Source organism: Geotrypetes seraphini, chromosome 16, assembly GCF_902459505.1.
Source record: "Geotrypetes seraphini chromosome 16, aGeoSer1.1, whole genome shotgun sequence".
In the NCBI taxonomy this organism is placed as follows: domain Eukaryota; kingdom Metazoa; phylum Chordata; class Amphibia; order Gymnophiona; family Dermophiidae; genus Geotrypetes; species Geotrypetes seraphini.
Window position 1 is genome coordinate 23,648,710 of NC_047099.1, and position 71,853 is coordinate 23,720,562.

The 71,853-nt window shown below is 44.2% G+C and overlaps 2 protein-coding genes across 2 annotated transcripts; one reads left to right on the top strand and one right to left on the bottom strand.

Annotated features, from left to right (window-relative positions):
- The first annotated feature begins 268 nt into the window (after positions 1 to 268).
- Positions 269 to 34,650, top strand: LOC117349767. Its single transcript, XM_033923360.1, has 7 exons — positions 269 to 323; positions 15,085 to 15,468; positions 17,589 to 17,963; positions 22,937 to 23,332; positions 25,322 to 25,447; positions 28,512 to 28,658; positions 32,640 to 34,650. Exons 1-6 carry the CDS (start codon positions 269 to 271, stop codon positions 28,649 to 28,651), a joined length of 1,476 nt encoding a protein of 491 aa, XP_033779251.1. The 3' UTR covers positions 28,652 to 28,658; positions 32,640 to 34,650.
- Positions 34,651 to 43,069: 8,419 nt separating this feature from the next.
- On the bottom strand, positions 43,070 to 55,494 carry LOC117349768 (extracellular calcium-sensing receptor-like). The gene is made up of 5 exons (XM_033923361.1): positions 55,228 to 55,494; positions 49,675 to 50,505; positions 48,189 to 48,416; positions 44,577 to 44,700; positions 43,070 to 43,998 (listed from the first exon to the last, which is right to left on the bottom strand). The coding sequence occupies exons 1-5, from the start codon at positions 55,489 to 55,491 to the stop codon at positions 43,070 to 43,072; spliced, it is 2,376 nt and encodes a 791-aa protein (XP_033779252.1). The 5' UTR covers positions 55,492 to 55,494.
- Between the last annotated feature and the right edge of the window lie 16,359 nt (positions 55,495 to 71,853).

A 71,853-nucleotide genomic window follows, 5' to 3' on the forward strand; every position in this document is an offset into this window, starting at 1 on the left:
GTCTCCGAGCCTCTCCTTTTCCCAACTCAGGAGATGTGTTTGCCTGCAGCTGGGCCCAGCTTCCGAACTCCCCTGCTTTTCAGCCAATTAGCTCCCCAGAGCGCAGCGTAATCACCCCGGCAAGCTCAAAATTGCTGGGCTGGGAGGAGTCATTAAGTGCTTTCCCTAGAGCAGAGACTGCAAATGGGACTCGGCTCAAACAATTTTTCGGTAATGACTGTATCCTACAGAGGGGAGGGAGACTAGCAGGAAAGAAAACAACCCAATTATGCAGTATCGGCAGCGGAAACGTGTCTCTGCAAGGCAGCTGGGTGCAGAACAGGGTAATTTGGGGGCATTATATGCCCTCTCCTCTGGCAGCTCATTCTGCATTATGATCAGAGCTGTTAAGGGTATAGTGTCTCCTCTTCTGCAAAAACACACTGTATAACTTTATATTCAGGATAATACCTGTTACTCTCACTGCCCAATTGAAGTTCAATTACAATTTATCACTTTATATTAAGGATGAAATGCCTGAATCCCTGGCCTCCCTGTACCCCATATACAAGTTCCATTGTATCTCTTTATATTAGAAACATAGAAACATGATGGCAGATCATGGCCCATCTAGTCTGCCCATCCGCAGTAACCGTTATCTCTTTCTCTCTCCGAGGGATCCCATGGGCCTATCCCAGGCCCTTTTGAATTCAGACAGAGTCTCTGTCTCCACCACCTCTTCTTGGAGACTGTTCTGTAAAAAAAGTATTTCCTCAGATTACTCCAGAGCCTATCACCTCTTGACTTCATCCTATGCCCTCTCATTGCAGAGTTTCCTTTCAAATTAAAGAGACTCGACTCGTGCGCATTTACATTACGTAGGTATTTAAACGTCTCTATCCTATCTCCCCTCTCCCGCCTTTCCTCCAAGTATACCGATTGAGATCTTTAAATCTGTCCCCATACGCCTTATCACGAAGACCACACACCATTTTAGTAGCCTTCTTCTGGACCGACTCCATCCTTTTAATATCTTTTTGAAGGTGTGGTCTCCAGAACTGTACACAATATTCTAAATGAGGTCTCACCAAAGTCTCATACAGGAGCATCAATACCTCCTTTTTCCTACTGGCCATACTTCTCCCTATGCAACCTAGTATCCTTCTAGCTTTCACCCTCACCTTTTCAACCTGTTTGGCCACCTTAAGATCATCCCAATCACACCCAAGTCCCGATCTTCCGTCGTGCACATCAGTTCTTCATCCCAGAGAGTAACAAGATTCTAGAATCCCAAAGAGTAGCAACATTCCAAACAGAATCTCACAGAATAGCACGATTCCAGAATCCCAGAGAGTAACAAGATTCTAGAATCCCAAAGAGTAGCAACATTCCAAACAGAATCTCACAGAATAGCACGATTCCAGAATCCCAGAGAGTAACAAGATTCTAGAATCCCAAAGAGTAGCAACATTCCAAACAGAATCTCACAGAATAGCAAGATTCCGGAATCCCAGAGAGTAACAAGATTCTAGAATCCCAAAGAGTAGCAACATTCCAAACAGAATCTCACAGAATAGCAAGATTCCGGAATCCCAGAGAGTAACAAGATTCTAGAATCCCAAAGAGTAGAACATTCCAAACAGAATCTCACAGAATAGCAAGATTCCGGAATCCCAGAGAGTAACAAGATTCTAGAATCCCAAAGAGTAGCAACATTCCAAACAGAATCTCACAGAATAGCAAAATTCCGGAATCCCAGAGAGTAATAAGATTCTAGAATCTACCGATCCAGGGCAAGCAGTGGCTTCCCCCATGTCTTTCTCAATAACAGACTATGGACTTTTCCTCCAGGAAATTGTCCAAACCCTTCTTAAAACCAGGTATGCTATCCGCTCTTATCATAACCTCCGGCAACGCGTTCAGGAGCTTAACTATTCTCTGGGTGAAAAAAATATTTCCTCCTATTGGTTTTAAAAAGTAAGATCCCTGCTCTGTTTCCATTTTGAAGCACATTAGCTTAGTAGCTGAGAGTGCAGAGCAGGGGGCTGCAAACCAGCACCATAGACTCTGATCCCTAACTCAGCAAATGCTGAGAGAAAAAAAAATCACAAGCAAATGGTTTGCAGACAGGGTAATAGAATATCCACCCTCTTACTGATCATTGCAGATAGGTCTACTGGGCTTGCTAGGATTTTCCTTGATATCCTGCAATATCATGCATCAGTTAAAAATATTTATAAAGAATAATTTCTGCAAAGCGGAGCTGAACCCTTGGCTTGCCCAAATGATACTCGAGGCCCCCACTTACCCTAGTTTTAGAAAACTTCTCAAAACGCACCTTTTCCGCGAACAGGTCTTTTAACCCCCCTTTCCCCCTGCCTCTCCCCTTTCCCACACTCACCCCGTTCCTTCTGCTCCCCCACTTCCCCCCCCTCCCCCCACTTGGTCTCTCTCTCGTTATCTCATACCTTCCAAACCTACCTTCTGTATTACTTTTACCTCTGCTAAATCTCAGTTAAAGCGTTCCCACGCTCCCCTCTTCATTGCCTGTAACTTTGTTAAAACTTTGTAAATCCGTGTGTCATCGCGGATCTTAATTAACATAGAAACATAGAAGATGACGGCAGAAAAGGGCTACAGCCCATCAAGTCTGCCCACTCTGCTTACCCACCCCCTGTCTATGCCCTAATGACCCAATTTCCTTATCTTGACCCTCGTAGGGATCCCACATGGGTATCCCATTTATTCATAAAGTCTGTGAACCGCCTAGAACTTATTGGGTTATGGCGGTATACAAGAATATTATTATTATTATTATTATATTCCTGCTTCTGAGCAATTTATTCTGTGCATTTCTTCGAGAAATTGCAGCAAATGAAATTTCTTAGTAAAAGACGAGCTCGTTCCACACTCCAAAAGGCAAACTGACGTTTGTGGGCTCCATTTGGAGAGGGAAGGGCTTTGTGCTGGGGAAGGGATACCCTACAGCTGGGCTGTCACAAGGTGGGGTACTACAGGACAAATTTGCAGAAACAAAATTCTATGTTTTGACATTGATTGAACCATATTCATGTCACATTCTCTTCTTGGGCTGAGAACGTTTCAGCACACCGAGGTAGTGTAAAGAGTGTCAGTCTCTGGTAACCAGAGCTGTGATTGTGATGTCATCATGCCTCATTCCACCAATAAAGGCCAACCTCATCAGTGATGTCACAAGGGTTTGATTGCCCTATACTGGGCTCACTTTTATTACATACCTGGGGGGTGCTGAAAAGTTCTGAGCCCAACCAACCAACTTCTTAAATTCTGAGCGTTATCTTATTTCGCTAAGTGCCAATTTGCAGAAACAAAAATTCTTTGTTTTGATGTTGTTTCAGATCACTGAACCATAGCCACGTCATTCTCTTCGTGGTTGAGCTCAGAACTTTTCAGTACCCCCTCGTAATAATCCAAAAATGTGTCCAAACCCTTCAAGAGATTTGGGCCTTCAGCACTAAAGTCGCTTTATGTCAAGATCAATGGCAAACCTTTCGGTCGCAGATTAATAGACTTCTTCAGTCTGCAGCAGTATTGCAAAGCTGTGGTAACCAATGTGACACAGCCCGTAGGAATTGCTATTGTGGCTTTGTAAAAAGGGCCCTATATTTCTTAACATAGTAATATAGTAGATGACGGCAGATAAAGACCCGAATGGTCCATCTAGTCTGCCCAACCTGATTCAAGTAAAAAAAAATTTTTTTCTCTTCTTAGTTATTTCTGGGCAAGAATCCAAAGCTCTGCCCAGTACTTTTCTTAGGTTCCAACTGCTGAAGTCTCCATCCAGCCCATCTACACCCTCCCAGCCATTGAAGCCCTCCCCAGCCCATTCTCCACCAAACGGCCCTATACAGTCATAGACTATGCAAGTCTGCCCAGTACTGGCCTTAGTTCAATATTTACTATTATTTTCTGATTCTAAATCCTCTGTGTTCATCCTCTGTGTTCACCGTTTTCCTCTCCACCACCTCTCTCGGGAGCGCATTCCAGGCATCCACCACCCTCTCCGTATAGAATTTCCTTACATTGCTCTTGAGTCTACCACCCCTCAACCTCAAATTATGTCCTCTGGTTTTACCATTTTCCTTTCTCTTGGAAAGATTTTGTTCTATGTTAATTGAACATCTGAATCATATCTCCTCTGTCCCATTTGATATTATAGTATCTATAGCTATTAAGACAAACCTTACAGATTTTCATAATAATACTATGTTCTTGTTTAAATTACAGTATGAAAAATCTAAATGTTGCTGTACAGTGAGAGATTAGAGAAACTGGGCCTCTTCTCCCTTGAAAAGAGGAGACTGAGAGGGGACAAAGATAATGAAGGGAATAGATTTAGTAGATAAAGGTAGGTTGTTCACCCTCTCCAAGGTAGAGAGAACGAGAGGGCACTCTCTAAAGTTAAAAGGGGATAGATTCCGTACAAACGTAAGGAAGTTCTTCACCCAGAGAGCGGTGGAAAACTGGAATGGCCTTCTGGAGGCTGTTATAGGGGAAAACACCCTTCAGGGATTCAAGACAAAGTAGATAAAAGACAGGTTGTTCAACCTCTCCAAGGTAGAGAGAACGAGAGGGCACTCTCTAAAATTAAAAGGGGACAGATTCTGTACAAACGTAAAGAAGTTCTTCTTCACCCACAGAGTGGTGGAAAACTGGAACGCTCTTCCGGAAGCTGTTATAGGGGGAAACACCCTTCAGGGATTCAAGACAAGTTCCTGCTGAACCGGGACATATGCAGGTAGGGCTGGTCTCAGGGCACTGGTCTGACCCAGAAGCAGCAACCTCTTATGTTCTTAAATATTTTTGTGATGACATCTATTATTAGGCATGGCATATGCAAGTATTGATGTTTTTCTTCTAGTTTTATTATTTAAAACCTTTTCAATAAAGTCAATTTGAACTAAAGAAAAGGAAACCCTCCCCCCCCCCCCCCCCCCACACACACACACACAGGACTGGAGCAGCGCATTCAGGATGATCTGAATTAGAAGGCAAATCCATTATCTCCTTTTGTGTGTTTCTGGAAAAATTTCTCAAGGACTTCCAAACGCGATACATTCAAGACAAGCAACACCGCTGCTTTATGTCATAGGAGGGTTGGGTGGAAACACTGTATCAACTTGGATTTAGCTTTATTTTGGAGAATGTAGATCACAAGACACCCTGGAGTTTGAGGGAACTCCAGCTCTGTGATTCTCTCTCTGTTCTTTAACCGAGCTTGGGAGAAGGGAGGTGTTCCAGCGGACAAGGAGGAGGGGGAGAGAAGCCCACCACCATGATCCCTGTGGTTTTCCTGCTTCTGCTTTTCCTTCACTGGGGTATGTATCTCCGGAAAAAAAAAATAATCCCCTTTTCGCTTTTAATCTCTTAGGGAAAAAGGAGTGGGGGGGGGGGGGGTTTCGTCTTGTCTTCCTTTGGAGGAATAACCTAATGTTTAGTGCAGCGGACTGAGATTCTGGGGAACTGGGTTCAGTTCCCACTACAGCCCCTTGTGACCTTGGGCAAATCACTAAATCCTCCATTACCCCAGGTACAAAAACTTAAACCGTGAGTTGGTGATAAGCCAGAGTACAATTCTGGGGTTCAAAAAGGGACTGGATGACTTCCTGGAAGCGAAGGGAATAACGGGGTACAGATAGAGGTTTACCTCACAGGACACTGAGCAAATAGGGTATGGACTTTTTAGATTAGGTAGGGAACATTTTCAGGTCATGGACCTGCAGGGCTGCCGCGGGAGCGGACTGCCGGGCGCGATGGACCCCTGGTCTGACCCGGCAGAGGCAATGCTTATGTTCTTATGTTCTTATGAGTGTACCAGGCATAGAGAAAGTACCTGCATAGAACATGTACAGTGCTGCACAAGTCTAGTAAGGCTGTAGAAATGATTAGTAGTAATTCACCATTAAGTCAAATCCATGCCCTGTGTACCACTAGGGACATTCCTCTATGACAGGGGTGTCAAAGTCCTGCCTCGAGGGCCGCAATCCAGTCGGGTTTTTCAGGGTTTCCGCAATGAATATGCATGAGATCTATTAGCATACCATGAAAGCGGTGCACGCACGTAGATCTCCTGCAGATTCATGGGGGAAATCCTGAAAACCCGACTGGACTGCGGCCCTCGAGGAGGGACTTTGACACCCCTGCTCTATGGCAAGGCTGTCGACTGGATCCAGATTTGCAGGGACAGGATTGATCCAGTCCTGGGTTTGCCTCATTGCACGCAGGCCCTTGTGGTTCTGATTTTCCCATCGCAGTCCCTGTGAAAGCTTGGTGGGGTTTTAAAAAGTTCTGGATAATTTCCTAAAAGAGAAGTCCATAGGCCATTATTGAGATGGCTTGGGGAAATCCACTGTTTATTCTTAGCATAAGCAGCATAGAATCTGCTTTGTTACTTGGGATCTAGCTAGGTACTTGGAACCTGGGTTGGCCACTGTTGGAAACAGGATACTGAGCTCGATGGACCTTCAGTCTGTCCCAGTATTTGCAGTTCTTATGTGAGCCAAGTATAGGGCAATGAAGCCATTGTGACATCACCGATGAGGTCGGCTCTTAGGCATTGGTGGAATGAGGCTTTATGACATCACAATCTCAGCTCTGGAATGTTGCTACTCTTTGGGTTTCTGCCAGGTACTTGGGTCCTGGGTTGGACACTGTTAGAAACAGGATACTGGGCTTGATGGACCTTCCGTCTGTCCCAGTATGGCAGTTCTTATGTTCTTAAAAGTAAGATTATATAAAAGGGTATGTTTGGAGAGAATGTACTTATAGAATTTTGCATAGGGCTTATTTTTCCCAAATTCAAGCTTTTCATGCGAATTTAATAGATACTCCAATTTGTATTAAATGTAATAAAGATCCTGGCACATTATCTCATGCTTTTTGGTTGTGTCCATTGATCAACTCATTTTGGTCTGCCATCCTATTATTTTGGGGTTCTTTATGGGGTAATTCAATAGTGGGTTGTCCTAGGGGAATCATTTTTGGTAAAGCATCAGCTTGTGGGGTTTTTGGCCAACCAAAATGTCTTTTATTTCAGAAAGCCTGTATAATTGGGTCTAAATGTATTATGCAATTTTGGTTGCAGAAAGACTCTCCAAGTTTTTGGCATTGGAGGAATCAATTACATCACTTATTTTTATTTGAGAGTTGGGAGGTTCGAGGTTCACCTACAAAAACTCGTCTTTTTATGGAGGTTTGGGATCCTTATATTCAGAATCTTTCACCAAAAATACGAAGTTTGGTTATCAATGATTTATTATGAAAATTAGGTTTAATAATTACATTCCAGTTATTTATTTTAATTCTTTATTTTTGTCAACTTTCATCCAGGGTGAGAAATTTCATTTAGGGGGAAAGGTAGGGGGGTAGGGGATGGAATTAAGGGGGGTGTAGATAAGATTGAATTAATTAAATTTGAAAGAATGATTTAAATTTGTATGAAATATTATTGTGATTCTTATTGTATTGAATGTATTTTTATATTATAAGAACATAAGAAATGCCTCTACTGGGTCAGACCTGAGGTCCATCGTGCCCAGCAGTCCGCTCACGCTATTGTACTGATTATTTGATTCTTTCAATAAAAATTGTTATACATAAACGTAAGATTACAAATCCCAGCTTGCACTGAGATGTAAACCCAGGACTAGATCAACCCTGTCCTGCAAATCTGGATCCAGTTAGCAGCCTTACTCTCTTGAAGGACATTAGCAGTGGTTAGGGTTTTCTATGACCTTGATGTCATGTCATCCAGGGGGAATGCAGAGTTGCCAAGTTACCCCATTCCAGGCTGAAGATATTTTGGCCAATCCTGGTTTTGAACTTACAAGCCAAAGTAATATGGGATTTGTAGTGCCTGATCTTGCCCATTGAAATCAGTGCTGCAAGTTCCACAATGCACCAGGATAGGGTGGTCAAAATTCCAGGGCTGCCTAAAATCTCTAACCCGTAACTGGGTATCTTGACATCTCCATAATTACCTCAGGGTGAGCGGGATCCGTGAGGTCATAATCAGATAGGTCAGGGGTAGGCAATTCCGGTCCTCGAGAGCTAGAGCCAGGTCAGGTTTTCAGGATATCCACAATAAATATGCATGAGATAGATTTGCATCTCAAGGAGGCTGTGCATGCAAATCCATCTCATACATATGCATTGTGGATATCGTGAAAACCTGACCTGGCTCCGGCTCTCAAGGACCAGAATTGCCTACCCCTGAGATAGGTTAAGAGCCTCTGCATTCTCTGGTAGTAACTTTTGGACAGTGAAAGAGTTTACATGTAACTAGGGCAGGGGTGAGCAACTCCAGTCCTCGAGGGCCGGAATCCAGTTGGGTTTTCAGGATTTCCCCAATGAATATGCATGAGATCTATTTGCATCCACTGCTTTCAATGCATATTCATTGGGGAAATCTTGAAAACCCAACTGGATTCCGTACCTCGAGTACTGGAGTTGCCTACCCCTGAACTAGGAGTGGCTCCAGAAAAAGGAGGACGGATTGAGACATCCGGGTTTTACTTCCATTGCTCTCAATCTGTCTTCCTTACTTCCATTGCATTAAATGTATTTATTTATTTAGATTTATAGCAGGTCCTCCCCAAAGAGCTCAGAACGGAATACCGCGCGTTAAACCGCCTGCTGCGCTAGCCGCTAACGCCTCCATTGACGAGGCATTAGTATTTTGGCTTGCCGCGGGGGTTAGCGCGTGATGAAATGTCCGACGCGGTAACCCCCGTAGCGCACCTTGATAAAAGGAGCCCTAAATCTTTTTCATTTAAGTTACTGTATATTATTTAGATTTATGATTTTTGATACATTTTCTCTGTGATCTTGAATGAACTTTCATTATATCTGGATACAGAGGTATTTAATTGTTTGTGCTCCTTTATTTTCGATCAGTTAAATAACATTCATGCCTGATGTATATTTTTGACCTTTGCAGCTGCCCCTCTAAGTTTATTTCATACCATTCTCCTCGTGTTATCATAGTCTCCTTTTTTAAAGTTAAGTGCTGCCGTGTTGGATTTCCTGTGTAAACTTATTCCAGGGATTATATCAAATCTGATCATGTATGATCACTGTTATCAAGCGCGCCCCCCCCCCCCCCATTAGCTTCCTCACCAATTCATGTGCTCCACTAAGAACTAGATCTAGAATTGCTTCACCTCTTGTCGGTTCCTGAACCAGCTGCTCCATAATGCAGTCCTTGATTTCATCAAGGAATTTTATCTCCCTAGCATGCCCTGATGATACATTTACCCAGTCCATATCGGGGTAGTTGAAATCGCCCATTATTACTGTGTTATCCCTAATTTCTGATAACATTTCAGCATCTGTCCGTTCGTCCTGGTCACACTCCTATCACTATCCTTTTCCCCCGCCCAGTTAACCCTTTTAAATATCAGCCCCCATACGATTTAGAACTGCCCTGAAAACGTTTCTTCTCCTCGTTGTCTTGTATACTATATCTGAGAGTGTGGTGCGGGCTTTAGAGCTACAGCCTCCGCACCCTGAGGTTGAGGGATCAAACTCATGCTGCTCCTTGTGACCCTGGGCAAGTTCAAATTTATTTAAAATCTAATCTAATCTAATCCTTAGGTTTGTATACCGCATCATCTCCATGTTCGTAGAGCTCGACGCGGTTTACAGTAGGAGAAATAGGAAGGAACTACAACAGAGGGTTAGAGGTAGAAGTGTGAAGAAAATTTAGAGTTTCCTTGATTCCTAAGTTGGAGGGAGACTTACATTTTTTGAGAAAAGCCAGGTTTTCAGATGTTTGCGGAAAACTTGGAGAGAGCTCAAGTTCCGAAGAGGGGAGGTAAGGTTGTTCCAGAGCTCAGTGATTTTGAAGTGGAGGGAGGTCCCTAGCTTTCCTGTGTGGGAAATGCCTTTTAGCGAGGGGAAGGATAGTTTTAATTTGTGGGAGGATCTGGTGGTATTAGGGTTTGAGGAATTCCAAGAAAGAGGGATAAAGGGAGGGAGGATACCATATAGGATTTTGAAAGTTAAACAGGCGCATTTATAGTGGACCCTGGCGATTATCGGAAGCCAGTGGAGCTTGGCCAGGAGCGGGGAGACATGGTCAAATTTATTTTTAGCGAAGATGAGCTTGGCCACGGCATTCTGAATCCATTGGAGTCTGTGGAGGTTTTTCTTAGTTAGGCTTAAGTAGATAGAGTTGCAATAGTCCAATCTGGAGAGGATAATGGATTGGACAAGGAGGGTAAAATGTTTTTGATGGAAGCAGGATTTGATTTGATTTGATTTGATCGCAAAATCCAAATCCAATGCGATTTACATTTAGTTAAAAATTAGGTTAAAATAAAAAAAAAACCAACAAACAAGACAATTAGAACTATTTTAATAAAATAATATGTTTGAAAAGGGAGGAAAACAAAAGAGGATTAAATACAATTTATAAACAAATATTAAGGGATAGGTAATGAGACAAGAAGTTGGGGAAGGTTATTCACTTAATTTTCACTTGGCAGTATTCCTAGTCCACTGTAAAATAATACAATTTAAATGAATCAGTTAAAAGCGTCCTTAAAAAGTCAACTTTTTAGGAGACTTTTAAACTCACTAAGTAATTTTTCTTCTCTTATATTGATCGGGAGCGAATTCCAAATTTGAGGAGCTGTAACAGAAAAAAGTCACATCCCCAGGTACATTACCAAGTTTCCAAGTTTATAAAAAATTTGTTATACCACCTTATCTACAATTTCAAGGTGGTTGTACAATAAAAATCAAGGGTGGGGGGGGGGAAAGCAAATTATAACAAAGAAAACAGCAGGAAACAACAGACATAATAAGACCCAAAAAAACATACTGAAACGAGTGGAAAAGAGAGAACTACAATATAAGTCAAGAAAAGAGAGAAACGCAGGAAATACAAAAGGGCCGGGTAACACGTAGTAGTCCAACTAAAGTGGGATGAAATTAAGTTTATAAAATCCTTTTTTTTTTTTTTAACTTTAATAGTTCAATAAAAATGATAAATCAAACTGCATAAAAATACACTATTAACTATATAATTATTACTTTAAACAATCATTTTCTCCCCTTCTTATCTTAATTCTTAAAACAATAATACATATGATAATTATATGAAATAAATTAAATCCTCAAAATACGTTCCCCCCCTCCACCCCTCCACCCTCCCTGGATATGAAAAAAAAAAGAAAGAAACATAAACCTAATTATATGAAAAAAAAAAAAGAAAGAAAACATAAACCTAATTATATGAAAAAAAAAAAGAAAGAAAACATAAACCTAATTATATGAAAAAAAAAGAAAGAAACATAAACCTAATTATATAAAAAAAAAAGAAAGAAAACATAAACCTAATTATATGAAAAAAAAAGAAAGAAAACATAAACCTAATTATATGAAAAAAAAGAAAGAAACATAAACCTAATTATATGAAAAAAAAAAGAAAGAAACATAAACCTAATTATATGAAAAAAAAAGAAAGAAAACATAAACCTAATTATATGGAAAAAAAAAGAAAGAAACATAAACCTAATTATATGAAAAAAAAAAGAAAGAAACATAAACCTAATTATATGAAAAAAAAAGAAAGAAACATAAACCTAATTATATGAAAAAAAAAAGAAAGAAAACATAAACCTAATTATATGAAAAAAAAAGAAAGAAAACATAAACCTAATTATATGAAAAAAAAAGAAAGAAAACATAAACCTAATTATATGAAAAAAAAAGAAAGAAAACATAAACCTAATTATATGAAAAAAAAAAAGAAAGAAACATAAACCTAATTATATGAAAAAAAAAAGAAAGAAACATAAACCTAATTATAATGCAATAGAATTAGTCAATGGACTCCACATATCATTAAAGGGGTTCATAGACAATTGCGCGCGGACAACCGAGCGTAAGACAAGTGAGCGCTAGTCAATTGAGCGCGAGGACAACTGAGCGCGAAGACAAGCTAGCGCAAGACAATTGAGCGCAAGACAATTGAGCGAAAATTATTTTCTGTAATGTGCACGAGCGGGACAACTGAGCGTGAGACAACTGAGCGAGAGTCATGTGAGCACCGGCAGGCGAGCGCCAGACAACCGAGCACCGGCAGGTGAGCGCAAGATTGTTTTGCGCGCAAATGACCTGTCACCCATTAAAGGACTTATTAGTCTCCCAACGCTCCGCCATCATCCTTTCATACTTATACGTGGTACACACAGTTACCCACCAAACTTGGAATGCGTCCTTAAAAAGGAAGGTTTTGAGGAAGGATTTGAATTTCTTCATTGATGTTGTCTCTCTTAAGAAGTTGGGCATTGAATTCCAAAGGGAGGGGGCAACAACGGAAAAAAAAAATGGAATGTCTCCTGGTATTGATGTGTCTAAGGGCTCCTTTTACTCAGGTGCGCTAGCGTTTTTAGCGCACGCACGAAATTACCACGCGGTACGCTTCTAGGATAACGCCAGCTCAATGCTGGCGTTAAGGTCTTAACCACTGCCACACTCTTATTGCATAGATATTTTCAATGAAAAACAGATACCAAAATCCACAGAGAGAGAAAAACAAAAGAGAGAGAAAAAAAACGAGTGATAAAGAGGACCGGAAGGGGTATCAGACAGCCCGGCACACAAGAATAGAGTGCTGGGAACAATTCCTCATATAACCCCATGGAACCTCCACCACCTAGTATTGTATTTTATATTTTTTTCAAACTTATAGTAAGTTTTGCTTGGCTACATTGCTCATTTCTTTAATGCTTCCTTATGGCTGTTTGAATTGCTATATTGTATATCAAGTAAACATTACTTAGCTTTAGCTTTCAGCTTAAAAATCATTCCCCTGAACGCCAACGCGTTTCGATGTCCTTTATCAAGGCGACATGGGGAGATTTAAGTTTGGACATACACTGTATACCACCAACGTTTTGGTGCGTGCGTTTGCAGCCGGTTGGTGGGGTGCGTTTGCAGCCGGTTGGTGGTATACAGTGTATGTCCAAACTTAAATCTCCCCATGTCGCCTTGATAAAGGACATCGAAACGCGTTGGCGTTCAGGGGAATGATTTTTAAGCTGAAAGCTAAAGCTAAGTAATGTTTACTTGATATACAATATAGCAATTCAAACAGCCATAAGGAAGCATTAAAGAAATGAGCAATGTAGCCAAGCAAAACTTACTATAAGTTTGAAAAAAATATAAAATACAATACTAGGTGGTGGAGGTTCCGTGGGGTTATATGAGGAATTGTTCCCAGCACTCTATTCTTGTGTGCCGGGCTGTCTGATACCCCTTCCGGTCCTCTTTATCACTCGTTTTTTTCTCTCTCTTTTGTTTTTCTCTCTCTGTGGATTTTGGTATCTGTTTGGTGTTAAGGTCTAGCACGGGGGGGGGGGGGGGGGCAATGTAGCCTGCGCTATTCCGCGCATTAGAGCCCTAGAGCACCTTAGAAAAAGGAGCCCTAAATGATGGGTTTACCTTAATGCTGGTCTTCAAAATCGAACTTTCACGTCTCCCGTCTTTTCTTGATAAACTCATCATCCCTTTTTGTCCTTCCCGGACCCTTAGATCAGCTGATCAGAATTTATTGACCATCCTTTCCATCAAAGAATTCTACTACACTACAAAAAATAACTTTTCCGTCGTTTCTCCAACTTTATGGAACGCCATGCCACCTCAACTCCGCCTTGAAAACTCTCTCGACAAATTCTAGATCAGGGATCTCAAATTCCCTCCTTGAGGGCCGCAATCCAGTCGGGTTTTCAGGATTTCCCCAATGAATATGCATTGAAAGCAGTGCGTGCACAAAGATCTCATGCATAGTCATTGGGGAAATCCTGAAAACCCGACTGGATTACAGCCCTCAAGGAGGGACTTTGAGACCCCTGTAATCTAGATTAAACGAAAAACGTTCTTATTTCAAGACGCATATCATAGCCTCGAAATAGTTCCTCTCCAACAGCTAGCAAATTTTAACATTAACCGCTTTTAATAAGCGATCCCCTCTCCTGATGTCATATCCTCCCCCTCTTTCCTTTTTTTTTTTAATTTTGTTTTTAATGATGTAATTATCGATTCCCCTTCCCCTTTTACCCTCAAGCCCATGTCCGTATTTGTAATTTGTCTTTTTAATGTTCACTCTTTCCCCCACCCATAATAATTATTTTAACCTTTCATATTTTTTTTAGTATTGAAAAACCGGCTAGATGCATGTCGATGGTCGGTAGATTAAAATTAATAAAACTTGAACTTGAAACTACTAATAAATTTTGATCGGAGGATCGGAGGGTGCGTGGTGAAGAGTGTGGGACCAAAAGTTTGTTGATAAATTCCGGCTTTCTTTTTTTTTTTATAATTCTTTATTCATTTTCACAAATTACATTAAGTGTTAATATTTTCATTCACAGTAACAATAAATACATCACTTATAAACAATCATTGGTATATTACATATATTCTTATCCCTATCCCTCGCCCATCCCCCCCAACCATATACTCCATTATTGTATGATATATGTAATAATAAAATACCCCCTCCCTACCTCATAAACTAATAAACATAAATTCCGGCTTTCAAGTTTATTATAAATTTGATTGATCGCTTATTCAAAATTCTAAGTGATGAACACATCAGTCCTATTTTGTTTTAAATGTCAGCAGTAATGTTTTATAAGTGATACAGTGAACAACAGGAAGATAGATTGTGAGTCTGCTGAGATAGGGAAAAATGCTTGAATACCTGAATATATCCAAGTAAACCAGGGGTGTCCAACCTGCGGCCTGAAGGCCGCATGCGGCCCCGTGAAGTATTTTGTGCAGCCCCGGTCGAGGGTGATGCAGTGTTTTCCTCTGCTGCCCCCGGGTGTTTACCATCTTGCCGGCTCCCTCCTCTGTCTTGCTGCAGCATTTGTGCAGCCCCAGAAATTTTTTTTTTTTTCGGCCAATGCGGCCCAGGGAAGCCAAAAGGTTGGACACTCTTGATGTAAACTGTTCCGAGCTCCCCCGGGAGAATGGTATAGATTAAGAAAATTGAATAAATAAATGCACAGGTTAAACTGTATGACCTTAGACTTTCTCCTCATCTTTCTACAGATGCTGTCAGTACTCAGGGCATTTGTGTTGATCAGCCTGAAGGAATCCAGGTCAATGAGGGGGATAATGTGTCCCTCCCCTGTAAGTTCACCTTCCCCAGGGATTTGAACCCGCAGCAGGAGCTGAAAGTTTCCTGGAGGTTCAGCAAGGGTCCAGGCTGCAGGAATCATATCTACAGCCAAAGCAGTGGATCCAGCAGCAGGACCTCGGGTGGCCACATAGCGCTGATCAGGGAGTCAGTGGAGGCACAGTCTGCAGAGCTCTTTATACCCCAGGTGACCATGGCTGACCATGATCGCTACTGCTGCAAGGTGGGGATTGTCACCCAACACAGGATGGACAGAGTGTGGGAAAGCGGAGCTGGGACTGAACTCAGAGTTCAAGGTATGAGAGGAGGGCTTGCAATCAACACTTGCTCTGCTGTGGCCTAGGATGGTCTGGTATGGACATGTTAGGATGACTTACTAATATTATCCAGGCTATGTGAATTACTGGCCTATGATGGGGCAGGAAGTTACCTCACAGGAACCTGGCAGAGGGAAGGCCCCCATCGTGCCAGAGCAGTGTGTCTTAATGGCTGCTGACAAACAGGCATGTTTAGAGGGAGAAATACACACTGGACTCCAGGCAGGAGGAAGATAGGATGCGGGAGAGAACTGCTAGCTGGACCTAGGACTCTGGGGGGAGGGGGGGCTGAAGGATCATGAAGATGTGCTTTCGACTCCTAACTCCTTTCACCTTGGGTTCTGCATCCACAACCCTCTATGTCATGTCTGTCCAAATTAGATTGTAAGCTCTTCCAAGCAGGGACTGTCTATTTAATGTCAAAATGTACAGCGTTGCATACGCTTTTCAGCACTATATAAGTGATAAGTAGTAGAAGTAATGTGCTGGACCCTGGAGAAGGCAGCTGGAAAATCATAAAGATATGCTGGACCCTGGGAGGGACATGGAAATTGGTAGGAGGGTAGGAAGAGGAATGGAGAGAGATGGAAATTGCTGGACCCTCAGGTGGGGGTGGGGAGATGTAAAGAAATGGAGATTGTTGTGTCCTGAGGTGGGGGAGAAGTGTGATGTACTGAATCCTGGAGTGGGGGATGGGGCTAGAGGGAGATAGAGATTAATGGACCCTTTTGGGGGAGCTGATAGAGTTTGCTGAAACCTAGGGTGGGAGGGGGCTGAAGAGAGATGGAGATTGCTGGATCCTGGGGTGGTGTGGTTGGGGAAGAATTGGAGAATAATAAAGATGTGCTGGACCAGGGAGGTGGGACAAGAGGGACATGGAGATGTGCTGGATCTGATGGGAAGGGGAACACAAGAGGAGAGAGAGAGATCAGACTGGGGGAGGGAAGAGACTAAGATTGGATCAGGGTTTGGAACAGAGAAGGATAGATGCTGGATTCACAGATGAAGAGAGTTATACTGGACCATAAAGGGGGGGGGATGAGTAAAGGAAGAGAGAGGGAGGAAGGGAATAGACTGGAGTGAGGGAGGAAGGGAATAGAGGGAAGAAACAGGGTACAGCCAAGAGATGCTGGGCATAGAGTAAGAATAGAGATGGATACAGAATGGTGGATAAGGGGGGTAGGATAGGAACACTAAGGGACATTGTTAATCACAGGGGGAAGGATAGGGATACAGAGGACAATGCTGAATCTAAGGGGAGGTTAGGGACACTAGAAGAACAGATGCTGAATGTGGGGGGAAGACAGGAACAGGGACAACAAGGAGAGATGCTGGAGAGGACAGATAGCAACACAGAGAGAAGAAATGTCAAATAGACAGGAGACCCTGGAAAGGTAGGGAAAAATCCCAGAGAAATGCAGAAAAGACACAGAACAAATCAAATGGAAAAATAAAATGCTCAGATTACAAAGGTAGAAAAAATATTTTATTTTATTTATCAATTACACCACGTCAGATTTGGGAAATGTGCATCTCTGATATCTTGCATTTGCATTTCTGTTTCCTGGGGGTGGGACGTACATATTGAGTGTCTGGGGTGCAGGAGCTGGGGAGGAATGTGCAAGTGGAGAAGATAAAAAGCTGGAGGGCAGAGTTGAGAATTCAGTTTGAGGAGTGAGTCCTCATTGGGAGACAGCTACCGGGGTGGGACGGGCGCATATACCACAGGAAGGTATATGGGGTGGTAATTGATGGATCTATGGGTGGGTGAGTGGATGTATTGGGGGTATGGAGAGTTATGGGTAAGAAGGTGGGTGTGTGCATGCATGCTTGAATAGCGACCATTTCCTGCTGGGAGATAGAGAATACTGGAGATACAGGAGGAGTGCCAGCCAATAGGACCACCTGTTAATCAGTTTCTCTATCTCCGCCTGCTGGTAGATGTGTGCTATCCCATTGGTCTCTGGATTCATCTGCTGCTGTTGCTAGGGAAGTCTGGTTCCTAGATTTCTGGCCTGGCTTCTAGATCCTAAGAATCTTTGTTGAGCCCTGTTCTAAGAGCATCCTACACTGAATATTCACTGCTCTCCCTTTCTCAGATGCTTCAGCTTTCCATGTGCACCAACCTGACTTGCTGCTGCCTTTAGAGGGGGATTCGGTGACCATCCCCTGCACCTTCTCCTACCCTGCAGACATGGACCCTGTGCTTGAGGTGAACGTTCTCTGGAGAGCTGGGGAGGAGGACTTCTGTGGTGATTTTATCTACAGCCACTTGGAGGGCTTCATCCTCCAATCGTACATAGACCGCATTTCACTGGTGGGGGACCCCATGGGTGGTCGGTCTGGCTCCATCCGCATCGACGACATCCAGGTCTCAGACAGTAAGAAGTACTGCTGCCGTGTGCAGATGCGGACCAGGAATGGCACGCTCAGTGTCTGGCAGAATCGATTCGGGACCCGCCTGCAAGTCGGAGGTAAAGGGATTGGCAACACTGCCGTGATGTCTATGTCTAAAAGGGGAAATGAGGTTACTGTTTTGCCACGTGCTGCGGTGTGTATCTGTAACACACTTGGTTTTACCAAAAAGAATTCTACAACTAGGTCGAAAAACTAACATAAATCACATATTTAGGTGTTTTAATTGTATAGGGGGTAATCAGTGGTGTAGCTGGGACTCCCCCCATAATGCTTAGGCCCAGTGCCATCTCCAGATCTAGTACCTCCTCCACTCCTGTTCTTAGCTAATTACCAACCTGCAGGGTCCGCCACAGCTACGGTATCGGCAATAGCACTAAAGGCTGCCTCTCTGGCCAGAGAGAACTTTCCTCTGCTGCAACCCACCCACAGGAAGTTGCTTCGGCACCTGGGACACGGCAGAGGATGAGTTGCCCTGGCTAGAGAGGCAGCCTTTAGCACTGTCTCTGACTTGTAGCTGCGGAGGATCCAGTGGGCGGGTAAGTAGCTATGCTTGAGGGGCGGGGAGGTGTCGGATATCGGCACATGGAAGGGAGGGTTCAATTGCAGGTGTAGGGTTACCAGAAGTCTGGGAAAACCCGGACTTGTCCTCTTTTTAGAGCAGGGGTGTCCAACCCGCGGCCCACGGGCCGCATGTGGCCCCGTGAAGAATTTTGTGCAGCTCCACTTGCGCTTGAGGACAATGCGGTGTTTTCCTTCTGCCGCCCCCAGCTGCTTAACGTCTTGCCGGCTCCCTCTTCCGTTTTGCAGCGTTCACTCAAAGCCGTGGGCAGCGGCTCCTATGTGCCTCTTGTAGCTGACCTGGAAGCGTTCCCTCTGATGTCGTGACATCAGAGGAAACACTTCCAGATTAGCCACAGGAGGCACGTAGGAGCCGCTGCACACGGCTTTGAGTGAACGCTGCAAGACGGAGGAGGGAGCAGGAAAAAGGTAACCATCCGCGGCCCAGAAGGGAGAAAGGGAGATGGGCGTGTTGAGGGAACGCTTCCAGATTAGCCGCAGGAGGCGCATGGGAGCCGCTGCCCGCGGCTTTGTCTGAATGCTGCAAGACAGACGAGGGAGCAGGAAAAAGGTAAAGGGCCAGAAGGGAGAAGGGCGTGAGGGCACAAGACTTGAGAGGGAGGGAGCACAAACTTAGGAAAAATGATGGAAGGAAGGAGGGAGGAGCATGAACTTAGGACACAGAATGAAGGGAAAGATAGAGGGGAGCATGAGCCATAAGATGGAAGAATGGAGGGAGTGAAGGAAAGAGATGCAGAGGTGAAGGAGATAATAGAAAGGGAGAATTGGGTGTCTGAGAGAGGGAAAGAGTGTGCAATTGGGGAGATAAAGAAAGAGGAGAACTGTTGGGCAGAGAGAGGAGGGACGGAGACAGAGAGAATTATTGGACATGATGGTGGGAGAGGAGTGAGGTGGAGATGCATGGGCGCAAAGAGAAGGGGGAGAACATGCTGGGCCGAGGAAGCCTCCTGGATGTTGGTTTTTTTGTTGTTTTTTTTTTTTGGGGGGGGGGAGGAGGGTATTAAAAGAAGTGCCAGATTGGGCCTGGGGGAGAGCTTATGGAGCCAGAAACAGAGAACAGAGAGAGAGAGATGGTGGGCAATGGTCTGAAGGGAGAGAAGTTGGACCTGGGGTGGTGTGGAGGAAGAGGGAAAGAGATACTTGAAGGGAGAACTGTTGGCAAGAGACCTGGGGAAGGGAGGCAGGTATATGGGGGGGAGAGATGGGATGGGGGGCAGTTGGGAAGAGAAAGGGAGAGAAGTTGGATCTAGGGATGGGAGGGAGGGAGAAATGTTAGGCCTGTGGATGGAAGGCAGAGGATAGAAGGCAGAGAGAAGCAGCATCTCTCTTTTTTTTCCTCCATTTCATTGTTCAGCATCAAGGGGGGAGAGAAGAAAAAAAAACAGAAAAGAGAGGGAGCAAAATGTTGGACCATGGAGATAGAGGAGGAGAGATGGAACTATGGAAGGGCAGGAGGGAAGAGAGCTGGGATAAGATGATGCTAGGGGTGGAAAGAAAGGGACAGGGAATTATAGCCTGACCAGTGAAGAGAGGGAGGGGGATTCTGACAGTGGTGAGCCATGTGGATGAGGTCAAAAGGGAGATGACGAGTGAGAGAGCAGTGAGTACAGAGGTAGAAATGTGGTAATTGGGGTAGATAGAAGGGAATAGGAGGCTGGAAAAGGAGTGAGATGGGAAATGGGAGAGCTAGGGACTGAGAGAAGATGGAGAATTGAGAGGTAGCTGAACATTTAAAAAGAAGAAGGGTGAGAAAGAAGGCAAGATTTGAGTGGACAGAGGCAGAAAAGGAAAAGTTAAGAAAGCTGAAAGAGAAAAATCAATACGTTGGAGATAGGCATAAGAAGGAAATGGAACGACAGAAGAGGAGAAAAAAATGGACATCAGACACCGGAAAGAGAATTAGTTGAAGATAGAGAAAAAGCAGAAAGAGAAAATGGAACCAAGATGATGGAAAAACAAAACATCCAGCCAACAAGGTAGAAAAAATTGTTTTATTTTATTAACTGGAATATGTTAGCTTTGGGATATGTGCATCACAATTATTTTTGTAGTCAGTGGTGTAGTCATATACAGCTGATTTGGGGGAGGGACTGGAGCCCAAAATTAGTTGATGGGCACCAAAGTTTCTCCCCGCCTGAGTGCAATTTATAAATACTTGAGTTAGTGGGGATTCCCAAGCCCTGCCAACTGAAGACATCTTCCTCCAGTCTGGCAGCTCAAACTCTCCAAGCTTTGCAGCCAATGGCAATATCCTCAAGCTGCCACTGCTTTCATGCATTCATGAAAGCCAAGGGGGGAGAAGGTAGGTGGGAAAGCAGCAGCTCTGCAATACTGCTGCCAGCTGCAGAACTTGGGAAGTTGGAGGGGGAGGAAGTGGCCGTCAGATGGTGAGGCTTGGGGATCCCTACTAGCTACAGCAGGGGAGATGTTCATTTTGAGGGAGCCTAAGCTCAAAGTGGGAAGCCCAAAAAAGCAGTAATATTTACCCTGATTAAACGATCCTCCACGTACGCTGCTCTGATGAGGCTCACCTCTGAAGACGTTCACCGTAGCTGTAAAGGAAGTGAATGGGAGAACCAGGAGCGCACATCCCTGCTCATCAGAGTGGGGATGCGGAAGCCTGTGGCTGCTCCCACTGTCAGCGATGTACATGGAGGGATCACTCAGTCAGGGTAAGTATTACTGATTTTTTTGGGTTCCTTTCCACAGTGTCCCTTTAATGAAAGTTTATTAGATATATACATCTCCTATATTAGTGATTGCAGATTTGGGACCTGCTCAACCGTTTTTTTTGTTCATCGGCTAGTGTTAGTGTTTGTGCGGCCCCAGAAAAAAAATTTTCGGCCAATGCGGCCCAGGGAAGCCAAAAGGTTGGACACCTCTGGTTTAGAGTTTGTAGTTTATCCGGGTTTTGGGAACCTCTGGCCATATCTGGATGCATGGATGATGTCACATGAGTCCATGCATGCTTAAAGGCTCTTGGCCACAGCCCGGAGGTCAGAAATTAAAAGGCAAAGCTTTCTGGGGACAGGTTTGGGGGCGGAATAGGGCAGGGCTAGAGGCGGAACAGGGCGGAGCTGGAGACAAAATGGGGCGGGGCTGAGGCAGAACAAGGTGCCAGTGCTCAGATAACTATTCGAGCATGTTCAGACAACAAAGCGACTGTCCTAACTTAATCTGATTGTTATCTAGGTACCATCATTGAATATCAGTAGTGTCAAGATAGCTTCCAGTGGCTGCTGAGTTCCCAAATAGCGCTGATATCCAGACATGGCTCAGAACTGAATATTGCGGTATAAAAATGTTGCAGTGGCCAGCATTTAAAAAAAAAAAATTTGACCTCTATGTGTTAAATCCTCTATAATAAAATCCTAAGCGCGCATGCGTACTTAGGACGGCGTGTTTCCTGACAGTGTGCTGTGTCCCTCCGTGTCGAATTCCATTTTCGAACATGGAGGCAGGAAACACGCCGGCGACTCCCCCCTCCCGCCCTCACTCACCGCCAGAGAAACCTCCATAGGCGTCGGAACGGGGAAGGGGTACCGGCGCCCCTGCCCTCATCTACTTCTCCCCCTCGCCCGCTCACCCGCCCGCCGCGTTTAACTTCAAAGAAAAGCTGCCGCTGGCCTCGCCGTCTTCTCTCCACTGTGGCCCGCCCTCTGACAACTTCCTGTTTCCGCTAGGGCTGGCCGCAGTGGACAGAAGACGCCGAGGCCAGCAACAGCGCGGCGCAGCGTTTTTCTTTGAAGTTAAACACTGGGTGGGGTGGGGGGGAACAGTTTTGAACTGGTTTTGCTCCTTCCTGATGAAAAGATGGGAGAAGGGGGCTGGGGGGGGGAGTTAAAATGGGTTTGGAGCTGGGGCTGAAAATAGGGGACGTGTGAGGAAAGGAGGCTTTACTAGCATCCGTTAATGTAACGGGCTTAAACACTAGTAACTTATATAATCATGTATAAGTCAAGAAATTTAGACTTTAAAATGGCTTCATTTAGAGATGCATTTTATCTATGGGTCATTTTTCATGGGCAGGTCTCTTTCCTTTTAATCTCTAATCCCCAACCTCCCTTCCTGTCCTGCATACCTCCCCCCCTCTCTTTCTCAACCCCCTCCCTGACTTCAGTCTTGCATCTTCCCTCTCTCTTAGCCTCCCTCCCAACCATGGTCCAGCATCCTATTCTATTAGCCCCCCCACCTTAAAATATCTTTCCCTATCTTTGGAGGTTGCTGGCATCAGCATTGATAGTACCGTCTCTCTGAATTTCTTCCTTCCATTAGCTTAAAATTAAAGTTCCATTTCCTTTAGAAAATTATTTAAGGAGTTCGACGATCAATTAGTATTATTTGGGTGTTTATTTTTTAACCTCATGGGGTGCAATTTATGATGTCTGCTAGCTTTACCGCTGGTTTCTTGGAGGATACATTTTTCAGTTCTCTGTATTTTATTTTGAAGTTTTCATGGACCGGGTGCAAAGACCTGGCTATCTCGTGACTCAGCCTGCGGAGGTATCAGTCTTCCAAGGAGAATCGGCCAACCTCACCTGCACATTCACCTACCATAGGGACCCAAGAGAGATGGATCCCATCTGGACTGGATTCTACTGGCGAGCCAGGAATGTCTGGGGAAACTATCTCTACCATCCCAACCCTGAGCTCATCCACCACCTGTACAGAGGCAGGACGCAGATGGTCGATATGGTCGGGATGGAAGGAACCACAACTCTATGGCTAGATAGTGTGAACAACATGGATAGCCAAAACTACTTCTGTCTGGTGGCCTTCAGATTTTGTGGCGACAAAAGGATCTTTGTCACAGAGACCCAGCAGGGAACCAAGCTTATGGTTCGAGGTACGGTGGGCGCATGGTTAATCATGTCTTCACTACCTGGGGGGGGGGGGGTGTTATTTTTTATGATGATTTTACTTTTGGTTCGTCTTCTGACTTTTAACAAAAATGCTGAGTTGGTTTAGGGTTTGTTTGTTTTTATAAAGCACCTTTTGAATCAGCCTTTTGATTTTTATGTAGGTTGTGTTCTGAATTGCCTAGATCAGGGGTGCTCAACAGGTCGATCGCGATCGACCGGTAGCTCGCCAAGGCAAAGTGAGTCGATCATCCAGGACTCCCTTTGCCTTGGCGATCTATCAGACCGATCAATCTTCCTCTCCCCGACGTCAATTCTGCCGTCGGAGAGGAAGTTCGGGCCAGCCAATCGCTGCCTGGCTGGGCGGAACTTCCTCTCTGACGGCAGAATTGACGTCGGGGAGAGGAAGATTGATCGGCCCAAAGCAGAGAGAGCATGGGCGTCGTCGGCATTATCCATTGGTGGCGTTTGGGTCCTGTTCCCCGATGGCAGTGGCAGTGGCTTGGGGAAGGGCAGGGAGAAAGAAAGAAAGGGGGCAGGCAGGGAGATAGAATGAAAGAAGAGAAACAGGAAAAAAAGAAAGGGGGCATGAAGAGAGAAAGAAAGAAAGGTCAGGGAGAGAGGAAGAAAAAGTTGGGGGAGGGAATGAGGTGTGGAGGAGAGGCAGCATACAGGCTGAAAGAAAGATTGGATGCACAGTCAGAAGAAGAAAGTGCAACCAGAGACTCATGAAATCACCAGACAAGGTAGGAAAAATTATTTTATTTTAAATTTAGTGATCAAAATGTGTCTGAATTTATATCTGCTGTCCATATTTTACAATATGGTCCCCTTTTACTAAACCACAATAGTGGTTTTTAGCGCAGGGAGCCTATGAGCGTCGAGAGCAGCGCTGGGCATTCAGCGCAGCTCCCTGCACTAAAAACTGCTATTGTGGTTTAGTAAAAAGGGAGGGGGATGGGTTTTGTCTATTTTTGTATGGTTGTTACTGAGGTGACAGTGCATAGAGTCATCTGCTTTGACCTCTTTGAAAAAACCCCGGAATAGGAATGATAATTAACAATTCTATGCGTACAGTGTGCGTTGTGTTTGTTTTTTTTTATTTTATTGTTGGTAGATCATTTTGACTTGGTCATTTTAAAAGTAGCTCGCGAGTCAAAAAAGTGTGGGCACCCCTGGCCTAGATGATTCAAGGGAACATCTATCAGTGCTTCTTCGATAGACAAGCAGGGCAATGCAGCCCCACTTGATAGCCCAGGGACTTCACCATCAATTGTGGCTGCATTCCCCTGCTGTCTACGGAGAACATCTGTTACAGGTAAGCAACTTCGCTTTCTCAACCCAGTACTGAATATGAATGAGATATATTTATATGCACTGTCTCCTTATTATGTAAATCGATTTCATATATATCCTGAAATCCAGTCACTGGTGTAGCGAGGGTAGGGGGCGCCCTCTGCTCCTTCTTTGGCCCCCCACGCCACACTCATGCCCTTCCTCCCCACCCCCGTTGGCTTTCCCTCTGACATCACTTCCTGGCCCCGCACCCCGGAAGTGATGTCAGAGGGAGCCAGGCCAACGTGAGCAGCAGGCCAGGGTAGGGAGGGTGGAGAGGTGTCACCAAGACGACAACTGGGGTAGTCCGTTCCCCCCCCATCCCCTTACGCACTGAACCCAGTTCCCTAGGTTCTTAGCTCACCACACTAACCTTTAGGCCTACTCCTCCACCTACAATAAACCTGGGGATTAGAACTCATGGATCATGAATCCGTTTCCATCCTCCCCCACCAACTGAAGATTTTTTTATGGTCTTGTGAGGATAAGTTGGCCAAGTGGGTCGCCAACGACAGCATAAGCCTGAGTTGTCTACTGGCCTTGCCTTGCCCCTCAACCAAAACAGGACAGGAACCCCAGTCTCATTGGACAGGGAAAGAAATGAAATCAATTGGTCTGACAGAATGTTTCTCTCCCTTAAGTGGCAGAAATACATCTGGAGCCGGAAATAGTGACAAAAGGAACAACAGCAGCAGCGACGACAACAACAACAGCAGCCACAACAGTACCAGAAACTACAGAAAATGAATTTCACACAAGCCCAGGCAGTGAGTGAAAAAAATATCTGTTTTCTTCTTTACCCGAGCTGTGCACAACATGAACCAGACACCCGGGTAAAATGCACCAATTGGGAAACAGACCATAAGAACATAAGAACTGCCGCTGCTGGGTCAGACCAGTGGTCCATCTCGCCCAGCAGTCTGCTCACGTGGCGGCCCCCAGGTCAAAGACCTGTGCCCTAATAGATACCAGCCCTACCTGCGTTCATTCAGGTTCAGCAGGAACTTGTCCAACCTTGTCTTGAATCCCTGGAGGGTGTTTCCCCCTATAACAGCCTCCGGAAGAGCGTTCCAGTTTTCTACCACTCTCTGGGTGAAGAAGAGCTTCCTTACGTTTGTACGGAATCTATCCCCTTTTTAACTTCAGAGAGTGCCCTCTCGTTCTCTCTACCTTGGAGAGGGTGAACAACCTGTCTTTATCTACTAAGGCTATTCCCTTCATTATCTTGATTGTCCCCTCTCAGTCTCCTCTTTTCAAGGGAGAAGAGGCCCAGTTTCTCTAATCTCTCGCTGTACGGCAACTCCTCCAGCCCCTTAACCATTTTAGTCGCTCTTCTCTGGACCCTTTCGAGTAGTTCTATGTGCTTTTTCATGTATGGTGACTAGTGTTGGATGCAGTATTCCAGGTAGGGGCGCACTATGACCCGGTACAGCGTCATGATAACTTTCTCTAATCTGTTTGTGATCCCCTTCTTAATCATTCCTAACATTATGTTTGCCCTTTCCTAGGGGGGGGTCTCTCCAAGTACTACACTGGACATCCTGTATTCGTGTATAAGATTTTTGTTACCGACATGCATCACTTTGCACTTACCCACGCTGATCTTATCCATGGAGCTTGATGACCCCAAGATATGTTTATTAAAACTTGCTATAATAATAATAATAATAACTTTATTTTTCTATACCGCCATAGTCGAAAGACTTCTAGACGGTTCACATTGAAAGACAGCTGGACAATCAGCAAATTACAGAATGCAAGAGGGGAAAAGTTACATAAAAATTGGGATTATATGAGAAGTGTTACATGAGGCATTGGAGTTACATGATAAATTACATCAGGTTTGTGAAGGGAAATATCATAGTGAGAGAAGGTCATTTGTTTAGGCGAGGAATTTGTCAAATAGAATGGTTTTAATTGATTTTCGTTATGCGCCGTAGGTCTGTCTGGCTCTATTTACTGCCAGTGGCATAGCGAGGGTGAGAGGCGCCCCTCCCCACCCTCTTCTCTGCCCCCCACCCCATCTGCTCCTCCTGCCGCACCCACCCCTTCCCTTCCTACCTCCCCCCCAGTACCTCTGTAATGTCCCTGCCGCGAGCAGCAACTCAAACTGCTTCTCGAGCAAGCGTTGGCTCTTCCTCCGACGTCGCTGCCTAGGCCCAGACCCAGGAAGTGATGTCAGAGGAAGAACTGGCGCGAGGAGCAGGTTGGGGTTGCTGCTCGCGGCTGGAACATTATGGAGGTATGAAATAAAAGCAAATGAATAATGTGTCGTGGACTAGTGTTACATGGAAATATAGAAATGGTGGTAGATAAGGACTTTAAGGAGCATCCAGTCTGGACAATTTGTTCCTTTTCGAATGCCATAGACCAGTGTTCTTTAACCTTCTGACTCCTATGGACTAGCGGAAATAAAATAATTATTTTGTGGACTGGCATCGCCCATCTCCATCCAATCTCCGCCCCAGACCCCGCCTCCATAATAATACTAATTTTAATACCATTTTTTCCATTCATTTTTCATATATACACACTCACATTATAATCATATTAACAACACATAATGGTTAACCACAAACTTAAACTATCCCCTTTCAGCTTTAGAGAGTGCCCTCTCGTTCTCCCTACCTTGGAGAGGGTGAACAACCTGTCTTTATCTACTAAGTCTATTCCCTTCAGTACCTTGAATGTTTCGATCATGTCCCCTCTCAATCTCCTCTGTTCGAGGGAGAAGAGGCCCAGTTTCTCTAATCTTTCACTGTACGGCAGCTCCTCCAACCTCTTAACCATCTTAGCTGATCTTCTCTGGACCCTTTCGAGTAGTATGGATAAGCAGAAGCACGCTACAGGGCTTCAAAGAAGGTCTGGACAGGTACCTGGAGGACAAAGGGATTGAGGGGTACAGATAAGAGTAGAGGTAAGGTTATAGGGATAGGATTAGAGGTAATTTGTAAAATTAGTCAGAGACCACTGTTCAGGCAGTGGGCCTGATGGGCCGCCGCGAGAGCGGACCGCTGGGCGAGATGGACCTCTGGTCTGACTCAGCGGAGGCAACTTCTTATGTTCTTATGTTCTTAGTACCGTGTCCTTCTTCATGTACGGCGACCAGTACTCCAGGTGAGGGTGCACCATGGCCCAGTACAGCGGCATGATAACCTTTCACCGATCTGTTCGTGATCCCCTTCTTTATCATTCCTAGCATTCTGTTCACCCTTTTCGCCGCCTCCGCACATTGCGTGGACGGCTTCATCGACTTATCGATCAGAACTCCCAAGTCCCTTTCCTGGGAGGTCTCTCCAAGTACCGCCCCGGACATCCTGTATTCATACATGAGATTTTTGTTACCGACATGCATCACTTTGCATTTATCCACGTTGAACCTCATCTGCCATGTCGATGCCCATTCCTCCATCCTGATTATGTCACGTTGCAGGTCTTCGCAATCCTCCTGCGTCTTCACCACTCTGAATAGCTTCGTATCGTCCACAAATTTAATCACCTCGCTCGTCGTACCTATGTCTAGACCGTTTATAAAGATGTTGAAGAGCACAGGTCCAAGCACCGAGCCCTTCGGCACCCCACTAGTGACGCTCTTCCAGTCCAAGTATTGTCCATTTACCCCCACTCTCTGTTTCCTATTCTCCAGCCAGTTTTTAATCTACGTGAATATTTCACCCTCGATTGCAATTTTCTGAAGTAGTCGTTCGTGCGGAACCTTGTCGAACGCCTTCTGAAAGTCCAATGGAGGAGGGCCTACTGTTGTGTTGGTTTTCTATTTTGCTGTGCTATCTAACTTGTGCTTATTCTGTTCTTTCTCTTTCCTCACTCCAGGCACAAGTCAGGTTTCCCTATTATCGGGCAAGAACGAGCACAGTTCTTCTTCAACAGCTGCCCTTTGGAGCCAACTGAGTAATACTCTGTCCTTCCAGCTTTTAGTGATTTCAAGCTTCCAACTGCTCTTGCTGCAATGATGATGAGGTAAAACAGAATCTTATTCTCTCCTGCTTTTATAGAGTGAATGTCATGAGCTGCAGAATGATAAAGAATACAAGAGGGGAAACAAATCCACAAACTCAAATTCATAAAGTAAAGAATGGAATTGTCCTAATCGGACTGATGACCACAAACTATCATAAAAATGTCCTTTTACTCATCCAATGGTTCCAATGACTTTATTCATCCAATAACTCAATGACTTGAACGCCCGGCACTTTTTGGGCTCCGAGTACTCTTACAGAAGATCACACTGTAGAACTGACTTGAGAACATTTACCCAAACAACACTTGATATTACTTAGAAGACTCTCAAGACTGTTGGCCGAAACATGTACATGTCAAGTCCTTGAGTTATTGGATTAATAAAGTCATTTGAACCATTGGATCAGTAAAAGAACATTTTTATGATAGTCTGCAGAGGGATAACCCATGTTCTATGAGAGAATGTCACGAGCAGCTACTCATAGCCTCGCGAGACTGTCCCTGGAAGTCTCGGCAGCTGTTTTCGTCACTGACTGACAGAGCATGGGCAGGAGTGAGTAGGATCGCTCCTGCCTCAGCACTGCCACTAGACCACCAGGGAAACAAGGTAGGCCTAGGGTCTTTCCTCTGAGTCTGGGAGGGGGTTGGTGGTGCCTGTTTAGGGAAGGAGGGGGAATGCTGCATTTTCTTGTCGGGAGGGGTGGGGGTGCGATGAAGGTATTTTTTTTATTAACAATTGTTAAAACCAAAGAAAAAAAATTTATGTCCAATCATTAGTGGGGGAAAGTCTCTCGATTTGGGGGGGGGCACTGGGCTGGGCTGGGCTGATGACACCTGAAGCAATCTGGATAATTGGAGTTCAGGTAATTGGCGTTACATTGTACAGTACTCCCCCCAAAATTCACAGGGGTTCCGTTCCAGGAATCTCCATGAATTTTGAAAGGCTGGAGAGGCATGAGAGGGCAATTGGAGCTCCGTGAGCAGGTGAAGAAAATCACTTGTGGCCTCCTCCAACTGCCTCTTCCCGTAGTAAAGTCAGGCTTCACTGATTTAGACTCTACTGCTCTTTCCAAGTCTTGGCAAAATGAAGGAAGTATTCATGACAATGTGCACAGAGCAACAACTTTGTTGTTCCCAATTTTCAACATTTTAAATTTATGGCACACATTTGTTTTAATATATACAAACATCTTTAGAATAAATTATGTATAAAGTTACCAATATTTATTATTACAAATGGAGGTGTGCAGGGTAGGGAATATTTTCATTTGTCAAATTTGTCACTAAGTAAGTCTTCAGAGATTTTCTAAATGTTTGATAGACATTGAATTCGGGAGCATATCACTTTATGATTTTGCTCCAGATACCAGCCTGATAAGATAAAGTTTTATCTAAGAATCTTTGAGAGATACATCCTTTTAACGCTGGGAATGAAAACCGAGAATTTCTCTGCACCACTCCAGAATTGATTGGAAAAAAAGTGGGTGCAAGACCTTCCAATGTCTTGTAACATAAATCTAATCTAATCCTTAGGTTTGTATACTGCATCATCTCCACGTTCGTAGAGCTCGACGCAGTTTACAGTAGGAGAAATAGGAAGGAACTACAACAGAGGGTTAGAGGTAGAAGTGTGAAGAAAATTTAGAGGACTTGGGATGCCAAGATATGAGTTTCCTTGATTCCTAAATTGGAGGGAGACTTACATTTTTTGAGAAAAGCCAGGTTTTCAGATGTTTGCGGAAAACTTGGAGAGAGCTCAAGTTCCGAAGAGGGGAGGTAAGGTTGTTCCAGAGCTCAGTGATTTTGAAGTGGAGGGAGGTCCCTAGCTTTCCTGTGTGGGAAATGCCTTTTAGCGAGGGGAAGGATAGTTTTAATTTGTGGGAGGATCTGGTGGTATTAGGGTTTGAGGAATTCCAAGAAAGAGGGATAAAGGGAGGGAGGATACCATATAGGATTTTGAAAGTTAAACAGGCACATTTATAGTGGACCCTGGCGATTATCGGAAGCCAGTGGAGCTTGGCCAGGAACGGGGAGACATGGTCAAATTTCATACAAATTTCAATAAAATCCTGGCCTCGACTTGCAGTGCCATACCTCCAGGGAGTTGAGGGGTGTGTGGAGCAGTGTGCATGTGCCCGGCCATCAGCTCTTCCAGCCCCATCCCAGAACAGGAAGTTGATATCAGAAGGGGTGGACAGTCGACCACAGCCCCGGGACTGCTCCACACACCCCTAACTTCTTGCATCCAGGGATTACCACCCCGCCCTTGGTACACTAGAGCAGTGTTTCTCAACTCGGTCCTGGAGTATCCCCTGACCAGTCAGGTTTTCAGGATATCCACAATGAATATGCATAAAATTGATTTGCATACACCGCCTCCATTATACGCAAATTTCTTTCATACATATTCATAGTGGATATCCTGAAAACCCGACTGGCAGGAGGGTACTCCAGGAACGAGTTGGGAAACACTGCGCTAGAGGGTACGTGGATCGCGGCATTGGCTCCCGAGTGTGTGAGTTGATCATGCGGCTGAACTGGCGAGCGAGAATTTTAATTAGCAATCAAGTGTGAGTTCAGCAGTGTGCGTTTAAATGTAAATCGCACTGGGTGAGGGTTAAGGTATGCCAGAGACCAGGGTATGACAGAGTGAAGCGAGGCCAGGTGATAGTCATACTGGGGTTCAGGGCAGAATTTAGCAGGAGGCCCCAGAATCTATCAGCTAGAGTTACCACGCATGCTTGGAGGCCCTCCAGACCCGGCCCTGAGCTTGGGGAAGGAAGGAGAGACAAGGTTTGTGTGGGGGTCTGAGCTGGAGTGGGGCTGTGGGTGGGGCTGGTCTGAACGGGGCAGAATGGTGGGGGGGGGACTGAGGCAGGGCAGAGCTACATGTCCTCTTTTTTAACGAGGAAATCTGGGAACCTTACTGTCAGCAAGCCTTAGGGTTACCAGATGTCTGGAGCTAGGGCGGGACTAGGCAAAGATGGGTGGGCCTGAGGGTTTGTCTAGGGTGTCCGGATTTTACAATCATAAAATCTGGCAACCCTAGCAAGCCTTCAGTTCTGGGCAGACTTTGGGGCCTCTTCTGGCATGGAGGCCCAGGGCAAGAGCCCTGTTTGCACACCCCCTAACACCAACCCTGGTGTGCAAGTTTCAAGTTTATTATGGTATTTGATATAATCGCAGTATCCAAATCCAATGCGATTTACAAAATTAAAAATAGGTAAAATAAAAAATAAAAAAAAAATTTCAACAAACAGGGGATAAAAGACAATTATGACATAAAAACACTAAAGAAAATGAGGGAAGAAAGAAAAAAAAATGGATTAAATACAATATAAAAATAAATGAAAGGGTGGGTAAGGAAACAGAAGGTTAGGGGAGGGTACCATCTTAATCTCTACTTAAACAGTGTTCCTGATCCAGATAAGTTCAAAGAAAGAAGTAATGTAATTAAGAAAGATCAATTAAAGGCATCCCTGAACAGCCAGCTTTTTAATAAGCCTTTGAATTTAGTATATATTGAGAGGAAGAGAGTTCCAAATTTGGGGAGCTGTGACTGAAAAGATCATATCCCTTTTTGAGTAAATAATTTTTAGTGAGGGAATTACCAGCAAGGATTTTTCATCTGATCTGAGAGATTTTACGGGCGTATATGGTATTAAAAATCTTTCTAAAAATACTGGAGCTTTATTTACTAATATCTTATGTGTCAGTAAAGCTATTTTATAAGTAATTCTGTGGTTTACCGGTAGCCAATGATTTTCCTTAAACAGTGGGGTTCCATGGTCAAATTTTTCCCTGTTCATGATCATTTTTATTGCGGTGTTCTGGAGAATTTGTAATCTACGCGTTTCTTTTAAATTAATCCCTGTGTAAAGAGTGTTACAGTAGTCGATTGGGAGTTTGTTGATTCGGGCATTTAAGGTTCTCTCTCTCTGAATTCTCCTAGTTAAGCAGAATTTTCCCATCTGTCTGTAGGATTCTGCGCTGAAATTTCCCGAGGCTGAGCCAGACTCCCGTAAAAGGAACCTGAAAGCTCAGATTATGTGACTGCTCTTAAAACCTGCTCGATCACAGCCGAAAACTCTTCCTGCAGCAGCGTTTCAACTGCATCAGAGCCCTGGGAATGTTTTGCTAAGCTTTCCTTACATACACTCAGTTCTCTATATAAAATGAAGCACTGGGTTACCACTTCTGCACATATGATGCAGTAACAGATCTCGTTTATAACAGTGGGCCAAGCAGGGGAGGCAGGAAATCTAGTGCCTTATTCAATAAAGGGTTGGTGTTTTCTTTTTCTGTAAGCACAGCACACAGAGCCAGAGGGATGCGAGGGTGAATGCCTTCCGATGCTAATGCTTACCCCATCTGATAATATCCTCTTTAGGTTTCCCTGCTAGTAATGTATGATTTAAAGCCTGTCTGTATTTCTGAATTGCTTGAATTAGACTTGCTTTGCATGCAAATGTGAATTGGTTTGGCTACCTACTTTGGAATCGATCATTTGATCTGACGCCTTTTTGTTTTTTGTTTTTTTTTTAACTGGCGAATTTTGTTTTGATTTGATATATTGATATTTTATTTGGGGGGAGGGGATGTTTATGATGTTGTCCAGACATGTCTACGTTATATGTGGAAATCGCAGGGAAACAAGCTTTTATGTATGTGATATGGAAACCGCATAGTTGTATGCGGTATATAAATTTTTAAAGAAAGAAAACAAGGTGATTGAGTGGAGAGGTTGTGAGTGTGATCCCAGCCTGCTCCTTGTAACTCTGGGCGCTGCCTTGGCACCTCTCTACTCACCTACCTACCTTTTTGAAATGATCCATGGCAGCGAGCAGCATCTCTAACCGGATGCTCCTGCCAGCCTCAGCTCTCCCTCTGACATCACTTCTTGGTCACAGGAGCAGGAAGTGATGTCAGAGGGGGAGCTGAGGCCGGCACGGAGGAGCAGGCTGGAGATGCCACTCACGGCCGGCGACCATTTGACGAGGCAAACTGGAGGGGGGTGCACTGCAAAGTGCTGCTGCTGCTGGGCACCTCCTCCCCTCCGGGCACCTCCTTCCCTCACTATGCTGCTGATTTAATGCACTGGGTGGATCTCTTCATGAAAAGGCAGTTAATAAATCCCCATAAATCAATCAATAATTGATTATTAGCATCCAGTTATTAATAGTTTTTAACTTCTTATTCAATTTAATTGCATGTGCGTCTTGGGCGTATACACAGATTTGGTCATACATATCTAGGATCCATATATAGAATGCAGGATTTAATGTCTAGAATACTAATATTTATGCTGGTACATGGGGGGGGGTATCCTGGAGTGGAGAGCCTGCCTTGTAGACTGTGTTGCTAGGTGATGTGCTATCGTAGCTGTCCTTTGCGTGATTGGAGTTCTGTTCATTCTTTTATAACTTATGTTATTTAACCGTGTACACTGCTACCATTTTTAGTGATGGGGGTTATAGAAAATCTCAAATAAGTGATGAGGATCCTGACCAGCGAGATGGGGGTCTAGAACAGTTTATCGTGGCCGTTTCAGCGCGATGAACTGGCCATGATGAAATGTTCTGGGATGAAGTGGCCACGATGGATCGTCCCATTCCAGAAAGGGGAAATGACCAAAGGGAGAATACAAGAGGAGAGGGGCACATAGGAAGAGAAACAGAGACATCCGGATCCGTAATATCTGATGCCACACAGCGCTTCGTCCCCTCCGATGTGCCAATAACTGATTAGCAAATATCTGATAGAATTGACAGAGTGTATGTACTATCTCTTATTAAAGAGTTGAGTCAATGGGATCTCTTCTTGGAGTGGGGGGAGGAGCCTAATGGCTAGAACAGCAGCCAGGGAACAGGGTTCAAGTCCCGCTGCAATTCCTTGTGACTCTGGGCAAGTCACTTCATTTGCCATTACCCCAGGTTAGGGTTACCATTTTTCGGGTTGCAAAAACCCAGACACGTGGCCCCACCCTGTTCCGTTCCAGTCCCCGCCCCATTTTGCCTCAGCTCTGCCCCTTTCCGTCCTAGCCCCTCCAGCCCTGCCCCCACTAACGTCCTTTCCTTTTCCCCCCCAACAATCTCCGGCCACGTCTGGAGAGCCTGCAGCATGTGTGAATGGATGTAGGTGACATCATCCACGCATGCTCAAATGCTCTCCAGATGCGGCCGGAGCTTGTTGGCATTCCAAAACCTGGACAAACTGCCGGGTTTTGTAAAGTCCATCCGGGACCCCGGATAGTAATGTAAAAAGAGGACAGGTCTGGGTTTTCCCAGACATCTGGTAACCCTACCCCAGGTACTAAATAATATGTAAACCACTTTGATTGTAACCACAGAAAAGTTGTATATCAAATCCCAATCCCTTTCTTTCTTATTTATATAGTGTGTCCCTGGGCTCTGCAGCACAGGCCCCGAGAGGGGCATATTGGGTGGAGACTGGAGCACTGGGGCCAGGAGAGACTGCCACTATTGTTCGCTCAAAGCTGAAATGGAGTCCTCCCACTCAACTGCATTGCTGCCAGTGGGAGGTAGTTCTTCAATATTGTTTTTTTCAATCACTAGGGACAGGCAGGTTCCCGAGAGTCCTGCCGATTGAAAATGTGATAGTGAAATAGCACCCCCCACTGGCAGGACAATAGGTGGAGGACTGTCGTCTCACTCAGCTTATGGAACAATGACTGTCATACCTAGGGGGAAAGACACCATGGTGGAGATATGACAACTCCTGTAGCATTTAAGCATGGGTGACTGGGCCCAGCACAGAATTGGGGGTGCAACTCTGGCCACCTTGTTGGGCAGACTGGATAGACCATGCAGGTCTTTATCTGCCATCATTTACTGTGTTATAATTAACATGTTGAACCAGCTCTGCAGAGGTCACACATTGGAGATTAGATCTGAGGCACAGGTAGCCAAGTAGCTCACCTCGGGGTCACAGAGAAAATCAGATCAACTTATTCTGGTGTCCTGGCTGTGATGTGGCAGGTGTATCACTGAGCCCTAGGAGACATAGTGCAACTGAGTTTAGAAACATAGAAGATATTTCTAGAAGATGACGGCAGAAAAGGGCTAAAGCCCATCAAGTCTGCCCACTCTGCTTACCCACCCCCAGTCTATGCCCTAATGACCCAATTTCCTTATCTTGACCCTCGTAGGGATCCCACATGGGTATCCCATTTATTCTTAAAGTCTGGCACGCTGTCTGCCTCGATCACCTGCACTGGAAGCTTGTTCCAATGATCAACCACTCTCTCTGTGAAGAAATACTTTCTGGTGTCGCCATGAAATTTTCCGCCCCTGAGTTTGAGCGGGTGCCCTCTTGTGGCCGAGGGTCCCTTGAGAAAGAAAATATCATCTTCCACTTCGACACGTCCCGTGAGGTACTTAAATGTTTCGATCATGTCTCCCAGCAAACTGGGAATGACATGACTGCCAGGAAATTGCTTCCAGCGATTAGCGAATTCATGAGCAGAGTGGGGAGAGTGTTTTCACATAATGAGCTGACAAGAGACCTTCATGCTGCAGAGCCAGAAATTAAAGGCAAATTAAATTAGCCGCAGCCAGATGTGTGAAATGAAGCGTTCTATTTTGCAGCTCCAAACTTATGGAATCATTTGCCACAAGAGTTAAGATTAGAGGCAAAATTTAAACTTTTTAAAATTATGTTAAAAACGTTTTTGTTTTTTTTTTTCACAGAAGCATTCGGACAAGATTTGATCCGATCTGAAATGACTCATGTCTTCTAAATGATTTTTGGATCTTCAGTCAGCAGTCCAGTGAAATCTTAATATGATAATATTGTTTTATTTAGGAGTGAATGTTATCTTGTATGCTTGCTGAGTGTGTGGGTTAGGTCTATTCTATTTTTTATTTGATTGTATTTTGTAAACCGCTTGGACCAGTAAAATGAACGAGCGGTATAACAAGAGTATTAAACCATAACCGTCTACTCATTGCGGAAACACGACCACATTACATAGGGGTACCTCAACTCACATTGGCTTCCAATTCCAGAAAGAATACTATTTAAATTCTACTGTATACTATTCAAAACTATAAACGGAGACAGCCCAACCTACCTGAACAACCGCCTCATCCAAACTACCTCAACCAGGCATAGAAAAACTCACACCCCATTCACACGCCCTCCAATCAAAGAAGTTAAACGGAAAAAACTATATGACGGCCTCCTAGCCACTCAAGCAGCAAAACTAGACAATCAAATGTCCAATCTACTGATAACGACCCCAGTCTACAAGACATTCAGAAAAGAAATAAAGACTATACTCTTCAAGAAATCCCTGAAAAAGTCTTAACACTATAAGTACCTTCCTTCCTCCCATCTTCTTCCTGACCCCCCCCCCCCCGAATCAGCCTGATCTACTCTTTACTCTCTCTCTGGAAATGATCTTCTTTTGTAACCCACCTTCTGTAACTCTTTTGTAATCCGCCTTGAACCGCAAGGTAATGGCGGAATAGAAATCTCTAATGTAATGTAATAACCATTCTCCTAGGACAAGCAGGATGAGTCAGCCACATATGGGTGTTGTCCCAACAGCTCCCAATTTGCGGATAAGCTCTCCAATAGCTCAGAGAGATTTTTATTTATTTTTTTTTCTCTGAGCACGTGCAGTGCCCGGGCCTCACTGGGCATGCCCGAGCCCTACCCATTTCCCCCTGCTTCCCCCTAATCCCCAGTCTTTAGTTTCCGCCCGTTCCCATCGGTCGGATTTTCTACAGCTCTCCATTACAACTTTTCTACTCATCACCTTGAAGATGCCTGAATCATCTAAAGAAATGACTGGGATGCAGAAGAAGGATGAATACATTGGATCCTCATGAATTGTGCGCCCACTGATTGGATCCGGTGCTCGAGGTTTCCGTGTTGCTTGCATTGTGCGCACATGTCACCACGTGCACGCAAGCTAAGGAAGAGGGCACTGAGAGACTTCATGAAGAGAAGTGAGGCCCGAGAATCTTCCTCCAGCAGCCATCCTCATCGGAATGCAGCAGCGGGGGATCCACAAGCTACAGTGGCAAGGAGCCTCCAGGATGCCCTGGCTCAGCTAATCCCCCCGCCTGCACTCGGCCCGGTAGAGAAATATCTCCCGGAGTCCCTGCATGTTGCCGCTTACAGCCAGCCTCTGCAGGGCAGCCGATAGGAGTCTCACCAGACCGAGAGATCTCTCCAGGAGTCACTGCATGCTACCGCGTAAAGCCAGCCTCTGCGGTCAGCAGATCGGGGTTTTCGCCCTCCAGACTGAGAGATCTCCCCCGGAGTTTTTGCATGCTGCCGCATACATGTTAGGAAAGCACTTCCAGTCAAAAGTCACATAGTACAAATTTCTTCAGAATGAAGACACCGACACCCTTCCCCCATCATATCCAGCTCTCTCAATCCACCTCAGTCCTGCCATGGCTGCCGACAAACTCAAGGAATCCTCTACGTTTTTCATCACTCCAGCTTTGCATGTTTAAAGTGTGCAAATAAAGCACTGCATCACTTACGGCTTTTCACTTACGGCTTTTCACTTTGCTTATGGTTTTGGTCAGTATTCGAAAGCACTGAGGTGCCATGGGCAGCGCTATTTGCATAGGCGTTGGTTTTTTGGGTTTTTTTTTAATGTTTCCAGGTTTGACATATACATCATTACAGTTCCAAAATTATATATTTGGAACAGGGATGGGATTTAGGACATTCTAGGGGCAGCGCCACAGTGGCATATTAAGGAGGGGCAGGGGGGGCGGACCGCCCCTGGTATCATCTTGGTGGAGAAGCTGGCACCTCTCTGCTCCCCCCCCCCACGCCAGGCTCGAACTCTCCCTTCCCCACTCCCCCTCGTACCTCTTTAAATCTTCGCCAGTGTGAACTACTCTAGCCTGCTGCTTGCATCGGCCTGGCTCCCTCTGAAATCACTTCCGGGTCGTGGGGCCAGGAAGTGACATCAGGCTGGAGAAGCTGCTCGCGCTAGTAAAGATTTAAAGAGGTACGGAGCGTGGTGTGGGGAATGCTGAAGGAGCAGGAGGTGACGTGGAAGGAGAAATGTAAACTTGGTTTCCCCACTATTAAAATAATCAAAACCATGGCTAATTTTAGTCGATCTTTTTCCATTCTATTTGTAAAAATTTGGAATGAGCTTCCGTCTACAGTCAGACTTCTTTCTCATTTATCAATTTTCCAGAAAGTACTGAAAACTTATTTATTTCATACATTTCTGACTGTTTCCTCAGTCTCAAACTAAAGAGTATAAAAGCTAAGGTTTTGTCCAAATTCCTTGTATATTTTGATAACATCTTTGTTAACCGAGTTGAGGCCTCTTGTAGGAATGAATCGGTATATAAAACTAAAGATTGGATTGGATTGGAAGCCAGCTGAAGGTGGCCACTGAAGTCTGTGGTGATATAATATAAACTGTTGTATTGTGGTGTGAAGAATTTGTGTGTTAATTGTGTTATATAAGCTCACCACACACACCCACCCACAACCTTGCAATTATTGACTACCTTTCTGTCTCTATAAATAAAAAAAATCTACCCAATTCATTTGACTTTTAAGATTCTAGGAGTAATTCTGCATCGGAATCTATGAAGGACCAAGGAGATACATTATGGAAGCTACGTACTATCAGAGCATACTTTGACCCTTCAGCATTCAGACTGTTGGTACAGTCCCTGGTTCCGAGTCAATTGGACCATTGCAATATTGTTTATTTGGTGGGTGCGTAGAAAAATTTGCATGGATTGCGTATTATTCAGAACTCAGCAGTTTGACTTATTTTTAAGTTGAAAAAGTTCGACCATATTACGCCCTTTTTTTCGTGAATTGCATTGGTTGCCGATAGAGGCTCGCGTACAGTTCAAGTTTGGCTGTATCTCTTAGAAAACCTTGTTCGGGCTTTCACCAAATGATCTCGTGAACTTATTTTCATTCGTCAATACTAAACACACTAGGCGTTCACATGTAACATTTACCTTTCCGTCTGTCAGAGGGTGTAAATTCAAAAGATTCCATCATCGCTTCTTGTCCTATCAGGCAGCATCTTGGGACAAAGACCTGTCCTAAATCTCTTAATCACAATCTCTAGCACCTATCGAGTTTTTAGGAGACACTTGAAAACATATTTGTTCACTAAATATTTGGATAATTAAGATATTTCATCCTATTGTAAACCGCATAGAGCGTCACGGTACTGCGGTTTAGAAGCAGATTGTTATGTTATGTCTCTTCCCACATGTTAGTGCCTTAGAGCGGTGATTCCCAACCCTGTCCAGGAGGACCCCCAAGCCAGTCGGGTTTTCAGGATAGCCCTAATGAATATGCATGGAGCAGATTTGCATGCCTGGCACCTCCATTATATGCAGATCTCTCTCATGCATATTCATTAGGGCTATCCTGAAAACCCGACTGGCCTGGGGGTCCTCCAGGACAGGGTTGGGAGCCACTGCCTTAGAGGGTAAGGACCCACCCAAAACTGCATCACCTACCACTTTTCTGAAGTGCCAACCCAGGCAACAGTGTTTATACATTAATGAATATATCCTCTCTACCAACTGTCCATACCCAGGGCATCACTGAGGAAAGATGTGGTGAGGAACAACAGAAAACCAAAGCCATCACTGAGTTCACCTTTGGCATCCTGAAGTCTAGATTCAGGTGTCTGGACTGGTCTAAGGGGAACTTCTCTACACCCCATCTAGAGTGTGTGAAATATTCACAGCCTTCTGCTTGCTCCATAAATTTTCCATCACTCGTCACATGTGTGAACCAGAAGCAACTGAGGTGAAGAGGCTAAAGCTGCCCATCCTCAAGAATTGACATCTCCACAACATACCAGTAACCTTTAGCTGCAAGAAATAAACTAATCCAGACACACATTGTAAGAAGATGAGCTATTTATTTCTGCAGTGCATATATACGTATATGTAACCCCTTCCCTTCTCTGTTCCTCCCTCCCCCTCCTGTTTTGCCCCTCCCACTTCCATATCAGTAACAGTGTTAAAAGGTGATGTTAACAACCCCCCTCCCCCCAGTAAACAACCCTTGATAACTTTAACAGTGTGAATACAATGTACTGTCTGAGGCTGCCAAGGCCAGAGTTAGTGAATATTCCAAAACAATACCATAACATGGCGTCTGCCAATGCCTTAATGGGAGAATTCAACAAAACCATGATGTAGAGGACCTCAGAAAAAATATGAAGGAAGAAAAGGAGCAAGGCCCACGGAAAAAAAGCTGATTAACATGAGGTCAACAGCAGTGTCATAACCCTGATCACCTTGAGAAGGACATACTGTGATTCCCTGAAAATAAGACCTAGTGTCTTTTTGGGCCCAAAATTGATATAAGACAGTGTCTTATTTTCGGGGAGGTCTTATTTTTTTTTCATGTACAATGATTATCTCTCCCTGCCTCTTCTCCACCCCAATTCTTTCTATTTCCTTTCTCCCACATGTGCAGCATCTTTCCTCCCCTCTCACCCATCCCCTTGTGCAATATCTTTCTATCCCTCACCCCTCCCTCCCTTCCCCCTGTGCAGAACCCTTGCAGCCTATATCCCTCCCTCCCCTTGTGCATCAGAACCCTTGCAGCTTATATCCCTCCCTTCCTCCCATCCCCCCGCCGCCGTCGCACACCCTTTAAAACCCTGTCCTACATTGCTAGTGCGTAAGGTTTTTTGCTTAGGCGCCCGATAGCCCCGATTCTGTTAACGGTGCCTAAGCATAATTGACACACAAGCAGCACCGTTTGTCTAAGTGCCAGCTGATTTTGGTGCCGTTTACAGAATCCAGGTCTTAAAGATCTCAAAATGCATACTTTGGAAGAAAGGTGGGAGAGAAGAGATATGATAGAGGCTAGAGGTGTGCATGGGAACATAATTTGGTCAAAAACCCCCCAACAAAACCCAAAAAGCATCAAAAGGTTACACAAAGGAAATGAAGCAGCAAAGCAACAAAAAGCTTGTGGAATAGAAGATCAGATGTACCAGTTTGCAGTTTAATAAGCGTCCAGAGAACTTAAAAACAATCCACAAAGGGTGTATACAGTCACAAGTGACCCAACAGGATAGAAATCAAATAATGTGTAAATAAAAATGACCCAACCCGGGCCCTGTTTCAGCAAAATAAAAATGCTCTCCTCAGGGGTCTTATAGGGTCCTTGGCTGTCTTCAATATAAAAAAAATCCAAGTAATTAAGAGGCTACAAACAAGCAACACAGCTCACAAGACTACAATGTAGGCTGGTACATCCGATCTCCTGTTCCACCTAATTTGGTCCCCATCCCCAGTTCATTTTTTTCCATCCCCACCCAATCCCTAGTAAATAGGTACCATCCCCTCACCATCCCCATCCCCAATCCACGTTGAAAAGATCTTGTAAATTCTAACACAACATATAATGTGCCCTTTAACGTGTTAAAATTTGACAAAACAACAGGTATGCGTTAATATGCATGAAAAACATTCTTATTATAAAAATGGCGTGCAAGAAAACAATCATTTCAAAACTATGTACCGTAAAAATAATAAACCATCTACAGAGCCAGAACTGAACTCGGTTCCATTGCATTTTCCTCGATTGTTCGTCCTGCAACTGAAAAATAACGTTCTGGTGAAGTACTGGTAGCAGGAGTTCCAAGTTGATGTGTTGGTGTTTCAAGTTTCTGAACTGAGGTGTGCGTGGGGACAAAATCTGATCCTCATTCCCTTCTATCCTCATTCGATTTCCGAATCATCCCTTGCCATTCCCATTCAATTTTGATTCATCCTGTCCCATCCCTCTGTTATTAATGGCTGCAGATTCCCATGGATTTCCATTGTCTTCATTCCTGTGCACACCTCTAATAGAGACAAATACCTTCACTGAAATGAAGCTCTGGAATGAAGGGGGTATAGGATGAAGGTAAAAGGGGACAGACTAGAGGATAATTTAACCAAATACTTCTTTACAGAACAGGTGGTGGATATATAAAATGGCCTCCCAAAATGGCCTCCCAGTGGAGATGGGGGAGACAAAGACTGTATCTGAATTCAAGAAAGCAAGGGACAAACACATAAGGTCTCTTAGGAAGATGAAGAAAGAGTGGATTGAATAGACGGCAAGGCTGAATAGATGATAACATCTTCATATCTACTATCGTTTTCTGGGTTTCTTTATAACTATAAGATTTATTTGAGATTTTATTTATTTATTTAGATTTATATCCCGTCCTCCTCAAAGAGCTCAGAACGGGTTACAGGTTACATTCACAGTGTTATAATATAGGGTTTACATATAGTGTGTTCAATATAACTTCCTATAGGATCACTTACTGATTTTTCAAAATTGCTACAGTAAATTGCTGATTTAATGTGCAGAACATACTAGTACTGAGATCCTACAAATTCTATACCATGCGCCTAGATTGCTTTAATTTTCTTGCTGGCTCCTTCCTTCCTTCCCATCAGATTCTCCTTTGAATTCAATTCAGGTCTCACCAGGATGAGGTAACATTTGGGGAAAAATATACAGGAAAGCAAGGCAGAACTGGAAGCCAAAATAGCAAAGATCTCCATGGCAACCATGTACTTGCCTCGAGCACTGAGGTAGGCCAGGATAAATGACATCCACACACTGAGGAATGCCAGCATGCTGAAGGTGATAAATTTTGCTTCATTGAAGCTATCGGGAAGATTTCTGGCTAGGAAGGCCACTATGAAACTGATAGTGGCCAAAAACCCAAGGTAACCCAGCATACACCAGAAAGCAAGAGGAGACCCTTCATTACATTCAACTATTATTTTCCCAGGATGAACTTGAGTGTTGTATTCTGAAAAAGGATGAGAGAGAATTAACCATGAGACACACACAAGAACCTGAATCAGGATACAGACACTGATGACCATGTAGGACAGTTCAGGCCTCACCCATCTCCTAAAGGCACTGTTTGGTTTAGTGGCATGGAAAGCCATGACTACCATAATGGTTTTGACCAACACACAAGAGATGCAAAGAGAAAAACTGATGCCAAAGGCAGCTTGCCTAATGAGGCATTTCTCCGTACTTGGGTAACCAATGAAAGTCAGCGAGCAAAGAAAGCATAAGGTGAGAGCCAAGAGCAGGAGATAGCTGATGTTGCGGTTGTTGGCTTTGACGATGGGTGTGTCCCTGTGGTAGATGAAGAGTCCCAGGGAGGCAAGAGGAATGAGAGAGAAAATGATACTAGTTGCTGCCAAGATGGCTCCCAATGGCTCTTCATAGGATAGAAATTCTATGATCCTTGGAACACACTGATCTTGTCTGGCATTGGGCCATTGATTCCATGAGCACTTGGTACACTCTGCAGAATCTGAAAGATGAAATAAGCAAGATTTCTTCTGAGCTTTGTGACCATTTATGTTTAAATGTGTTTATTCGTTTTAACGTGCAAAAAACAACTACAACCAGAGTAAACAATACAGAATACAGACATATTTGCACAAGATCAGAATCATCCCTCCCAACCCCCAACCCAACCCCAAACAGAAAATCCCTGGAGAGAAAGAAAGAAAAAAAAAAAAAAAGGGGAAATTAGGAGTTCAAAAGTCTGTTCCTGGCCGCTGAAGTAAGGGTCATCCAAATGCGCTCCCAAATCACAGTAAATCTGCGGCCTGGTCCTGAATCAAGATCAGTGAAGTGCCTACGTTCCAAAGAGGCATGGATGATCATCAAAGATTTCCATTGGCTGTAGGTCGGGGCATCGCTAGCTAGCCATTGTAGTAGTATTGCTTTTTTACCAAATAATGTGGCTCGAGCCAAAAAGGCTGACATGCCTTTAGGTTTGGGAGAGACAACAGCATGGAAACCAAAAAGCGCTCTAGGGGCCGGAGATTTTGTGACCATTTATTTCAGATTTTAGTCAATCACTGATACATTTCATCCACTTACCTGTCCGGTTAGATACCTCCCCCGGGGGACACTGGACACACTGGTAGCAGCAAACGGGAGTACCTGTTCTAACAACTTTCCTATAACCAGGGCGACACCTGTGACTGCACACTGAGGGTGGAACCTGAACACAAAAAGTGATTCGTAGTAACTGCCAGAGTAAGTTTTTTTTCCCCCCACTGGAAGAAAACAAAATTAAGCTCAGGTCTTTCAAATCTATGAGGTTTTAATCAAAGTAGTCTTTAGTTGGACTTCCTACCTAGCAACCAGTTATAAAATGATCCATTTAGTCACCTGGTCGGGCTATGTAATAAAGGCAACATAGGTGTCTATATGTCTTTGTAAAATGGACTTACAAATCCTGCAACAAGCATGGTTAAAGGCACCTGTGTAAATTTAAACTTGTAAATTTACATTCGAGTATGTGCATATTTTATAAAAAATACATGCTATATCGCAACTTTACTCCTTCTCCATCCTATATCTGCTGAAGTGATTCAGGGATCAAAGCTGTTCTCACTACTGTATCATATTCCTCTCCTTCACAATTTATGGCCAGAGTATGAGAATAGGGCATGTCTCCCATATGCTATCACTTCCCACTCCCTTAACCCTTTCAGGACCATAAGGATCGTAGGCCAATTTTTGTGGTTTTGACGACATTTTTATGGTAAAAAGGGCTTGCAGATGCCAAAAAATTGATTTTTTTTGTGAAATATCATTATTTTTATTTAAAAAAATCACACTTCTGGCTTATGGACAGTGTGGCAAGTGAATCTTCTCGTCAATCTAGCAACGACGCTAATGAATGAATGTCGGAACCAGTTTGTTTACATAAAGGCAGTATCATATGGAATCCGTACATATCAAATTTAGAACTGTAGACTATCCCAATCAAAATTTATAGGATTTTAAAGTTATGGGACAAATATGTCCCTTGGTCCTGAAAGGGTTAAGCCAACCCATACTGAGGCTAGAAGGCTCTGTATGGGCTGAGGGTAGACCCTTGGAAAGGAAACATAGAAACATAGACATAGGTAAGGGCCACGGCCCATCTAGTCTGCCCACCCCAATGACCCTCCCCCTACCTTTCTCTGTGAATAGATCCCACGTGTCTATCCCATTTGGCCTTAAAATCAGCCACGCTGCTGGCCTCAATCACCTGAAGTGGGAAGACTATTCCAGCGATCAACCACCCTTTCAGTGAAAAATAATTTCCTGGTGTCCCCGTGCAGTTTCCCTCCCCTGATTTTCCACGGATGCCCCATTGTTGCCGCGGGACAGTGCTTGGGCTGTGGGGAGGGGGAGGGGGTGTTTGAGCTGGGTGGAAACTGTTTTGGACAGGATAAAGCTACAGGGTGTTATTCCATTTATTCAGTGCGCTAGTGGGCATGGGCTGTGGATGAGGCTGGGAAGAAATGAGAGTGTCGGAGCTGTGAAAGGTGTGGGACTGTCTCAGAAACAATGTGGCCCCCACAAATGTCAACCAACTATTTATTAGTTGTGAAAATACCGATAAACACTGATATTGTGTGCCCTCCAAAAACACCTATCTGCCTAAACAATAAGACCTGTGGTCTCAAACTCAAACCCTTTGCTGGGCCACATTTTGGATTTGTAGGTACTTGGAGGGCCTCAGAAAAAAAAAAAAAAGTTAATGTCATTAAAGAAATGACAATTTTGCATGAGGTAAAACTCTTTATAGTTTATAAATCTTTCCAAGTCTTAATAATAATATTGTCATTTATAGCTAGACATATGATCAAGAAACAATTTTAGTTTACTTTTGTGATTATGATAAACATACCGAGGGCCTCCTAATAGTACCTGGCGGGCCGCGAGTTTGAGACCACTGCTATAAACGGTGCCGTTGGCAGCGGCTGCCTTATATACGGTCGCTGATTGCGTGTCAATCACATGACGTGCCATTTATAGAATTGTGCCTTTCAGGAAAGAAGGCGCCAAAAATGTAGGGGCCAGAGTTTTCAAGGCCAAATTTCCAATGCCTACCTTTTACGAGAATCACGCCTATGGAGGCTCTTTACGATGCCTGGAGATAGAGCGGTGAAACGAACTTGATGGGACTCAGCTAAGTTGAAATTTTCTTATCATTTTTGTTTTATATTTAGTTTTGATTGTTCCTTCACTTTATTTTGGAGTTGTGGCTCGGGTGGGGGGGGGTTTAAGCGCCTTTCAGTTTTTTTGCTCCCACTTTTGGAATTATCCTCAAAGCTCTGGACTTATGGGTAGGAGTATTTATTTCTAATTGAATAATTTTGCGAGGACATTATGATGTACGGGGTGGAGTTTATTTAGATTTCGGTCTGGTGTTAGTCAATGAACTTCCACCCGGGGCTAAAATCAAACCGTAGGGTGTTCTGAGCCCGTACTGAAAGTCCTTTTATTAACAATAATTCTAATTACCCTACTGTTAACAATCGTTATTTTTCAGGCGTTGGGGTAATTCCCAAGAGGGAGTTTAAAAAGCTTTCACCAATTTGGTTTTTTTGGGTATAGTTTTGATTTTTGGTGAACATTTTGGTTTTTTTTGAAGACTTCCAACATTAGCCATGCCTACGGTGGCTTTAGGCGTCATAAAGCACCTCCGTAGTCGTGATTCCAGCGCTGTTTTTTTCAGATGCAGTAGTGCCTTCTTTTAAATGCTATTTTTTTCTGTTTTAAATGACATTTTCAACTTAAATTAGACACCTAACTTAAAGTGCTGTTTATAGTAGGGTTAACATATTTTTAAAAAAGCAGCCCCCACAGACATATGACCCTGCCCTGTTTTGCCTCAGGCCCCGCCCCCACTCCACCTACAGCCTCACCCCGTTCCGCCCTCCAGCCCTGCCCTCAGAAAGCCTCCTCTCTTTGCCATGAGAAAGACATGGGTGGAAGCCACTACTTGCCCTGTATCGGAAGCATGGAATATTGCTACTCCTTGGGTTTTGGCCACCATGAGAACGGGCTACTTGGCTTGATGGAACATTGGTCTGACCCATTAAGGCTATTCTTATTTTCTTATGCTTTGAGCTCCGGCCACCTCTGGAGGGCCTGGAGCATGTGATATCATCCGCGCATGCTCAGAGGCCCTCCAGATGTGGCAGGAGCTTGTAGGGTCTTTCCAAAACTCAGACAAATGTCGGATTTTGGAAAGTCTGTCCAGGAGCCCAAACATTTCTCTAACAAGAGGACATGTCTGGGTTTTCCCAGAAGTCTGGTAACCCTACTTTATAGAATCCGGGCCTAAAATCCTAAATTTAGAATTTATAAACATCTACAACTAGAAGCCCTAAATATATACCATTGAATAAATCACTGTTGAAAATAATTATCCATAGTGACAAAAGTCATTCGATAGAATATGGTTAGATGGATTATTGCCATTGGACATATAAATTGTTCACTGGATAATGTCATTTTAGGACTTCTCTTGCTTAGTTAAGAGCATTGCCCTAATTTACAGACCGGAAGACAACATGGCAAATTATCTGGAAAACCATAAAAATCCCACTTTCCCTTGTGTTCTGCTGTTTCTGGAACACTCTCTGCTCTCAACTGCATATAACCTAAAAGCAAGCCAAACTGCATCTGAATACGGTCTCATCATACCTGTGCTTCCCCTGACCCCCACTGGATGGCACTCATGTTGATGGTGAGGTGCTTCCCCGGAGGAGCACTAGAATCATAGCTGCCCACTTTCACTTGTTGGATAGTGCCCTCAGCACTCTTCTGCCAGTTTACAATATCATACCTGGCAGGAGCATTTCCCTGCCCATCGAAAAAGATCTCCTTGCCGACTTTGTTATGAAAACGGACATTCTTGATATAATGCAGCAGCTGGAAGAAGGGAAGATGAGAAAGAAATGTTACTATGGTAGCTTCCTTTCTTCTTTGTGGTTTGACGATATTTGTTATTCCGTGCATCTGCAGTTTAAAGAATAAAGAGGAAGAAAAGAGAAAGGAGGTGAATGTGAAAGACAGAAAAGGAGAGAATAGGAGAAAGAAAAGAAGAAATAGAATCAGAGAGATAGGCGAGGAAAAGATTTATTGCATACTAGTCTTTAAGCCCGTTACATTAACAGGTGCTAGAATAGATGTGTCTGTCTGTCTTTCTGTCTCTGTCTCCTTAGCTGCTGTCTGTGTGTCTTTCTTTCTTTCTGTCACTATCTCTCTCCTTGGCCGCTTTCTGTCTGTCTTTCTTTCTGTCTGTAATTCTTTCTTTCTTTCTCGCTCCTTGGCCGCTGTCTGTCATTCTTTCTGTCTGTGTCTCTCCTTGGCCACTTGCCTGTCTGTCTTTCTTTCTCGCTCCTTGGCTGCTGTCTGTCTGACTGTCTGTCTCTCTGGCCCCGTCTGTTTGTCATTCTTTCTGTCTGTGTCTCTCCTTGGCCCCTTGTCTGTCTGTCTGTCTTTCTTTCTGTCTGTCTCTCTCCCTGGCCCCCTGCCTATCTCTCTCTGGCCCCCCTGAGCAAACCAAGATTGCTGCCTGTCCCCCAGCACACCCCTCCCCCCAAAGCAGCCCCTTTTCCCTCTCACCCCTTCACTTCCCTGTGCAGCAGTAGCAGCCGGACGCCTCGCAGCATCTCGGACACTCTCCCGCTGTTGCTCTCACCGCTGCACGCCATAAGCTGTCGCACGTGCCGCAAGCCACAAATGGAAAATGGCACAGAAGCAGAAATCATGGCGGCAGGGATCACACTGTTTCATCAGCGCATGTGCGGGAAAGGGTTTTATTATAGAGGATTGATGAGAAAGAAACTAACTAAGAAAGAAAGGCGAGTGAGACAGGGAAAAGAATAAGTGACAGAGTAAAAAAAAAAAAAAAGGACAGAGGAAGAAAACACATCAGACAGAGAGAAAAAGAGAAGAGAATGAGAAAATAAGAAGACACGATGCAGAGTACCAGGCTGGCCTTTCCTAAGCCTACCATATAAATCTTTCCATTAGCAAACCTAGTCCTTGTTTCTCAGTGGAAATGCAGAAAGTCATCTTATGATGCCCAATACTTTTGCAGGTCTTTCCGATATACAAAGAACTGGAGAAAACTCTTAGTGATTATCAGGCCCTAAATTCACTACTCAGAAACACTGGATCTTACTTGCCATGGCTGGAAATTGGAAACATTTGCACACATGCCATATCGGAAGGGGCCTCTCCCCTGCTGGCAAGAGCTCAAAGCATCTAGAGCATGTACAATAGCATACACGGCATTGTAGACATTGTAGGTGGCCCTTAAGTTGGTAACGTCTGTGTACAAGTTCCGAAGACTCTTCAGATCCTCAGACCCTGTGCACAGCTTGGTTCTGTTCTCTTGGAACCCAAAGACAGCTTCTCGCTCTGGCCACTTGCAGTTAAAGGCCTCTTCCCAAAATCGCATCAGAAATAGATCATTTGGGGTTCTTGCAGGGGAAGCGTTCACGAGGAACTTTTTAAAGCCTGGTATTTCACCACTGTTGAGAGCAAACCCAATGGTACCAAAAGTAATTCCTGTGTACTTCTGGTGGGATAAAAGAGAGGTTGTGGACCAAGCTTCACTGGCTATCCAGATCTTCCCTGTCACATTCTGCCTCACCATCTCATCCATCACAGTAACCAGCTCTGAGCCACCACAGAAGACAATAATGGCATTAGCTGATGAGCTTCTGATTACATGGATAATATGAACTGCATGCCTATTTCCTTGGTTTCTGAGGATGGTCTCTGAGAAGGCCACACAAACTCCAGCCTTGATAATCTCCTCCTTTACCATCTGCACACCCTGCTGGCCATAGTTGTCATCCATCGACAGAAAACCAATCCAGGTCCATCCAAAGTGTATCACTAACTGGGCCAGGCCCAAGGACTGGAAAACATCGCTAGGGACTGTCCGAAAGAAGGATGGAAAGTGGTTGCGATCACTCAACAATGGACTTGTGGAGAAATAACTGATCTGTGAAATGAACAGAAACATTCTTAGCGTCTCCATAAATTGGGCGCAAAGATTTTGACTGTGGACATCTACACGAAATTCTAGTGAACATGAGCCAGCACTTCCCTTACAAGTTCATCCAAAGCAGATTGCTCTTTCAACAGTTTATAAAGCTGAACATTGTATGATTTATGTGGTTATTGCATTCAAGTCAATATTAAGAGTCAAAATCATTTTTTTGTTTTTTTGTTAACAGTTTTTGTGTTTCTTTTTAAGTCAAAACAGGAAACAAGAAATGATGGGTACAAGGAAGAAAGGGAGAAATGTTATAAAGAGTCCTGAGAACTCCATGTGGTATCAGGTCAAAAGCGCGCCCAGACAATTGAGCGCAGCGCGGAGGCGCGCACCGCTCAAAATTACTGTTTTTAGGGCTCCGACGGGGGGGGGGCGTGGGGGTGAACACCCCCGCTTTACTTAATAGACATCGCGCCGCGTTGTGGGGGTGTTGTGGGGTTGTAACCCCCACATTTTAATGAAAACTTCACTTTTTCCCTGTTTTTTAGGGAAAAAGTAAGTTTACAGTAAAATGTGGAGGGTTACAACCCCCCAAACCCCCCATAACGCCAGCGCGACGGAGCCCCTAAAAACTGTAATTTTCTTTGGCGCGCGCCTTTGTCTTTCGCGCCGTTGTCTATGAACCCTCCATGTTGCAGCTCCAATAGATGGCACAGTTCCTCTAATTTGCGCTCATCTCATAACTCTTATTATGGTGCGGTGGCGCGCAGTCAGGGCCTTCAGGGGATTTGCTTCCCCCCCCCATAAAGGCCCTGAGGTCACTGCTCTGAATTTGATTGGTCGAGCAGGCAACAGGCAGATGCTGCTCAGCCAATCAAATTCAGATCAGTACCATCAGGGCCTTCAGGGGGGGTCAGAGAATCTCAAGCCCAAGAGCCCTGCTTTGTTTTTTGTTTTTTTTTGGTTTATGTTTTGTTTCATGCAGTTTGACTGGTTGAGGAGGTTCTACTCAACAAATCAAACTGCATGAAGCAAAAAGTAAACAAAAACATAAAAAAGCAGGGCTGTAGAGCTGGGGATTCACTGAATCCCCTGAAAGCCCTCACTGCACGCTACTGTGTGGTAGTAGCCCAGAAGAGACCAAAAAACACCGAGGAGTGACGATGTTCCTGAAATGGACTTTATTGAAAATTTAAAAGTTCCACAAATCAATGTAACCAATCCACATAGAAATAAAATGATCCACATAGAAACCTTGAGGACCTAATCCGCCGAGAGCATGGGACCCAACACGGTCCGTGTTTCAACAATATAGTCTCCTTCAGGGGTCTCTGATAGTCCTAAGGTAGTAGATACGTGGAATAAACAGTCCAAAAGTACAAATGCGTGAAACTCCGCAGAGAACGCGCTACATAAATCAAAAGCGGAGTCACGAGTGGTATTCTGCAGGGGTCGGTACTCAGACCGCTGGTGTCCAATGTATTTATAAATGATCTAGAAACAGGGGCAAAGTGCGACGTAATAAAATTCGCTGACGACACCAAATTATTTAGTGGAGTTAGGACTACAGAGGACTGTGAAGATTTACAAAGGGACCTGAACAAACTAGGGGAGTGGGCGACGAGATGACAGATGAAGTTTAATGTAGAGAAATGTAAAGTCTTGCATGTAGGAAACAGAAACCCGAAGTACAGCTATACGATGGGAGGGCTGGTAATGGGTGAAAGTACCCTAGGAAAGGACCTGGGGGGTAATAGTGGACAACACAATGAAGCTGTCAGCACAGTGTGCAGCGGCCGCTAAGAAGGCAAATAGAATCAAGAAAGGTATTTACAACCAGAACGAAAGAAGTTGTCCTGCCGCTGTATCGGGCAATGGTGCGCCCGCATCTGGAGTACTGCGTCCAGTATTGGTCGCCGTACCTTAAGAAGGATAGGGCGACGCGATTGATAAAAGGTATGGAAAACCTTTCATATGCTGAAAGATTAGAGAAACCGGGGCTCTTTTCCCTGGAAAAGCCGAAACTTAGAGGGGACACGATAGAGACTTACAAGATCATGAAGGGCATGGAGAAAGTGGAGAGGGACAGATTCTTCAAACTTTCAAAAAAAAACTCAAGGACGAGAGGGCATTCGGAAAAGTTGAAAGGGGTCAGCTTCAAAACAAATGCTAGGAAGTTTTTCTTCACCCTACGTGTGGTGGACTCTTGGAATGCGCTTCCAGAGGGCGTGATAGGACAGAGTACAGTATTGGGGTTCAAGAAGGGATTGGACAATTTTCTGTTGGAAAAAGGGATAGAAGGGTATAGATAGAAGATTAATATACAGGTCCTGGACCTGATGGGCCGCCGCGTGAGCGGACTGCTGGGCATGATGGAACTCTGGTCTGACCCAGTAGAGGCACTGCTTATGTTCTTATTTCTTTTCCTCAGGTATGAATTGGATCAGAACCCCCGAAAGAAAGCTACCAACTAGCATCTAAGCTAAGCTGAATGTTTTTGAGTGCACATTAACCTCCAGGAATTTATCAGACCTCAGGAAGCAAAATATTCCACAACTATTCCCCAAAGCTGGGGTTATTCTGCCTGGAGAAGTGAAGAATGAGGGAGGAATGATAGCAGAATTGTTTTTTTATTATGTTCGATTGTGTTTTGTTTGTATGATATGGCGTTCTTTCCTTTTTCTTTTCTTAGTTTGTACATTATTTTGATATTTTGGAAAGGCGATGTAGTAAGTATTTTAAACAAACCTTAAACCTTAAGGCCTGGATTCTATAAATGGCACCGGAATCAGCGGTCACCTAAAAACGGCTGCCAAACGCGTGTCAATAACGCATCGGCACCGTTGAGAGAATCGCAGCTATTTTTAAAACAGGCACCTTAAATATAGGCCAGCATTTCACAGAACTACATTTAAGGCGCCTGTCTTGTGCCTAAGGCCACTTCCAGCACATGTCCACGTCAGCCTTAGACGTCCTTATACGCCCCTAAGCCAGGGGTAGGCAATTCCGGTCCTCGAGAACCGGAGCCAGGTCAGGTTTTCAGGATTTCCACAATGAATATGTATGAGATGGATTTGCATGCACTGCCTCCTTGAGATGCAAATCTATCTCGTGCATATTTAGTGTGGATATCCTGAAAACCTGACCTGGCTCCGGTTCTCGAGGACCGGAATTGCCTACCCCTGCCCTAAGCGCTTCCGTATGCATGACGCCAGCACCTTAAATGAAAGTGCTGTTCGTGTCTCCACATTTTAACAAAAATGTGCTTCTGGATTGGTTACTTAGCCAACCGGCAGTAAGGTCTTTGAGAATTTCCCCCTAAGTGACTTGCCCAGGGTCACAAGGAACAGCACTGGGATCAAACCCACAACCGCAGGGTACTGAGGCAGCGGCTCTAACCACTAGGCCACTCCTCCCACATTGGTAGAATTTCTCTAACAGAGCATCGTCTTTTAGGCACCCCAATGCAGCGTGGGGAGCACCTTTCTATACTAGTGTAAATCGGTACTCATGCTCATATATATAGGTGCGCCAGTTCCAATAATAATAATAACTTTATTTTTCTATACCGCCATAATCTTGCGACTTCTAGGCGGTGTCAGGTCAAAAGCGCGCCGGGACAAAGGCGCACGCAGACAATTGAGCACAGCGCGGAGGCGTGCGCCGCAGAAAATTACAGTTTTTACTTAATAGAGATCGCGCCGCGTTCTGGGGGCGTTGTGGGGGGTGTGGGGGGTTGTAACCCCCCACATTTTACTGAAAACTTCACTTTTCCCCTGTTTTTAGGGAAAAGGTTAAGTTTACAGTAAAATGTGGAGGGTTACAACCCCCCAAACCCCCCACAATGCCGGCGCGATCTCTATTCAGTAAACTGGGGGGGCTCCCCAACAAAAACCCCCGTCGGAGCCCCTAAAAACTGTAATTTTCTTCGGCGCGCACCTCCGTCTTGCGCTCAGTTGTTGGCGCGCGAATTTGTCTTTCGCGGGGTTGTCTATGAACCCTTCTAGGCGGTTCAGAGAGAAGAATAGCTGTAGAGTCAGCGAATTGCAACATACAGATAGAGAAGGGGGTCTCAGAGCGATCAGTGATCACATGGTGCAAATTGGCAAGAAGAATGATATACATAGGTTACATATAATTTTAACATGTTACACTGAAAAGGTTGGAAAAACCAGCGAATAGCAAAATACAAATGAGAGGCAGACATTGAAGAGTCAGAGAATACGGAATACCAAGTACCGTTAATGGGGAAAAAGTGGAATCAGTATGATGAGTGGTAGCTTTGAAAGGGGGGGGGGGAGGAAGTCTATGGCAGGTCTACATGGGCTGCTTGAGTCTGTTCTTGCATTCTATAAGCTGTGCACATAAGTAGATGCCACATTCATATCCCTCCCTTGCTCTGAGCATGTGTGTGCCCCTTCCAGTTATACCCTATAGCCAATGGAGTAGCTGGGACTCAGCAGACCCCAGGCGGCTGCCTGAATGAACATAAAACCTTCAAGTATTATTATTTTAATTCATATTTAATTTCAATATAGTAACCTGAGAGGCTACTAGGGTTCAACTATGGCAGCATTCCCATACATTTTCTGCATATTGATAGGAGGTTGTTTCTTTCCTCCTTGAAGAGTCTTTTTTAGAGCTCTTTCCTTCCTGCCTTCCAATTTTGGTCAGTAGTCCTCACTGTTGTTATCACACAGAAAGGTGCCATCTTCTCCAGGGACTTACCTGTGGGTATCTGGATAAACCCAATAATCGAGCCATGGCGATGGAACTGGAAGACACGGTCTCTCCCACCACAGTTGCCAACGGACTCTCCTGGCACCTATAGTTGGGAATAGCCTCATCCCATCCTGTCAGCATCCATAGGGTCCCCTCTAGAGCCCGCTGACGGATGTTACATGAGTCATAGACTTGGAACCCTAGGGTAATGTTAGGTAAGAGATTCCGGTCCCTGTTAACCTCCTCAATGACAAAAAACATATTCTGCATCCACTGGTAAGGCTGGAAAGCAAGCCTGCAACAGAAATAAAGTCAATTCCTCAGAGACAACGTTGATGAGATCATTATTCACAGTGGCATATATTTTATTGTCACAGTTCATGACAAATTATGGAAGTATAAATGTACTAGTGTTTAAGCCCGTTACATTAACGGGAGCTAGAAAGCAGCCCCCTTTCCCTCTCCCCCTCCAGTTCCTCCCTAACTGTCTCTCCGTGGCCCCCCTTCTGTCTTCCCCCCCAAGCAAAATTATCTGCCTCCCAGCACACCCCTCCCCCAAAGCAGACCCCTTTCCTTCTACCCCTCCAATTCCTCCCTGACTGTCTCTCCATGGCCCCCCATTTTGTCTCCCCCCCAAGCAAAGCTATCTACCTCCCAGCACACCCCTCCCCCAAAGCAGACTCCTTTCCCTCTGCCCCTCCAGTTCCTCCCTGTCTCTCCGTGGCCCCCCTTCTGTCTCCCCCCCCAAGCAAAGCTGTCTGCCTCCAAGCATACCCCTCCCCCAAAGCAGGCCCCTTTCCCTCTCCCGCTCCAGTTCCTCCCTGTCTCTCCGTGGCCCCCCTTCTGTCTTCCTCCCCCTATGCAAAACGATCTGCCTCCCAGCACACCCCTCCCCCCGAAGCAGCCCCCTTTCCCCTCCTGTGAGAATGTTTACCTGCACAGGCCACCTGCAGCACCCTCCAGCCGTTCCTCTAAGCTGAAACTCCTTCACGCGCCTCCCGCCTACACTTTTTTGAAGATGCACGCCATCCCCGCGGTCTGGCCAGCTCCACTAGTCCCTTGCCGCTGCCGCCGCCGCAACCCCCTTCCCTTCCCGCGGTCGACAAACCTCCTGGCTCCAGCAGCGGCTGCAGCACTGTAAACACGTTGCTTCGCGGCCTCTACTGCCTTGATTTGCTCTTCCGTGTCCCTGATGACATCATCAGAGACGCGGCAGGGCAAATCAGGCCAGTAGAGGCCGCGAAGCAGCGTGTTTACAGTGCTGCGGCCGCTGCTGGAGCCAGGAGGTTTGTCGACCGCGGGAAGGGAAGGGGGGGGGGGCGGCGGCGGCAAGGGACAAAGGGAGCCGGCCAGACCGCGAGAAGAGAAAATCGGATGGGAGGGTCAGACCGTGGTGGGAGGCTCAGCGGGGATTCGGGTGGGGGGGGCAAAGACGAACTGAAAAGAACCCTAGGCGCGCATGCGCACTCCTGCAAGGCCACGGACCTACATCTCACAGATCAGGGAAAACAGAAGCACGCAGTTGAGTGCGCATGCATGGCTAGCGTTTTATTATATAGGATGCTAGTTCACATCACTCCTAACCCATCAACCCACTCTCTGATTCCAGTCCTAAGAAACACAGACAGCACTGCTTGTGGCCCTCACTCCTGCTCTGTAGCATATTATGCATTTCCTGTTCTTAAAGCCCATTTATAGTGGAGGAGTGTCTCTATGGTTAATGCAGTAACATAAAAACCAGAGGAGCTGGGTTCAATTCCCACTACAGCTCCTTGTGGCTCCGGTCAAGAATCTTAACCATCCATTACCCTAGGTTCAAAATAAAGTACCTGTATATACTATATAACTGCCCTTGAGCTACCTCTAAAAAGGTTTGAACTCACTCTAAATATACAGTTTTCAGCTGTTCTACTCTGTGGTTTAACATTTCCCCAATGTACTTTAAAACAAAGCCTAAATTCCATTTTATTTGTCATAGAGGTCCAAAGCTAACCTAAATCTGTGACAGACTGCTCTCGATGGACCAAGTTATCTATCATTGGTCAAAAGGCTCCTGTAATACTTAAATTTACTTTTCTTTGATTTTTTTTTTTTTTTTACTTTCTCCTATAGTTAAAGTGATATATCAAGTAATAATAAACATTTAAAAATTGATTTCTTTTGCAATAATCACTCAAATTACCCTCCCCTTTACAAAGCTGTGTTAGGCTTTTTTTTATCGCAGGCCAGCAGCAGTATTAGCTCTGAAGCTCATAGGAATTCTATGAGTGTTAGAGCTAATAATGCTATGGCCAGCTTCATAAAAAGGGGGGGGGGGAGGGAGCTATAATCTAATACAGCGGTGGAGAACTCCGGTCCTCGAGAGCCGTATTCCAGTCGGTTTTTCAGGATTTCCCCAATGACTATGCATTGAAAGCAGTGCATGCGAATAGATCTCATGCACAGTCATTGGGGAAATCCTGAAAAACCGACTGGAATACGGCTCTCGAGGACCGGAGTTCCCTACCCCTGATCTAATATGATTTTTATATACCCTTGTTATTCCCAAACTGGGTTCAAAACAGTTTACAGCAGTCATAATCAACTACACTTAACAAATGTGTTGTCTAAAAATCAAGAAAAACAATAAAACTGAAATGTAAAAAAAAATCTCTGAAATAATGCTGTTTTAAGACTCTTATGCAGTGGTTCCCAAACCTGTCCTGGGGGATCCCCCAGCCAGTCAGGTTTTCAAGATATCCCTAATGAATATGCATGAGAGAGATTTGCATATAATGGAAGTGACAGGTATGCAAATCTCTCTCATGCATATTCATTAGGGATATCTTGAAAACCTGACTGGCTGGGGGATCCCCCAGGACAGGTTTGGGAACCACTGCTTTATGGAACATCTCCTAAGAGGAATTTGATCTAACTGATAGAGGAAGACTGTTCCATATTAATGCGGCTTTGTAAGCAAAAGTGGACTCAAGAAAACCCTTATTTTATTCCTCTGAAGGAAGGGAATATCATAGTAACGTAGTAGATGAGGACAGATAAAAACCCGAATTGTCCATCCAGTCTGCCCAACCTGATTCAATTTAAATTTTTTTTAAATTTTTTTTCTTAGCTATTTCTGGGCAAGAATCCAAATCTCTACCCGGTACTGTGCTTGGGTTCCAACTGCCAAAATCTGTCAAAACCTACTCCAGCCCATCTACACCCTCCCAGCCATTGAAGCCCTTCCCAGCCCATCCTCCCCCAAACGGCCATATACAGACACAGACCATGCAAGTCTGCCCAGTGCTGGCCTTAGTTCTTCAATATTTACTATTATTTTCTGATTCTAGATCCTCTGTGTTCATCCCACGCTTCTTTGAACTCTGTCATCGTTTTCTTCTCCACCACCTCTCTCGGGAGCGCATTCCAGGCATCCACTACCCTCTCCCTAAAGTAGAATTTCCTTACATTGTGCTTGAGTCTACCACCCTTCAACCTCAAATTATGTCCTCAATCAGAATCATTGAATGGTGTAACCTCAATACCCTTCATGCAGATGGAACTTGAACTAATTTGATCACATCTTCTGGTGCTCCACCCTGTACTATTTTATACATCAAACATAATCCATACCTGTATTGGAAGCCAGTGCATAGTAATCAATAATGGCGTCAAGTGTTCAAACCATGCTTTTGTTTTTAAAATCAATCTTCTTGCTGCATTTTGCAAAAATTGTAACTTTTTCAACAACCTAACTAAAATTCTAGAATAAAGAACTGCGACAACACCAGACTCTGTGCTAAAACTGTAAAACAAGAATTAAAGAAATAATCACAAATAGTCTGAAGTTGTTTCATCCTAAAACAAAAAACCAAAATATTTCTTGTACAACCGATTCACTTAAGAACATAAGAACATAAGAAATGCCTTCACCGGATCAGACCGAGGTCCAATATTGGTCACCGCACCTCAAGAAGGACATGGCGGTACTTGAGAGAGTCCAAAGGAGAGCAACAAAAATGGTAAAAGGGCTGGAACACTGCTCGTACGCTGAGAGGCTGGATAGGCTGGGGCTCTTCTCTCTGGAAAAAAGGAGGCTCAGGGGAGATATGATAGAGACCTTCAAGATCATGAGGGGCATAGAGAGGGTGGATAGGGACAGATTCTTCAGGCTGAAGGGGACAACAAGTACGAGGGGGCATTCGGAGAAACTGAAGGGAGATAGGTTCAAAACGAATGCAAGGAAGTTTTTTTTTCACCCAAAGGGTCGTGGACACTTGGAATGCGCTACCGGAGGAAGTGATCAGGCAGAATACGGTACAAGGATTCAAACAGGGATTGGATGGATTCCTGAGGGATAAAGGGATCGTGGGATACTGAGGGAGGAGCTGGGATGTAACACAAGTATAGGAAGTAAATCAGGTAATGAGTATAAACTAACCTGGTCGTGCATGTGCAAGACCGGAGGGCTAGGACTTCGATAGGAAGGCAGGACTTAAATGGGAAACCAAGGTGGCAAGGGAGCCCCTTCTGATGATTCAGACAGGTCTTGACCTGTTTTGGGCCGCCGCGGGAGCGGACTGCTGGGCGGGATGGACCTGTGGTCTGACCCGGCGGAGGCACTGCTTATGTTCTTATGTTCTTATCTAGTCTGGTGCTCCGCACACGCGGCGGCCCATTTAGGTACTCCTTTCTGGAGACCCGACTTTACCGTATCCCTCACTTGCATTTCAAAGGAAAGACTGGAATCCACTACAAATCCAGGGATCTTTGATGAGGTCACTATATCCAAAATTTCTCTCCCATTCAATTGCCCTTCAGTTTTTAAATCATTTCCCATAATAAATGAAATTCTGAAATATCTTATTTGTCTTGTTTCTCTGTCTTGAATAGATTGTAAGCTCTGGGCTGAGCACATGATAAGGCAGTATGTTCTGATGCCATTAGAATAGTCCAATTTGGCTCCAGTAAAATTTGAGACCATTGAAGCAAAAATAATATCTTTGCTAGTAGGAAATGTTGTTTTAATGAAGGACAAAGAATATATGGAATATTTGGAAAGCCAACTGCATAAGTTTCCAAGTTTATTAAATATTTGATTTATCGCTTCTTAACATTCTAAGCGATGTACAAAGTATAAAATATTAAATTACAATAGTTGAAGGGAAACAGACAATGTAAATACGACTGACAAGACAAATTAATGATACAGAGGGAAGGGTGTAGGTAAAGAAATACAATTTTAAAAAATAGTAAAGGAAACATATAAGGGCAAAACAACATTAGGGAGTGGGAAGAAATAAAAAACAGAAAGTTTAAAACATAGGGCTTAGTAGAAAACCCTAATCTAGTCCTACATTCTAGTTATATTAGCTATCAAATGCATCTTTAAAAAGAAAGCATTTTAGTTTGCTCTTAAATCTCTCCAAACCTGATTCTTCTCGTATATAAATTGGAAGTAGATTCCACGTTTGACTTAGGGAAATTCAAGTCTTAAGAATAACTTAAGACTTGAATTTCCCTAAGTCATCATTGGTAATAGTTTTAGATATGTTCTTTCATATTTCATGGAAGTTTGGGGAATTCTATCTGAAGCATTACCTCTCTGGTATGAGCTACATAAACGAGGGGATGCTGCAAAGTTCTCAGCCCAACCAACCAACTCCCTAAATTCTGAGCGTTATTTTGCCATTGTAACTGAAAATCTTATTTCGTTAAGTGCCCTGGGCCAACCACTACCTTATCAGATTCCATTTCACAAAGACAGCTACAGAACCACAGACCAAGGACACCACCCCGCTCAAGAAGATACTCAACCCTAACTCAGTCAACCTAGAAAAGCTATCATCCGGCATCTGAAATAACTGGGGTCAAACTGACACCTATCAAAGAAGCCGCATCAAACTGGTACACACAAGTCAAGACCCTGTATGAAAACCAAGAAAATAAAAGCTAACACTCTCAACTTCTCCTCCCCCTGCTTTACTGACACTCTCGGGATAAAGAAGAGGGAATGAAGAAAAGCTGAAAGAAACTGGTGTAAATCCAAAGACAAAAAGGACAAAGCCCACCAGAAAAAACTGCTAGATGAGGACAAACTATCGATCCATGATGCAAAAAAGACCTACTATACTAATTTCCTACAGAAAGCTCCAATCAGATTGAGGAACCTCTTCACACTGACAAAAAAACTTGCTCACTGCCTCACAAGGAAATAAAAATTAAAAAAAACCTACAAACCAACCTGGACAATGAAACCCTCTCTAACTACTTCCAAGAAAAAAAACAATCGCGTATGCGCAAATCTTGATATCACACCTCAAAGCTCAGCAAACACCCAGAACAACCCTCCCTCCCCCCTATGAGAGAACCTCACTTTGAACCAGCCTCTCATGATGACCTAGCAAACACAATCACCGCGCTACAATCCTCTGGATCCATCTTCGACCTATGCCTGCCGAATCTCCTGATGGCCACAAAAGACGCCTTCATCAAATCGATCCTACCTCTAATAAATTCCTCTCTGCAATCGGAAACAGTTCCACAAAACTGGTAATCAGCAATCATCAGGCAATCTTAAAAAACAACAACCCTGGATCCAAATAATTGTAAAATATTTTAAATTTTATTTATGTCTACTTATGAATGTGTTGGTGTATTTCGCCTTGTATAAGGTGGATTATAAATAAACCAAAGAAATGAACCCAGCAACTACAGACCAGTCTCCAACCTTCCCTTCATCGCCTTGAAAAGACCATACCATCGCAACTCCAGGCCTTCATCAGCATACAGAATGCCCTCTCTCCTTACCAATCTGGGTTCAGAAAATTCCATAGCACAGAAATGGTCCTAGCAGACATTATCGATGACTGCTGGAACATACTAGTCAAAGGACACGGTGGGCTACTGGTCCTTCTAGGCCTCAGTGTCGCCTTCAATATCATCGATCACCCCTGCCTCCTCACCAGACTTGTATATATTGGTATCAGTAATCAAGCACTCCGATGGTTCTCGTCATTCCTGAGCCATCGAACCCAAAGCGACCTACTAAGATCTATTCTATTGCAACCTAAACCAATAAAATATGGAGTACCACAGGGCACCCTTCTGTCCCTTCTATATCAGTCCGGTGATGGACAACAGCTTAAAATACCAAATAAAGACCCACTTGTTTGCCAATAACTTACAACTGTATCTACTGCTACACTCAAATCGAGATGCTCAAATCTCCAAATTACTACTACTACTTATAAAGCGCTGAAAGGCTTATTCAGTGCTGTATATTTTGATATTTATAGACGATCCCTGCTCGGAAGAGCTTACAGTCTAACTTGGACAGACAGACATGACATATAGGGCTGGGGATGCAGAATCCAAGGTGAGAGGAGTTAGGAACCGAAAACACTTGCAAAGAGGAGGGCTTTTAACTGGGTCTCGAACGCTGCCAGAGACGGAGCCCGCCATAGGGATTCGGGCAGCTTGTTCCAAGCAAGATAGAAGGGACGGAGTCTGGAGTTGGCATTTGAAGAGAAGGGCACAAATTGGAGGGACTTACCAGCTGAGTGGAGCTCATGGGGGGGGAGGGCAAGACACGACACAGGGAAGAGAGATAGTGAGGGGCAGCTGAGTGAGTGCATTTATAGGTCAGTAAGAGGAGTTTGAATTGTATTTGGAAACGGATGGGAAGCCAATGAAGTGACTTTAGGAGAGGGGTAACGTGAGTATCGCAACTGAATTCTGGATGGATTGGAGGGGAGCGAAAGTAGCAAGTTGCAGTAGTTTAGGCTCTTCCTAATTGATATTGTGGATTAAGTAATGGTATAATATTTTTCCTTTGGTTTGCAATATTTCTTCTCATTCAAATTTCTCATTTTTCTGTATTCACATAATTGTTAGTGAATTGTAATAATTAAAATACAGAAATAAAATGATTAAAAAAAAGAATGTTCCAACCATTATTAAATGAATTACAAGTGCTTTGTGCTAAACGGGTTTTAGTACAACAAATCAACCACAAGCTATTAGATCCTAGAGAATAAAAAGAGAAACCTTACGTTTTGCAGGTAATCGGAGCAGGACCTGATGGGGCACGATGTGAAGAAGTCTTCAAGGTGTCTATGTTTATATTGATAGGGAAAATTCCCCCAATCAGAATATCCCCATGACTGAAATACCCATTATCTAAGGGTCTTTGAACCCGGCACCTTTCGTCCATATCCAAGGAAGCAGAATCTGGTATCAGGATGAACATTTGGAACCACAGTACCCCCTTCCAAATGTAGGAAAGTCCTACACTGTTCTCTAAAGCCATTACTTCGAGAAAGATCTTGATCACTGTCCTAAGGTGAGAACGATCTCTACTGCTGCCTGATATTACCAATTAAATAATCATTAAACTGAACAAACATTGTCTATACAGCAGTTCAATTGGCAGAGAAAGAACTTAAGAATAGGGGAAACATATCCTTATTCAAATCTTATCTTATGGAAAACACTGAGATTAAATTTAATCTAAACTTAACAAAAAACCTTTGAGCCAAAATGAAAATAATCCTTTGAACAATACTGTATTGTGCGAATCTGGAAAATGCAAGGGGATGGTGAAAAGTTCTCAGCCAAACCAGGAAGAGAATGGCGTGGATATGGCTCAATCAATGATCTGAAACAATGTCGAAACAGAGAATTTTGTTTCTGCAAATTGGCACTTTAACGAAATAAGATGATGCTCTTTTCAGCTTCAGTGGTGAAATAGTGCTCAGAATTTAGGTTAGTAGGGTTGAGAACTTTTCAGCAGCCCCCCCTCGTAGACTGTCTTAAATTAACCTAGAAGAAAGCTCACTATAGTTTGGGCTAACCTGATAGAAAGTTGATTTTCAAACTTGATATCAACTGTGCAAAAAAAATAAAAAAAATGGCTACTCCATATAAGTTGAACCTGTTGAGGGCCTCAAAATTCTAGTGGTTCTCCTGAGACTTAAAAAATAAACCATTTCTCAAGCTATAAGTTAATGCTGTAATAAACTTAACAATGCTTGCGATAAATATAAAGCAGTCTTTATCAGGTTTGGGCAATAAACTTGCTTTTACCGTTAAACTGTCCTAAAGCCGAGCTCTTTCTAATCATGCCTTAATGATGTACCACACACTTCCTGGATCCCTGTCTTTACTCTTCATCTTGTCCTAGGGTTAAAATAACAGTGGATTTTGTGTCTGATCCAAGCATCAGGGAATCAGGTCTGCTGTCCTTGCAGATTCCTCAGGCCTAAGGCTCTTTCTCCTCTGCTCGCCCTAGAGCTGGGTAACAGACACAAGCATTGCTCTGACATTCCTTTATATATTAATCCATTCCCAGAAGACAAGTAATCAGAGCTTTTGACTATTAATGAGGGAAGGAAGGTGCAGTTATTCCTGGGAGTAGCTGCATCATATTATTATATTCAATCTGGAAAGGGAAATGAGACTAGAGAATAAGGCTTGCTTGTTTCTTTCAGTTCAACTCCCTGAATGAAAAAAAAAAACCCACAAGATTAATTTCTATATCAGCAGTTGTCACGGCTCTGAGGCTTTACCAGAAGGTCACACAGCGGGGTAGGAGGAACCAGATGAAAGTTTAGCTGCGCAAGTGTGCCGGTTCTGTTCTCTCAGCCCTGGCTCACACAGTGAGATTTGTGGCAGTGGTGGTGTAGGGTCATGAAATGGTTAACTGTTGTTTAAAATATTGCTCTGGCCTACATAGCTGAAGAAAGTTTACAATCTATTGACTTCATCTGCCTAAAATGTATGTCCCTGCCTTACCACATTGTAAGCTGAATAGATAAGAGTTAGAGCCATGATGTACCCTGCCCTTCTGTACATTTAACATTTAGAACTGTAAGAGTTAGATAAGTGACCTGCTAGTGTGAGCTTAGGATCAATAATAATTGTAGAAAAGTTATAGAAGTAACAAATGAAAATTGTAGTTTTTGCATATATTAGTTTGCAAAAAGGGCATAAAAGTCAGTGTATTTCCTGTTTCTGACACTCTAATAGGCAGGCTATTAACTGCACTAGAGTCCGGTATACCGTAATAAATTTCTTGTACTTTCTTCACGCCTCTGACTTTGTGTGTCCAAGTGACTTTTCAGTGGAACTAAGAATTTTGTTCTCTATGTCAGTGTTTCCCAACCCTGTCCTGGAGGACAACCAGTCTAATCGGGTTTTCAGGCTAGCCCTAATGAAAATGCATGGAGCAGATTTGCACGCCTGACTCTTCCATTATATGCAAATCTCTCTCATGCATATTCATTAGGGCTAGCCTGAAAACCCGATTGGCCTGGTGGTCCTCCAGGACAGGGTTGGGAACCACTGCTCTATGTGTCAAAGCTCTGTGCTTTCAGCACTGGGTTTCTCTCAGTATCATCACAAAGCACACAGCTTGCCACGGTTCCCTTAAAATCAGCAGAGCTGCCAACCGTGCATGGCAGATTTCTGACAGGTGACCTGGAGCCTGTTAGACCTTGCTTGCTTTTTTGCCCGTAAAGCAGTGATGATCGTGATTTGTCATCAATTCGTATACGGTATGATCTCTGAATTCTTGAAGAACAAGACGACTAGTTACCCACCAGAAAGATCATTGCGCTCTGAAAATTCTGCGCTGTTGAAAGCAAACGTTAAGCCAAAATACGCGGAAACCAACGCAATGACCTTTTGTCGTGCGGGGGATAAGATTGCGGAACGCCCTTGTTGGGCAAATACGGAAACGTAGTGATAGGAGTACATTTGGAAAACTACTTAAAAAAAATTGTTTGTAAATGCGTTTTTTTAAGTAGTGATTTTTCCTGTTCACTGATCTTCCCAAGGATTCGATGACTTGTGTTCATCTGTTTTGTCTGTTGCAAAAATTTTATGTACGAGTATGTAACACTTTTTGTAAACTATTTTGGCTTAAAACGGTATAGAAATTTTTAAAATAAAATAAATAAAAATAAATATTTACCCATGCCATTTCACATCATTTTTCACCTGAAACAACAGGGAAAAAAACAAAATGGGTTTTTAAAATAGTGTCAATAGTGCATTCTATTGCTCTGAAATTTAAAAAAAAAAAAAAAACACAAAGAAAATGAAAAGATTCCTTACATGATAAACCAAAATGAAAACTTATGGCCAAACGCTCCTAAAGGTGGGATTGTTCCCTCTTTCTTATTCCCTACCTTCAGCTTTGAAATGATACTTTTTACATTTTTCATTATAGAAAGCCGCTGCTTCACAGTCCTGTGATATATAAATAAACTGTTATGTTATATCTATTTGCTGTGATTTGGAATAGAGAATGACACGGTGACAAAATTCATCACCGTTCCCGTCCCTGCGGATAACCGCGGGAAACCATCTTCATGTCATTCTTTAAGGAGAGAGGGAAGAATCAAAGTATGAATGGCCACAATCACTGACCAACAAGCTTTGCTTTAAAGAATGCTGGTGTAGAAGGACTGAGGTTGAAACAGACACTACAGAATGACAGTCTCTGGTATCCAGAGCAGATATTGTGATGTCATAATGCCTCATTCCACCAGTGCCTAAGAGCCAATCACATCAGAGATGTCACAATGGCTTCATTATCCTTGGCTCACATAAGAATCAGAGTATGAATGGCCACAACCACTGACCCTTGAGCTTTGCTTTGAAGAATGCTGGTGTAGAAGGACCAAGGTTGAGATAGACACTAAAGAATGACAGTCTCTGGTATCCAGATATTGTGATGTCATAATGCCTCATTCCACCAGTGCCTAAGAACCAATCACATCAGTGATGTCACAATGGCTTCATTATCCTTGGCTCCCATAAGAATCAGAGTATGAATGGCCACAACCACTGACCCACAAGCTTTGCTTTGAAGAATGCTGGTGTAGAAGGACTGAGGCTGAAATGGACACTAAAAAATGACATGGAATTATTTCCTGCGGTTATCCGCGGGGACGGGGACGGTGATAAATTTTGTCACCGTGTCATTCTCTAATTTGGAATATACAACCCTTTGATTGCAGGCTATGTTTATAATGTCTAGCTTGGAAATGGAGCAAACTGCCAGATGTCCAGTACCTACGTGATATACGTCTCAAATTTGAGTATTGAATGGAAAGCTTTATTGCGAACGAATGGTTGAGCATGGGTAACAAAGCTTATTGTATTGTGTGAGTAATCCGTGAGTTGATTGGTTGGTTGTTAGAGGGAAGCAGTGATTGATTGTATTTTGTTGGAGTGGTATGAACACCATTTTGTAATGCAGTCTGAATTGAGAAGGAAGGACCTCTCACTTCTTCAGGACCTCTCGGCCTCTCACATAGCCGGGGTGGAGAATGTTCAGGCGGACTGCCTCAGTCATCCCAGAGCGTGATGTCTCAGCCCCGTGGCCTTTCAGTTGACCGTGCAGGCTTGGGGGTCAGCCCCTGATGGCCACGAGTGGCAACGCTAAACTGCCCCCGCTTCTTCAGTCGTCGCAGGGACGGTCAGGCCGAGGGTCTGGATGCTCTGGTTCAACCATGGCCAACGGAGGGGCTGTTGTATGTGTTCCCTCCATGGCCATTAGTGAGCAGAGTTCTTCTCCGCATCATTCGCCATCCGGTGGTTCTGGTGGCTCCGGATGGCCTCGACATCCATGATACATGGATCTGGTGGCAGATCCTCTTCCTTTGCCTCTCTTGGACGACCTTCTGACGCAGGGTCCCATTCCCATGTTCGATCCGACTCCCTTCTGTCTTACAGCTTGGCTCTTGAAAGGGGCCGCCTAGGTAAGAAGGGGTATTCCGATAAGATGATCTCTACTCTCTTGGGGTCCCAGAGGCTTTCTACCTCTCGGGCTTATGTGAAGGTCTGACGTCTCTTTGAGGGGTGGTGTCATGCGCAGGGAGTGGACTCTTTTCGCGCTTCCCTGCCTCACATCCTGGAATTCTTGCAGGATGCCCTGGATAGGGGACTGGCTTGGTCTTCTCTCCGGATTCAGCTTGCGGCCTTGTCAGCCTTTCGTGGGTTGTTGAAAGGTCAGCGTTTGACTGCCATTCCTGATGTGATTCGCTTCTTGTGGGCGGCCAAATTGCTCAAGCCTCCCTTGCGACCCTCTGTGCCATCTTGGGATCTGAATCTGGTTCTTTCAGTGCTTGTGCGCCCTCCCTTTGAGCCGTTGGGTGCCTGCACTTTGAAGGACCTTACTCTTAAAGCGGTCTTCTCGGTGGCCATTATTTCTGCTCGACGTGTTTCTGAGCTGCAGGCTTTCTCTTGTAGGGCTCCCTTCTTGGAGTTTTCTAGGGAGGTCTGTTCCTTCCTTTCTGCTGAAGGTAGTTTCTCCTTTTTTTAAAATTTATTTATAAAGTTTCACATTATTTATTACATTACATTACATTACTGACTTCTATTCCGCCTGTACCTTGCAGTTCTGGGCGGATTACAAAAGAGACATCTGGACATTTCCAGGAGAATTACAAGAAGATTGGTGAATTACAGTTGAGGGAATTACACGGAGGGGACTCCAGGGTTAGAGTTAGGACATCTGGATAAATTTTTTGAATAGTTGGGTTTTGATTTCTTTACGAAAAGATTTGACGTTGTTTGTTGTTTTCAGCAGGTTGGAGATGGTATGGTCCAGTTTCGCTGCTTGCATATCATCTTGTACAGAAAGTGTAATCGAGAAAACATAATATTTAAATTTACTTTCAATCCTGAAAATAAACCAAACTGTCAAAAGAAACACTTCTTCACTTAATCACACACTAGTCCTCAAATTTAGGATCCAAGACTTAAGGATAAGAGTAATTTAAATTAAAGATAACAAACGAAATCACTTAATCTGTTGCTGAAAAGAGAGCTAATTATTACTTAGGTACAGATGTTTCTCCATTCTCAAGGCGCTTCATAGAGAGGAAAGCAGTCAAATGAGCCGGTTCTAGGAACACATTACAGAGGCAGTGACGTGATTCCTGATGACATCATAGTGCAAAGGGAAAGGGCTCTGGCCTGGAATACCGGTTCATAGACAACGGCGCGAAAGACAAAGGTGCACACCGACAACTGAGCGCAAGACGGAGTCGCGCGCCGAAGAAAATTACAGTTTTTAGGGGCTCCGACGGGGGGTTTTGTTGGGGAAATCCCCACTTTACTTAATAGACATCGCGCCGGCGTTATGGGGGGTTTGGGAGGTTGTAACCCTCCACATTTTACTGTAAACTTAACTTTTTGCCTAAAAACAGGGAAAAAGTTAAGTTTTCAGTAAAATGTGGGGGGTTACAACCCCCCACACCCCCCACAACGCCCCCACAACGCGGCGCAATGTCTATTAAGTAAAGTGGGGGGGATCCCCCCCACGCCCCCCGTCGGAACCCTAAAAACAGTAATTTTGAGCGGCGCGCACCTCCGCGCTGCGCTCAATTGTCTGGGCGCGCCTTTGTCCCGGCGCGCTTTTGACCTGACACCGGAATACCAGGCAACCAAGCCAGGCAACAAACAAATAAATAAACATGTTTTCTTTCTAATCAGAGGCTGGTGCTGAAGATTCTCTTATTTATATTCCAGGTTCCGGAAGGGAAGAGAGTGATGTCAATCATTCTGCCTGGCTACTGCACTTTTTTTTTTTTTAATCTCTGTTTTGGACCATGAGAAAACATTGCTCAGGCCTCCTATAAAGGCCTTCGGGAGAAACCAGGCCTTCAGGGGAACATGCAGGCCTTCAGGGTGGGGACACCAGACCTTCAAGGGAATATGCAGGCCTTCATGGGGGGGGCAGGCCTTTATGGGGGGGACCAGGCCTTCAGGGGAACATGCAAGCCTTTGGGGGTGGGGGCCATGGTGTAGAAGTACATGTAGGGAAGGAGGGTTCAAAGAGACTTGCTTATACTGGACTGGAGGAGAGAGGGAGGGAAGAAATAATGGATCTAAAAACAGAGGAGAGGGAGAGAGATGGTGGACAATGGGATGGAGGGAGGGAAGGAACAGAAAGGGAGAGAAGTTGGACACAAGGGATGGTGTGAAGGGGGTTAGAGATACTGGATAGGAGGGTAGTTGGGAAGAGAAAGGGAGAGATGCTGGACCCTGGGGTGGTGGGGAAGGAGGGAGAGATGCTGGATGAAAGGGTAGTTGAGAAAAGGAGAGATGGTGGATCTATTGATTGTGGGTCCATCCCTGCAGCTGCCAGACCTCCGGGGAGTGAAGGGAAACAGAAGGGGAGGACAGGGATGGAAGATGGATGGTTAGCACGGAGAAAGAAGAAAACGATAAATGGGCAGGGGACCCTGGCATGGGAGTTAGAAGACAAACATAAACCAGAGCCTGGAACCAATAAGATTCGAATAATGAACAAACAACAAAAGGTAGAAAAAATAATTTTATTTTCTGTTTTGTGATTACAATATGTCAGATTTGAAATGTGTTTCTTGCCAGAGCTGGTGTTAGACAGCAGGTGTGAACTAGGACCTAAAAGAGAGAGGAAAAGTCTTTTTTGGTTGTTTATTTTGTTTACACACAAAGACAAATATCCCTTAAAAATTGATGAATATAGAGAGGTTGTTTAACATGAAGCCCACAAACCATATATAAATGATGTGAATATTTGTATTTTCTTAAGGCGGAAAGACCTCAAGTGTTCACAGCTAACTGGGCTTTCAGAATAATCTTACCCAGGTGGCCTGATGTGAACTATCGCTGGTCTTTAATTGCCTATTTGATTGTTCTCTTTATTTTTCTTAGATTTCTCTATTTTAATATTTTTTTTTTATCTTTTATAAATTATTTTGATTAATATTTGTAGTGATAAAGCAGTCAGTTCTCTTCAAAGCAGTACTTCAAATTTCAAGTCATGTTGTTTCAGACACACCAACTAGTTAAATAAAGCCATTTAGAAAAAAACTAGTTAAGTAAAGCTTATAATACTTAGCTTAGTGCCGTATTGTCGAAGCTTTGATGCTGACAGTTCGTTGCAATAGGAAGTTATGAAAAATAGCTCAACCAGTATCTACTGGTTTCGGCTGGTTCTTTAGCCCTTTAAATTCATCTTACTGGTTTACACCACAGCACCAGTGTGGGTAGGAGAGGGAGAAGGGGGTGAAGAGGCAATAAAATAAACCCACCAGGATGTTTTAAAAAAAAATAAAATAAAAACTAACAACAACAAAAAACACCCAAATGGGCAGGAAAATCAAATCGAATTGAAAAATCGATTCAATAGACTGAATCGAATCGAAATTTTTTTCCTGAGTGCCAGTGTAAACCTAGACAAACCAGTCACAAGCGAAAGGCAGACTAAACGGACTCAGTTTACAGACAAACACAAACCTGTACCACAGCCTAGAGCTCGGAGCAAGAAAGAGGCACACACTGACATGACTAAAGAGAGTATGTTTAAGCAACTTGTAACCCATTTATCTTTTCCTAGGCCCGGGTTTAGTAAGCCAAAATCAGCTCCGGGAGGAACCATTAAGGCAACCATGGTTGCAGGTAGTGTTTCTAATCAGGTCACATCATGCTGTAGGCAGGGGACCAGTTAAATGAACGCACAGCTCACACTAGGGAACAACCTACACCTTTTGCTAATTCCCTGAAGCCTAGCAAAGGAAGACAGGGGTTGGAACACAGAACAACACCAGCAGCAGCAGCTACAGCTACACCAGGGGTCTCAAAGTCCCTCCT

What these genes read in the sequence shown, in the direction of transcription:
- LOC117349767 (XM_033923360.1), top strand. Translation starts at nt 269, where the DNA reads ATGCAGTATCGGCAGCGGAAACGTGTCTCTGCAAGGCAGCTGGGTGCA. An exon ending in GCAGCTGGGTGCAGAACAGG is followed by an intron (nt 324 to 15,084) that starts GTAATTTGGGGG and finishes ATCTTTCTACAG; the next exon opens with ATGCTGTCAGTACTCAGGGC. An exon ending in AACCAAGCTTATGGTTCGAG is followed by an intron (nt 23,333 to 25,321) that starts GTACGGTGGGCG and finishes CTCTCCCTTAAG; the next exon opens with TGGCAGAAATACATCTGGAG.
- LOC117349768 (XM_033923361.1), bottom strand. Translation starts at nt 55,491, where the DNA reads ATGCAGAATATGTTTTTTGTCATTGAGGAGGTTAACAGGGACCGGAAT. An exon ending in CCAATTTCCAGCCATGGCAA is followed by an intron (nt 48,417 to 49,674) that starts GTAAGATCCAGT and finishes CCCTTCTTCCAG; the next exon opens with CTGCTGCATTATATCAAGAA. An exon ending in GGAGGTATCTAACCGGACAG is followed by an intron (nt 43,999 to 44,576) that starts GTAAGTGGATGA and finishes TTCATCTTTCAG; the next exon opens with ATTCTGCAGAGTGTACCAAG.